At 50.3% G+C, this 53,447-nt stretch overlaps 3 protein-coding genes across 6 annotated transcripts; 1 reads left to right on the top strand and 2 right to left on the bottom strand.

Moving 5' to 3' along the window:
* The first annotated feature begins 559 nt into the window (after positions 1 to 559).
* DDHD2 (DDHD domain containing 2) lies at positions 560 to 11,247 on the top strand. The gene is made up of 17 exons (XM_064637878.1): positions 560 to 1,385; positions 2,581 to 2,771; positions 3,340 to 3,429; positions 3,750 to 3,870; positions 4,683 to 4,772; positions 5,720 to 5,855; positions 6,429 to 6,637; positions 7,035 to 7,105; positions 7,246 to 7,365; positions 7,560 to 7,655; positions 7,734 to 7,862; positions 7,949 to 8,104; positions 8,185 to 8,287; positions 8,370 to 8,534; positions 8,904 to 9,066; positions 9,346 to 9,457; positions 9,729 to 11,247. The coding sequence occupies exons 1-16, from the start codon at positions 575 to 577 to the stop codon at positions 9,434 to 9,436; spliced, it is 2,742 nt and encodes a 913-aa protein (XP_064493948.1). The 5' UTR covers positions 560 to 574; the 3' UTR covers positions 9,437 to 9,457; positions 9,729 to 11,247.
* A 534-nt stretch (positions 11,248 to 11,781) lies between these two features.
* Positions 11,782 to 15,788, bottom strand: PLPP5 (phospholipid phosphatase 5). 2 transcript variants are annotated; one of them, XM_064637880.1, is made up of 7 exons: positions 15,654 to 15,788; positions 15,475 to 15,583; positions 13,855 to 13,945; positions 13,673 to 13,736; positions 13,228 to 13,352; positions 12,706 to 12,876; positions 11,782 to 12,405 (listed from the first exon to the last, which is right to left on the bottom strand). In XM_064637880.1, the coding sequence occupies exons 1-7, from the start codon at positions 15,713 to 15,715 to the stop codon at positions 12,233 to 12,235; spliced, it is 795 nt and encodes a 264-aa protein (XP_064493950.1). In that variant the 5' UTR covers positions 15,716 to 15,788; the 3' UTR covers positions 11,782 to 12,232. The 2 variants fall into 2 exon arrangements, with proteins under 2 accessions (XP_064493950.1, XP_064493949.1); XM_064637879.1 differs by having other exon boundaries at positions 15,475 to 15,555; positions 15,654 to 15,740.
* Positions 15,789 to 15,870: 82 nt separating this feature from the next.
* NSD3 (nuclear receptor binding SET domain protein 3) lies at positions 15,871 to 52,917 on the bottom strand. 3 transcript variants are annotated; one of them, XM_064637874.1, is made up of 24 exons: positions 52,608 to 52,916; positions 46,345 to 47,072; positions 43,999 to 44,067; positions 43,381 to 43,540; positions 42,821 to 42,975; positions 41,531 to 42,037; positions 40,623 to 40,749; positions 37,344 to 37,444; positions 34,945 to 34,990; positions 34,274 to 34,404; positions 33,609 to 33,737; positions 32,874 to 33,000; positions 32,278 to 32,475; positions 31,511 to 31,681; positions 28,266 to 28,415; positions 26,066 to 26,222; positions 25,327 to 25,529; positions 24,750 to 24,862; positions 24,023 to 24,292; positions 23,263 to 23,379; positions 23,022 to 23,163; positions 22,653 to 22,759; positions 22,105 to 22,309; positions 15,871 to 21,395 (listed from the first exon to the last, which is right to left on the bottom strand). In XM_064637874.1, the coding sequence occupies exons 2-24, from the start codon at positions 47,026 to 47,028 to the stop codon at positions 21,154 to 21,156; spliced, it is 4,311 nt and encodes a 1,436-aa protein (XP_064493944.1). In that variant the 5' UTR covers positions 47,029 to 47,072; positions 52,608 to 52,916; the 3' UTR covers positions 15,871 to 21,153. The 3 variants fall into 3 exon arrangements, with proteins under 3 accessions (XP_064493944.1, XP_064493945.1, XP_064493946.1); XM_064637875.1 differs by lacking the exon at positions 28,266 to 28,415 and having other exon boundaries at positions 20,917 to 21,395; XM_064637876.1 differs by lacking the exons at positions 15,871 to 21,395; positions 22,105 to 22,309; positions 22,653 to 22,759; ... (1 more) ...; positions 23,263 to 23,379; positions 24,023 to 24,292 and having other exon boundaries at positions 25,500 to 25,529; positions 52,608 to 52,917.
* Between the last annotated feature and the right edge of the window lie 530 nt (positions 52,918 to 53,447).

Genomic DNA, 53,447 nt, shown 5'->3' with positions numbered 1-53,447 from the left:
CTGAGCAAAGGGATCAGGGCACACCTCCTGCACTCAGCCTGCACGAAACTCCAGCTGCTGTAACCACATCCGTCCCTGCTGCCTCCACCTCCTTCACACGGGACCAAAGTGGGTCATGGCTTGGGCAGATGATCCCAACAGAGTCAGTCTCTGCCCAGCAGCCCGGGCAGGAGCTGTGTCAGCACTGACTGGTGTGGGCCCTGCACGGACAAGGTTTGCAGCCGTTTGCTCTCCATCTGCAGAGATGGGAAATTTAGCACTCCTGGCCCTTCAGTTTTCCTCGCCAGTCTCTGCCGTGGTGGAAGTGAGCCCTGGGATGGGAGTTCCTGGCAACTGGTTTATCTTGCAGCACCCACCCACATCTCAAAACCCAAATTAGAAAGTCTGTCTCTGTTTATCATAGGGCCCATCTCTACAGAAACCAAACTTACTCTGGGGTTGCCCCCGTTGCTTCTCCAGCAGCGCCTGCCCTCGGCAGAGGGTTTCTCAATCGCCACCGAGGCCAAAGGGTCACAGAGGGACTGAAAAACAAACATTAAATCAGCGCCTCGTGGTTTCTGCTGCAGATCACCCCATGCTCGAGTGTTTGTCCCGGCCGCACGTGGGAGGCAGCTGGAACGAAGGCAGGGGCTTCCCGGTGATGCTGCGCCAGCACCGCGCACCCCCGGCCCCGCAGCCGGCTCGGGGCTGGAGTGACCCGCCCGGGAGAAGGGCTCCGGACAGTCCCGGCCAGCGCTGGCACTGCCCGCGACGGCGCTTGGGCGCGGACCCGCCGGGGTCACTGCCAGCGGTGGTGTCTGCAGGCAGGGAACAGGGGCAGGGAACAGAGGCAGGGAACACCGGCAGGGAACAGGGGCAGGGAACACCGGCAGGGAACAGGGGCAAGGATCACGGGCAGGGACCACGGGCAAGAGCCGCAGGCAGGGATTGCAGGCAGCGATTGCGGGCAGGGATTGCGGGCAGTCCCCGCTCCGCCCCGGCGGTGACGGCAGCGGGGGGGGCCGCGGGCAGCACCGCCCCGGGCTGGGCGGTCGCCGGGGCCGGAGCCGAGGCTGCGCTGCCGCCCGGGCCGGGCCGCGCCGCCGCAGCAGCCGCCGGGGCAGCGGGGCCGGAGCCGGTCGGGGCCGGGCGGCGGGGCCGGGTCCCCCCGCAGGGCGCGATCCGCGGAGCCCCCGGGGGGCGGCGGGACCCCCGCGCAGCAGCTCCGATGTCGGCGCAGGAGCCGCCCCGGCCGCCCCCGGCCGAGCCCCCGGAGCCCGAGCCCGGCGGGCGGTACGAGGCGGTGGTTCCGCACTGGTTCTACTGCAAGGTCACGGACTCGCGGGAGCGGTGGGTCCCCTTCAGCGCGCAGGACTCGGAGCGGCTGGAGGAGGCGCACGGCGCAGGTAAGGGGGGTGGGCCGGGCTGGGCTGGGGCCGGGGGCGCGGGCAGAGCCCACCCGCCGCGGGTGGGGGTCCCACGGCGTCCCCAGTGTCCAGCTCCCACCATCCATCCACCCCCCAAGGGTGGGGGTCCCACGGCACCCCCAGCCTCCAGCTCCCACCACCACTATCTGTCAGTCGCCCTTTGGTTTTACATCTCAGGTCCCTGCTCTTAAATCGGTGTAAAGAACAGGCCTGGTGAGGTCAGTGGGGGAGCATCAGGTGTGTGCTCCGGGTAAACACTGTCTGGGTACCAGGGAAAAATTCCCTGGACACATCCATGGCTTCCACCTGGGATGCCAGTTTTTCCTTCGGGGAAATTTAAATTGGAACTTTTTTTTGGCCACGTGCCTGGCTCCCAATAACCGAGCTGTTTGGATGCATCAAATGGTCTGACTGTGTTCAATTGATACTGCTCTAAATTATACATAATCACAGTGCAAAGCATCCTCTGGTGAGGCTGGGAGAGTGCTAGGAGGATGGCAGGAATTCTGCTGGGGGATTCCCCTCGTGGGGAAGCACAGCTCCGGGAGGAGCAGGGGTCGGGGGTCGGCTCTGAGCCCTGCACTGAGGCCCCTGTGTGCCAGATGTCACCATCTGTGCCACCCGCTGCTGCCGCGGGCAAAGCTCCGATTGCCCAAGGTTTGGCTCCCGTCCTCCCTCGCCCAGGAAGTTTTGGATTAGAGGTCTCGTGCTGCCCGCCCCCAGTGCCACAGCCCAGCCTGGCACGGGGCACTGTGCCACCAGCCCAGCCCAGGGGCAGAGCCAAAAGGCAGGGAAGTTCACAGGATTTGAGGTCCCTATTGGGGTCAGTGTGGAGTTCTCCGGGAGGGGAATGATTTAGAGACCCAGGTGCACCCCCACCATTACACAATGCACTTTCCAGGCCACAAATTCACTTGTACTCTTAAGCAAGGCAGGAAGAGGCCATGTAAGCCTGGGCCCAAACCAGAGACAAGGACAGTTAATGCCTTCATCTTACCTTCTGCCTCCAGGGGACGTTTGGCTTGGGGCATCTCTCCCAGGATGCCCCGATGCGGCTCTCGGGGCTTGGCTCTGGGCAGTGCTGGTGCCTGCTGCCGTGGCTCAGACCTGCTGTGCTCCTGGGAGCGCCCTGCTCCGGGCCTCTCGCGGTTAATTCCAGGCCTTGGTTCCACAGGGAAGGACCAGGAGGATGTGGTTGTCCCGACGTCGGGGGGCAGGTACGACGTGCACCTGAAGCAGCGGCAGCGCGTGGCCGTGTACTGGCAGGAGGAGGTGTCCGAAGTGCGTCGCTGCACCTGGTTTTACAAGGGAGACAAGGACAATAAGTATATTCCCTACTCGGAGTCCTTCAGCGAGGAACTGGAGGTAAACACACCTTTCCTGCTGGTTTCCATCTTGGCCTCTCCTTGTCACACACCGGCCCTGATGTCCCAAACCCCATATGGGGCCACTGGTGCCATAGTCAGGCCTGAGGACACGAACTCCAAAGAGGCTTTGGCACGGCCTTCCTGCAGCTGATTAATGGAACTGTGAGCACTGCTGTGGCCTCCCCGTCCCCTGCCCTCGTCCGGCTGCGGCTCATCCTCCTGCAACACCCTCAGCATCAGGCTCTGCTTTGGGAAGATGCATGTGTAGGGATAGAGATGTATGCGTAAAAACACACAGCATTGCAATAATCTCTGTTCTGACGTGCCAAAAATACAGTTTCAAGTTGATGGGGAAGTCTGACCCTGCTGCTGTCAAAGGGGGGAGGTTCTTGGACACCCTCAGCAGGTGATCCTGGGATGACCCTGCTGCTCCTCCAGCTGATTTCTCTGCCACTTTCGCAAAATGTTGATAAGATATCCCGAAAACTGGGTGGGGAATGTCTCAAGAGGTTGAACATTCATGGGAGTATTGCCAGCTGACTCACAGAGGGTGTTCTCTTCTGTAGGAAGCTTACATGATTGCCGTGACCCTGGATGAGTGGAAGAAGAAGCTGGAGTCCCCCAGCAGAGAAGTTATTATCCTGCACAACCCAAAGGTGAGCAGGGCCTGACCAGCGAGAACACCCCCTTGGGTCTCTGCAGGTCTTGCTTTGTGCTCTGGCTTTGTGCTTTTCCCTTCAACCATGTCTGCTGAGGAATGGGTTTGTCCCAGAGGCATTCCCCTCACCTGCCTGTGCACAGGAGAGGGCAGTGCCAGAAAAGTCTGGCATTTCCTTCGCGTTTCTTCTCAACACCTCTTTGTGCAGTGGGCTCGGCCCAGCGCAGTCTGGTACCAGCCCGTGTCACCCGGCAGCTGCTGCAGCCAAAGCTCTCTCTGCTCCACCAGGGTCACTGACAGGCTCTTCTTGTTTCCCAGCTGATGGTGCACTACCATCCTGTCGCCAGCTCCGACGACTGGGTCTCCACTCCCACAGAACAAGGTCGACCCCGGACTGTGAAGAGAGGAGTGGAGAACATTGCTGTGGAGATCCCCAACGGTGAGCTCGCTCCTCCCTTCCACCCACCCAGAGCTATGGAGTGTTTTCCAACCAGTGCACTCAAAAAGACTGACAGAAGCTCCCATGATCCTTTCAATGAAGTGCACGTCTAAACACTTGGTGCCCCGAATGGTTCCAACAACCTCCCCAGCACCAGTGAGCTGTGCCATCAGTGAACACACAGAGGCAGTGAGAGGGGGGAAGGCAGTGAGCTTGCAGCTCCTGCATGGAGACAGAGCTGTCGGAAGCTCTGCAGTGCCTGAAATTACCCCTGAGGTCTTGGCATCTGTGTTTGTACAGGAGGAGAGTTTGTTTCCCTGGTAGGGACACAGGGGTTTATCACTTACCTGCGTTCTGGTGACTTTCTGGGGCACGTGTTCTCCCCATCTCTGAAGCTGAGTGTCGGCTCTGCCCCCTCCCAGCTGCCCTGGGCTCCCAGTCAGGCCTCAGGACTTGTCCCCGTGGGGAGGATGGGCAGTTACTCCTGTCTAACCCCTGCATTATCCATGCATGCCTGTCCTCAGGAAGGCACGTATGCAAACTAACGTGAGTGGGAAGTAGAGAACAAGTCCTAACTCCACCTGGGGCCTACCTGGGAGGTGCAGCTCCATGGGGCCCAGTAGCTCATCGGAGTGGGCTGGGCACGGGGCAGCTGGACAGAGACCTCCTGGTCCTGCCCTTCCTTGTGCTGGATGTGCCCCACGGGTGGGGCTGAACTGCCGGGAGCATCCACTCCCCCCGGAATGAGGGTGGTGACAGGAGGGGGACGAGCCCCTCTGCCTCTGTGCCCTGAGCTGCCCTTCCCTCCTCAGGAGAGCCCCTGCAGATCGACCACCTGGTGTTCGTGGTGCACGGGATCGGCCCGGCCTGCGACATCCGCTTCCGCAGCATCGTGCAGTGCGGTAGGTGTGGGCTGGGAGCCCGGCTCGGCCGAGCCAGGAAAAACCTCATCCTGGACGCTGGGAAACGCTGTCAGGGTGCATCACACCATCCCGGCACGTTGGCAGGCTGCACGGTCACCCCTGCTGACTGTGGGGAGTGCGAATGGAACGTTCACTAACCCACCAAATCCCGCCTTCTGGAAAGGTTTGGGCAGCCACTGCTCGTCAGTGTTCTGCTGCTGCTCCAAATAGTGAGTTTCCCAAATCAGATACGGATTTTCCGAGTACCTGTCTAAACCTGCTAAACTAATTAGTAGCCTGCTCAATCCATTGCTGCGGGTTAATCTCGCTGGGTGAGGTCCCACAGGCAGCAGCATCACATTCTCTGGAGTGATTTGGGACAGCAAATCTCCGTTCACTGTGAATTGCTCAGTGCTGTAGGAAGGTGATCCCTGAACCTGCCTGGAAGCCCAACGAGATTTAACTTGTAGAAGTCAAGGGAGCTGAGATGTTTCACAGCGTTTCCTATGAATGCTGGCTGTTCTTCTGTGTGGCCTGCTGATGAAACTATTTCAAGGCTGCTGAACATTTGAAATGAGGGAAATCAGCCTTTCTGCCTCAGAACTGAGTCCATACAAGTTCATCTCCTCCCTTATGATTCCTGCACAGGCATCTCCACAACAGAGTTATTTTTTATAAATTTCTAAAAGTACTTTATCCTGACTGCTGGGCTCTGCCCATGTGAAGGAGGTACAGATGGGACAGCAAAATCCAGTAAACACACGTGACAGGACATGAAGCCTCCCCTGATCTCTAGTTAAAGATTCAGGGACTTAGGGGAGCAGCAGCAGATTAAAGACCCTGGTGGGATTTCCCCGTAATGATCTTTTATCGTATTAAGTGGTGTTGGTGCCACGGGCTGGCCCTGGGGCGTGATGGATCTCCGTAAGAGTTCATCTCTTTTCCAGTGAATGACTTCAGGAACGTGTCCCTGAGCATGCTGCAGGCACACTTCAGGAAGGCCCAGGAGCAGCAGCAGGTCGGCCGGGTGGAGTTCCTGCCCGTGAACTGGCACAGCTCCCTCCACTCCACTGGTGTGGACGTGTAAGTGTCCCACAGGCACCTCCTCCGGGGCCCGTGTCCGTGGGGATGGAAATGTGCACAGGCAGCCTCCTCTTCCCTGGAAACACCACTTTTTCTGTTGTTGGAAAAGTGGAGGGAAAGCTGTGAGTGTTTAGGGGTGAGCAGGACAGATGGGGACCCCCAGGCCCCCTCCCTACAGCCATTCTGCAGCACACAGCAGGCACCTGCTCCCATCAGCACCGAAGAGCAGAGGCTTCTGCCTCTCCCTGGAGGGACTGTGGACATCCACACCTTCTAAAGGCCTCTGGGAACCAAGTACCCAGTGTCTGCACTCGAGCACTGCTCTGCAGTGTCCCAGGAAGGGCAGAGAGCAGGCCAGGCTCCTGGGGAAGAAAGGACAGGCTCTTTATTCTTGGAATGTAAGAGCACGGGCTGTGCTCTCCTTTTGGTCTCAGCATGTGCTGAGGGCCTGAATTACAACACACGTCCTTGGAGGCGGTGTCAGTCCTGCTCTCAACTTACATTTTGCTTTAGAAGCCTGGTGGGGTTCCCTGGCATCCTCAGCTGCAACTCCCTCTTCCCTTTCCCCTGCAGTGACCTGGAGCGGATCACACTGCCCAGCATCAACCGCCTGCGTCACTTCATCAACGACACCATCCTGGACGTGTTCTTCTACAACAGCTCCACCTACTGCCAGACCATCGTGGACACAGTGGCCTCGGAGATGAACCGCCTGCACCAGCTCTTCATGCAGAGGAACCCGCTCTTCAAGGGGGGGGTCTCCATCGCGGGGCACAGCCTGGGTAAGGGGCTCACCCACAGGTCCCATGAGCATCCCCGTGCCAGGGGAGCAGGGAGGGTAGAATCATACAATGCTCTGGGGGGGAAATGACCTTAAGGATCTTCTCATTCCAACCTCCCTACCATGGGCAGGGACACCAGGTTGCTCCAAGCCCCGTCCAACCTGGCCTTGGACACTTCCAGGGATGAGGCAGCTGCAGCTTCTCTGGGCAACCAGGGCCTCCCCACTGAGTAAAGAATTTCTTCCTGACATCTAACTCAGCCTGTCCTGTGTCAGTTTAAAGCCATTGCCCCTTGTCCTGAATGAAAAGTCCAGGGTGCTGCTCTTCCCTCCCAGCAAGGAGCTGGCTTGGGCTCTCCCCCACCGTGACGCTGACGCTCTGCCCGCGCCTGTTCCAGGGTCGCTCATTCTGTTTGATCTCCTGACGAACCAGAAGGCTGACCCCGAGGAGGAGGAGCACAGTGCACAGGTACAGCCTGGGCTCTCTGGTGGTCCTTGGATCCAGGGGGTCACCGACCCCCCACTTCTGGGTTGCAGAGGGAAGGGGGAGACCCCCCAGCGTGCAGATTAGTGAGCAAAAAGCGTGATCCCGAATGGATCTGTTCACAGGGGTCCACGACAACCTCAAGCAATGGGGGTATTAAGGAAGTAAAAGAAATTCTGAAGAACCTGGAGCTCTCTGAGTATTGTGATGTTTTTGAGAAGGAGAAAATGGACAGGCAAGCACTGGTAAGGAGCTCCCCTGTTTTACGGGCTCTTGTGGCTCTTCCTTGCTTTTCTTCCCCATCATTCCACCACTGCACATCTTCTGGTACTGAGTCACTCACACATGAAATGTATCTGAGGATGAACAAAATCCCAGAGAACAGACACCTCACCACACCTCTGCTCCTGGACTAACACCTGCCTTGCATATTTTCCAGTTCTTGTGCACAGAGAACAACCTTAAAGAAATGGGAATTCCCTTAGGACCAAGAATGAAGATACTCCATTACATCAGCTCCAAGGCAAACACACAGGTTTGTTTTCTGCACAGCTTATGCTCATCCCATCCCATCCCATCCCTCTCACACAAGGACCCCTTTGTGTTGCTGCAGGATCAGAGCTCAGCAGCTCCCAGGCACGGCGAGGAGCGCAGAGCTGAGCCGGGGTCCCCGTCACAGCACGACCCAGAGAGCACAGAGGGTGTTGGGAACTGCCAGTACAGGGACGTTGGCCTAGGACAGGTGACAGCTGAGCTCTGACTGCGCCCACGAGGCCCTCGTAACACCAGCTCATTTCAGGAACAAATCTGAACCTCCCTCTTTCCCAGGTCTCAGCAAACTACCCCCAGCTGAACTACAAGCCCACCATCTTCTTTGCCTTCGGGTCTCCCATCGGGATGTTCCTCACAGTGCGAGGAGTGAAGCGCATCGACCCGAACTACAGCCTGCCCACCTGCAAGGGCTTTTTCAACATCTTCCACCCCGTAGGTACAAGAACCAGAGCCGCCCTTGCCTGAGACACGTGGAGCACGAGCCCTGCTCACTGTCCCTCTCCTCTGTGCAGTTTGACCCCGTTGCCTATCGGATCGAGCCCATGATCGTCCCAGACCTGGAGTTCGAGCCCATGCTGCTGCCCCACCACAAGGGCAGGAAGAGGATGCACCTCGGTAGGGCACAGGCAGCCCCTGTCCCCCGGCCCAGGGCTGCTGCAGCCCCCAGCCCCACACCCACCCCCCTCCTGCCTTGCAGAGCTGAAGGAAGGGCTGACACGCATGAGCGTGGACCTGAAGAACAACTTGCTGGGGTCGCTGAGGGTGGCCTGGCAGTCCTTCACCCGCGCCCCAGTGCCAGCCCTGGAGGCCAGGAGCACCGACGCCGAAGCAGAGGCAGAGGCTGGCATGGAGAAGCAGCCAGGTCAGTGCCAGGGGGTGCACTGGGCAGAGGGGAGGTGGGGATGCAGCCTTGGGAGCTGCCCGTGGAACAGCATGTGCTCGGGCTCCCCACAGCCACACTGCCCCTTATCTGTGCCCAGCAAAGGGACTGCCTTTGGGCTGTGGGTGCACCTGGCTGTCCCCAAATGCTGTGGCCTTCCCCTGTTAGTGCCTGATGAAGGGGTTTTCTGGGGGGTCTCAGCACACCACTCTACTTTTTAAGCCTGCCAAGCCTGTCCCCCTGCTCTGGCTGTCTCTTGCACTACTGTTTCCAGGCACTGAATTCAGCTGCCTGTATTGTCATGGTTGCTGGTGCCCCGTGGCTGAACCAGGCTGCTCCTCATTCCTGCAGACACAAAGCCAGAGGAGCCCCCTGCAGCAGTGAAGGAAGAGGCCCCGCTCATTAACGTGGGGAGGCTGAACGGGGGGAACCGCATCGACTACGTGCTGCAGGAGAAGCCAATAGAGAGCTTCAACGAGTATCTCTTTGCACTCCAAGGCCATCTCTGCTACTGGTAAGGGTTTGTGATCATCAGAGCTTCAAACTCACGTGTGATGAAGCAGAATGGCATCACTCTCAAAGCCTGTGTAGTAAGAAAAGCCTTAACTTGAGGGAACAAGACCTTCTCCTGCCTGAGACACACAGAGGGTGGGCAGGGACAGAGGAAGGAGAGCAGGGTGGTTCTCCTTGCCTCGTGGGGCATCTGCAGACCACATCTACCCAAAACATCACACATGTCCTGACAGGGGGCAGGGAAGCATCCCCTTCTAAGCCCCATGTCCTTCTTCTCCAGGGAGTCAGAGGACACAGTTCTGCTGGTTCTGAAGGAGATCTACCAGACACAAGGCATCACACTGGATCAGCCTTTGCAAGGAAGCCAGTGACCAACCTGTGCTGTTCTGGCTGTAAGTCACCTTTGCCTAAACCCCTTCCTGATTTCCTAGGACATCTCAGAGATCTGGTTTGTCTGAGGGAACAATATCCCTTATCTAAGGCAGGGAACTTGTGTCAGATTTTTTTTTTGGCCTGTCAGCACCTTTGGCTTCTTTCCTGTTCCCTGCATATGACCACCACCAGCCAAGAGGAGAGAACCAAGGAGGGTCCAGGAGACTGTGCTGGGTGGATTCTGGCTGCCTCACTCGCAGCTATTCCTGTGTCCTCCTTTTGCTTTCTTAGATCCAATTCCACTGAATACTCACCAGGAAAGTCCAGATCTCTTCTCTGCCTTCCTCTCTCCTCTGCTGCCGTGTCCTGCATGCTGCTTCCCAAGTACTTGCTGCTACCTGGAGATAAGGATGGATTTTCCTCCATTTTGGGTAGGGGTGGTGGGGGGTAAAACTATCAAGGGAAAACACTTCTGCTCGAACACACACAGAACCCGCATGGTGACTCCCTGTGGCAACGTGTACTCTTAACCCTCCACCCTGTGAGCCCCCACACCAGCTCCTCCAGCACTGCAGCACACGAGCTGTCCAGGCTCAGAACTCACCGAGGGGCTGACCCTGCTCCTGGCCCAGTGAGGACACTCACAGCCTGGGACCTTGAGGAGCAAAAAGCCTTAACCACGCAGCCTGGAGGGAGCTGCAGCAGCCTTGGAGCGGGGGAGATTGCTGACTGCTCACACAGAGCACCCGGCGCCAGGACTGCCAGGGCCCAGGCTGCTGCTGAGCCAGCAGGATCTGTTCACCAGCCCCCCTCATCTGCACTGCTGCTGCATGTTTGTGCACCCCTGGGCCGTGCCGGGCGGGTGCCCCATAAACCACGTCGTGAGAGCGGCATGTTCGTGCTCCTGCTGTGCTGTGTTGGTAGTGACGTCCCACCACCCTCACCCAGCCCACGCTGGCAAACCAGGGGCCTCCCCCCCGGTGCTGACCACGCCAGTGCCCAGCTGTACCTGAGGAAAGCTCCACCTCCACGTCAGACTGCAGCCAGGCTGGGGACAGCAGCTGCTCCTGGGCAGTCTGGAGGCCTGGGCCAGCCCTCAGTGCCCTGCAGGGACAGAGCAGCGCTGCTGGCCCGGGGGCTCTCAGGTGGCCACAGGGATCTTGCCAGTCGTTGTTTTTAGCTTTAAATGTACAAAATACAGCCAGCAAAGTCAGAGCCCAGATCCACAGGGTCTGGGCACAGCAGCAGTGACACCAGCTCTGCAGGCAGTTCAGTCTGCAGCTGCCTTGGAGCCCTGCTCTGAGGGGGACAGGGCCAGAGAGCCCCTGTGCTCCCTCCCTGGCCACCAAACCCCCCTGGGCTGGCTCAGTGCCTGGGCTGGGGCTCCAGTGCTGTGTGAGGTGTTGCTGTGCAGCCTTTAGAAGAGCCAAACCACTTTCCCTCCCGCTGACTTTTGCCCTGCACGGGGTAAGGAGCCTTCTTCCCCCACAGCCTGTTGGTTTGTACTGCCCGTTATTTGCACTACTGGAAGGGTTTTGTTTGCAGCCTCCATCCCTCCTCCCCTCCCAAGGAACAGAAGCTGTTCTTTACCTGACTGCAGGAACAGCCAAGCTGCTCAGCTGGCACCTGAACTACTGCTGGCTAAAGCCTCCTACGGGAGTAGGAAAAGGAACAGTCTTAACATGGGACACTAATGATCAGCTTTTTAAGTTATGCACTTTGTTAAAAAAAAAAAAGTTAAATACATTTTAAATGTTATTTAATGTCTTTTCCAGTAAAAGCCAAAATAAATAAGTAGATGACTGTGGTACGTGCATGTCTGGGGGGAGAAGGAGGGGCTGGAGAATTTACCTGTGCAGTTTTAGGGGAAAGTAAAGCTATTTCTGTATTTCTGTTGAAGCTGCAGGGTCAGAGGGCCCAAACTGCAGCTGATGGGGCAGTGTTTCATTACTGACTCATCTGCCTCACTCTGCTACAGCCTCACCTGTGCTGTTTGCACACACAGACACTTGATCAAACCACACCTTGTCTATGGAGGGAACCTTCCTTGTCTGTGATGTGACAAACAACTGCTCACTCAGTCCTGCCAGGCAGCTGGCTCTGGATCTTGGTAGCACAGCCCTGCCTTGTCTGAGACAAACCACAGGCAGGGAAACAAGCACCTGGGCAGGGATGCTCTCAGACACCACTTCATTTTCTGCTGTCACCTCCTTACAACTGTACTAAAGCTGCAAGGAAAGAGGTACAAAATGAGCACCCACCAGCAACCCCTGCAGACACCAGAGGAAACGGCTTACACAGAGACAACCCAGGCCTTGAAGTAAAGTTTTAGTACCACAGCTCATTAAAAAAATTAAACTCCTTTATTTGGCAAATTAGAAAAAACTCAAGGCTGGCAGGTCCTGCACTTCATTTCCCAGGAGAAGGGCTGGGACAGCTCAGCTGGATTGTAGGGAGGTGACCAATGGTGCTTCCTGGACTGGACACTAGGACTCCCACCAGACTGGGCACACTGGATTGTCAGATTTTCCCAGTTCTTGCTTCAGGACCTTCATACCTGGACTGTCATCCTGCAAGGTGGCCCCTCAAGTGCTCCCCTCGCTTCACAGGAGGCCCGAAGTGGAGGACACCTATAAAATTCCATTAAAGGAAGCAACACAAGCCCCTGGGCAGGAGACTCACCGGCACTGCAGGGAACCCCTGCCTGGGGCTCATCCTCATCAGAACCACTGCTGAGCAGCCTCCCCAAAGCCTTGCCCTGCCCTGGCACCCAGGGATCAGCAGGACAGAGCCCATCACTGTATGTCCAGGTGGAAGCTGGGAGCTGGAGGCTTCTCCTCATGCACCGGCGGCGGTTTGGGCTTGGACAGAGACGGTTTGTGGCACATGGAGTCTGTCAGGGGAGGGTAGTACTGCCTGTAGCACAGGTATGCAAGCACCAAGCCCATCATGGAGCCAACCAACACATCTGTGGGCAAGACCAGAGGAGAGTTAATGACCCTTCACCCTCCCAAGCCTCCCTGCTGATGGAATTCTCCAGCAGCAGCTTTTCAGCTGGACCTGCAGCCTGACCCTCGGCTGTAAAACCAAGCTTGTATATATTTCAAAAACCCAGAGAAAGGCATCAGCGCCCCGCAGGAGGCACCAGAATTACCACCAGAGGAGCAAGCAAAGCCCCAGGTTGCTGTTGTGGGCCCTGAACAGCCCTGTGGCACCACGGCCCCACCCGCTGAGCCCCGTCCGGGTGCGCGGGCGGGCACGGACCCACCTTGCCAGTGGTGTTTGTAGTCGCAGGTGCGGGACACGGCGATGAGGGTGGCGAGGAAGAGGGGGAGGAGGAAGGCGCAGAGGCGCAGGGCCCGGCCCCCCCGGCCTGGAGTGAAGCTGTGCAGCTTCCCCGCCAGGTAGAAGGCGGAGAAGGCGAGACCAGCGAAGGCGACTGGAAGAGAACAGAACAGCATCGGCTCAGAAGAGCTCCGGGCTCTGCAGAGGGCCCTCAGTCAGACCCTCACCCTGTGGTGGAAGGGCTGCAAGGGGAGTCTCTCCTGCCCCTGTGAGCCAAGGGAAGCACCGGCTTGGGAGTGGTGATGGATCACAGAAGCTGGTACCCAGGGTTACAGACAGCTTCTGACCACATTTCTCACCCCACTGCTTTGCAGAGGGAAACCTGAGGCCCCTGACGAGGCCAATGAACGCAGCCAAAGCAAACCCAGGCTGCCCTCCCCACGGCTCCTGCTCTCCACAGCTCACTGCCCAGGGCTGCAGCAGGAAGGGGACGTGGAGCACTCACAGGACGCGTGTCCGCTGGGGAAGCTCTTGCGTCCCTCGGTCACTCGGCGGGAGTCCCCTGTGCACACCAGCTCCGCGTTGGCCCGGCCGTCCGGGAAGCAGCGGTAGAAGAAGTCGGGCCGTGGCCTGGGGCAGAGATGTGAAGCACAAAGCACACACAGCCATTGGTGTGGGCCCCCACGGAGCACCCACATCCCCATGCCAATGCAATCCTGCCCGGCACAGGTCTGAACGAGCCCCTCTGAGCGATGGCCGGAGACAGCAGGTCCCCACCAGTGTTTGTTCTAATACTGAATTGTCTTTACAGCCAGAAAAACCCACATCCTTTCCAGCGTGTCACACTGAGCTCCTAGCCCTGCTCTGGCTTTTGCAGCTCTGCCCCCAGAGCAGACCTGCCTCCCCTCCCCTCCCTGCACGGCACTGCTGGGAACCAGCCGGTCTCTCACCTCCCCATGACGAGCTTCAGGGCATTGGTAAAAAGCCCATTCAGGGCGAGAGCAAGGCTGGCAGCTGGGAGAGAGCAGAGGGGTCACATGAGCATCATCCCCACCCGAAAGTGCAGCTTCGAGGCACGTTCAGGCACGGGCAGGGCTCAACCTGCCGCCCCCTGGGACGAGGAGGAGCTCACCAAGGCAGGCTTCCCGCGTGTCCTCGCGGTCGGCGCTCATGAACAGCCTCGCCAGCACGATGAGCAGCAGGGGAGACAGAAACGCAATGAACTGCACAAAACAAGAAGATTTTTAGGTGCCAGTGAAACAGCTTTAAGCTCTCACAGAAAACCACAGCAGCTGCTCAAGAAGACTTCCCCTCCCCAAAGCCGAGCAGCAACCGTGCTCTCCAAAGGGCACTTCCATCAGAAGCACAAACCCATCCCAGCTGGATTTGCAGCAGGCCCCGATCAGCCCAGCATGTCCTCGGGTGCTCAGACAGCTCCTCTGGCTGGTTATTGGGGGTGTCCCCAGCCACAGCACCTCAGCTCTCCCCTCCCTGCCAGCCCCAGCATTAGTGCCCTGTCAGCAGCACCCTCGCTCTGTCAGCAAAACCACTGAGCTGCTGACTCAGTTATCACCATTCCCATCTCAGCCCGACTGTGCCGGGGGATTTCACCCCGGGGCACCCACGGCGTGGCTGCCAGGCTGCCAAGGAGCTGCTCCCACCTGAGTTCTGGCATATGTTGTGCTTTACACCACCAGTTCCAAAGCTACCCCTGAGGTTTTGTCCTTAATGTTCAGTGCCTACGTCTTGCAGAAAATCCCAGGTGCCATTTGCCAGGAAAAGCGGGAGCTTGCCCAACCCAGGAGCCACAGCCCCTCAGAGCCAACCCCTCTGACACACTGCTGGTCTCCTCAAGTCCTATATGGGGTTATGTCAAACCCTTTTCACAGAGCCTGGAGCCCTCGGGAAAACATTTCACAATAAAATGATAATAAACTCTGCTAAAAATAGCTGCTTTCAAGGAAAACGTTCCCTGATAGCGAGAGCTATGCTATCTTTGTGCTCCTGGGAATTTGGACGTGGAACGAGATTATGAACAACAGTGCAAAGTCCACACTAGTTTATAAACTTCAAATCCCAAAGACAAGCCTGGATGGTAAAGCCTGAAAATATGATAAAAGTTACTGTAAGTCTTATCTAGTTTGTATTAATCTCACAGGATGGGCTGGAAGGTACCACTGGGGGACATCCTGTCCAACCCCTCTGCTCAGGGTCCTCAGAGAATGTCACTCAGGATTGTGTCCAGATGGATTTTGAGTGTCTCCAGGGAATGAGACTCCCCCTTCTCTAAGAAGCCTGCACCAGTGCTCAGTCACCCACACAGGAAAGTTCTTTCTTGTGTTCAGGTGGAAATTCCTGTGTTTCAGTTTGTGCCTCATCCTCCACAGAGCAGAGCCCGGCTCCATCCTCCCAACCCCTCCTTTCAGCTATTTATCCACACGGATACAATATCCTGCCCTTTCAGCAACCTGCACTAGGAGCTCCAGGTATTGCAGTACAAGCCTTCAGCCAGCAGCTTTGCTTTAACAGGAGAGCTTATAATTAGAGAAAAAACAAAGTAAATGCAGGAAACACTGGCACGGGCTGCCCAGAGAAGCTGTGGATGCCCCATCCCTGGAACTGTTCACAGCCAGGTTGGGTGGGGCTTGGAGAAACCTCGGCTGGTGGAAGGGGGGCATCCCCCATGGTGGGAGGGGACACGACAAGATGATCTTTACGGTCCCTTCCAACCCCAAACACCCCATAAACTTACAAACATGAGGGCGGTGGGAACGTGGTCCACCTCAACGTAGGGGTTTTTATAGAGCCACATCTCCTCGGGCTGCACCACGCGCTGGAAGGGCGGCAGGAACTCCATGATCCTGGAACGAGACAAGGCAAATGAGCGCTGGGGCGGGCACGGGGGGGTCGGGGCGGGGGTCCCGCACTCACCCGAAGGTGGCGAGGAGCAGGGCCCGCAGCGCGGTCTCGGCCGCCAGCTCCGCTCGCCGCATGGCCACTGCCCGCCCGACGAGCCACCGCCTCCGGGGCGGAGCGAGCGCAGCCTCCGCTCCCTTCCCGGAGGAGGAACCGCGGAGCCGGGAGTCCCGTTATCCATCCCCCCACCCCGTACCCCCCCGCCGCGAGACGGAACTGAGTCATCTCATCATTGGAACATTCAGAACGATTTATTGAAGTCAACCTCAAGCAAAAATTTTCAGATCAGTGGAATGTCATTAAAAACCTTTCCAAAGGAATCCTCACGGAAAAGCAAAAAAAAAAAACAAAACAAAACAAAACAAAAACCGAAAACAAAACCAAACAAAAGAAACAAACAAAAAAAAAACAAACCAAAAAAACCACATCTGAATTCCAGAGTATTTGTCAAATAAAATAAAAAAAAAAAAGGCAACATCTCAGTAAATAGAATGTACAAAAATTATATGTTCTACCATCACACACAGTCAGTAAGAAGCTAAAATATTACAGGCAAGTCTCGATACGCTCTACCTAGAGGACAGGAGCTATCTATGTACAGGGAACCAGCTTTACAGGCTTCACACTATGCAAGAGGACAGAGGCCAACACAAACCCCCCAAAATATCGGATATCTCAAAGTCTATGCGGCAACATCAAGTCATGATACAGTAATGCCCCGTGGGATCGGACACTCCTCCTCAGTGTCAGGGCTGCGCCAGCGTCCAAAACTCCTCCAGACCGACTTCGGTGAATATCGATGCTTTGCTAGTAAAGACTCGAGTGATTTCGTTAAAATAACATTTCACAGAATCTACAAAGTTTGTTACAGATAAACAAAGTCTACAGAAATAACAACTCTACAAAGGTCCATCTTACAGAGCACGTGGGGATGGAGGCGGATCCGCAGGGATCTGTGTTTGTGCAACATCACTCGCGTGGAGACAAACGGGTTGGGGTCCTCACAGCACCCCAAATGCAAATCCCCCCCACCCCCTGGCTCAGACGGGACGTGATCACCCCGGGGGCTGTGGCAACACCATTGGCTCGTTGGAAAAGTGACACAGACAGAGATACAGCTCCACCTGGGAACAGGGAACGTGGGGGGTCATCCAGTCTGTTTATGACCCAACGCCAGTGAGAACTGTTTGGTGGGGGCCTCTGAGGGACCCCCACTCCGTTGGGATCTCCGGAGGGGACCCCACTCCATTGGGATCTCCGGAGGGGACCCCAGGCAGCCGCCTGGCCCCCAGAGCTGGTGGTGGCATGGGGAGGGCACAGCCCCAGGGAACAGGGAGTGGTGAATGGCTTTGGCAAATTAGTACATTTTCCCTTTTTGATTCACATTAATCACAGAAATCCCCTACACAAAGCCCAGTCCCAGCTCCCCACCTCCCGCTCCGGAACAACGAGACCCCTCCCAGGGGAACAGGGACCTGAGCTGCTCACTCAGGAATACAGTATCACAGGGAACAGCTTTGCTTTTCTTCGTTTTTCCTCAGAACAACACTGGGAACACATCCAGCGTGTAGGAGTGTATTGTAAGTGCAAAATGTTTTTGCTACACAAAGAGAAACGGCGGGGAAAGCTGATGGGAATGGGAAGCAAAGGGACAGCATCGCTCCAAGGTCGCCGTCTCCCACGCAACACCTGGGGAACACACACCTCCGAGACAGCTTCCAAACCCTCCCTTGCCGTGGATCCACTGCACAGCGGGAGCAGGAAGGAACTTGGGGGGAAGTCAAGGACATTTTCAATGCAGTTATACAAAAAATTATGTATAAATAAAAAAAAAAAAGCTGTAAAAGGAACCGCAGAGCTTCAAGTACATTAAACCCTGAATTCATGAGGCAGAGGTTTCCATGTTAAAGTGACTTCTCCGTACCAGCGTCGGACACCCCCATCCCACCCTCCCCCCTCCCCGCCCACATAATTCTGTAAAGTTTCAATATATACAGATTTTATGCTCATTGATAATTATGTTTAGTAATTGTGTCTTTCCCACTCTTTCCTGAAATTAAGATACAAGAAGTTGGGGTTTTTTTATAAGAAAGGCCAAAAATCCACGTTCCAGCCCTATTACTCCATTTGAACAGATTCTCCAAGACCATGTGGTGACCAGAGAAGGTGATTTGCCCACAAAATTGCCTTCCTGAGCTGCAAATGCCTTCAACAGTCTACAGACAGGACAAGTCTACACAATAATCCGACAGCTACAACAGCAAATGCTTGCACTGTGTGTTCAGGAGTGATGGAACCAGCCTCTGCACCACTGGAATCACAAAATCATGGAATTCTACCTTCTAGACTCATCTGGCCAAGGGCTGCAGGACATCTGGTGCTGTGCTCAGGAGCAGCTGCAGAGGAAAAGCTCCAGTAAAGCACAGACTCCATCACCTGGGCAGAGCAGCTCAGGCACTGCCCAGGTGCCACAGCTGGAGGCAGGGGGGTCACCACAAGTGTGGGGCCCACCCCAAAAATTCAACACAAAACTATGGGAAAACTGTGCCAGTGCGTTCCCATGAAGGAACAACCGACAGGCTGGAACAGCACGCTGCAGCTCTCCACCAAAATCACCAGTTCTGTGGATCTCCTCCAGGCCTCAGCATGAAGCGACCAAACTATCCAAGATTCCTTACTTTGGAGCCCACACAAATTAATTCAGCAGCTGCCTTCCCCTCTGCTGAAGCCACTTCATCAGAACAGCTGTGCAATCTTCTCCTTACAAAGGAACTGCACTAAGGAATAGCATTCTGGTTACTCAGTCTGCAAAGCCGTGGTTAAAATATGCATTTTAACATCTGAGTCTGGCACTCAGAACAGCCCCTCCAGTCACCAAGATACTCTGAATTGGCATCTTCTCATCTCACAACGTTAAAGCCTTTTGAAAGATTCACCTTCTCTTCAGTTCAGTGTTTTGTTCACAAACTGCACAACCTCACAAACCATCTCCTGTTTCCCCTTCTGAGTTCAAGGCCAGCTGTTGGTTGTTATTAATCATTTTTTTTTTTGGTGGAAAAAAGAAGCACCTGTAAGAAGTTTGAACACAAAGCAAACCAAGACATCGAGTGGGGTGGCACAGGAGGAGCAGCAGCCTCAGTCACAGCATTTGACAAGTTTTAAGCCTTCTGTGGCCCTCTCCTGTCCTGTGACTCTCAGTGCTCCAGCACAGCCCCACAGCACGGCCAAGCTGGGCACTGATGGTCCTGTTCAACACTCCCGAGGTGTCCTGGTGCTGCCACACCACTTCCTTCTGCTCAGCAAGTCCCCATGGACACAGAATGAAGGGAGCAGGTTGGTGCCCTCACATGGCAGGGTGATATTAACAATATATCATATATATATTATATATATTTTAGATATAATATATATATAATGTATCAGCTGATACCTGCAACATCAGAATGCTCTGACTTCCCAGGAGAAAACCAGTGAACTTTATCAAGCCTAATAAATCATATAAAGTGGACACCTCGGGCCCCACGAATGCTGTAGCAAGAGCCGTGTTTGGAATTTCTGGGAAGGTTAAACATCCTCAGCAAGGAGCTTAAAAAGAGACATTTCTCACACAAAATGCTCAGAAAAATAAAATCCTTTTTTGTAAAAAATACCAAAATCCAGCACTGCTTTCCAGCAGGGTTAGTGTCAGACCCTCACCAGAGCACAGCCCAAGGCATGAAGTGCTTTAGAGGTCCCAGCAGCTGCTGCCCCAGGGCTGCCCCAGACACCCACAGGTTCTGCCTCCCAAGGGTGTCAGAGCTGAGCCCATGGCAGAGCAGCTGCTCAGGGACTGTAGTGTATCCTGTCATTCTACAATTGCACACACACACAAAATAAAAAACAACTTTCCCCCGTACATAAATTCGAGGATGAGGAGGACACTGGGCAGAGGCAAGGCGTGTTCTAAATCCCACATGGACTTTTTCAGCCCATTTCCTCGATCTGAGAATTCCCCATGTTCCCAGAGGTTTGTGTAAGCAGTTTTCCAGAGGCAAGGTTCTTAGTTCCAAGGCTGAATTCAGCCAGATGCCAGCAACACTTGATTATTTTCAATACCCACAAGCAAAGGCTGGCAGGGAACAGCTTTTATCAGCACACAAGTCAGAAGCACTCGCTGCACCGGGGCAGGGGTGACACACAGTGCATGGTGAGATCATGGGCTGGGGGAAGAGGGTCACCGAAACTAACTCCAGCCTGGGGACACCAGTGTCCCATGGCTCCTTGCACAAAGAAATGGAGGAAAATAGGTTTTCTAAAGAAAATCTGGAGCAGGAACCGACCTAAGCCACTTCCAAAGCCTCGCTGAAGGAGTCTGTCTCTCTGATTAACAGAGGAAACCCAAGACAGAACCATCTCCTGAGGCTCCAGCTGGCTGCTGGGATACGGCCCATTACCCAGACACAAAATACCCTGTTCATCAAGGAAGTGCTGAGATGTTCCTCAGCTCCACTAACAACGAAGATTAAAGTTAGAAGATTCCTCTCAGCAAAAAAAAATAAAACCTAAACGTTCAATCCAAACCAACACGCACACGGGTCGGGTCCCTCATGTGCCCAAGTCTTCCCTGAAGCCACGGGGAGCCTGAGAAGGCAGCACTGAAGAATCACACTCAGTACCAGTGGCAGATGACAAACTCACCAGCGGGACTAACCAGCTCTGAGACTGGGAGCCTCTCCTGCCTGGGAATGGTTCCCAAACTGGGCGGGATAAAGAAAGAAACGACCACTGTGCAACTGAACTCTGAATTTTCACCTATCTGCAAACACCCATTACAGCTCTGGAGCAAGGAACCACCACTTCTTCCCTCCTTAAACACTGCCAGACCTTGTGTTACAAGCACTTCCAAGAAGTCACACACCTGATTTCTCACAGGAAAAGCTTCACAATAATATTCATAAGTTAATACGAGAGACAACCTACCTTCTCCAATGCCTTTAACAATAAGTACTGGAACAGAGGCATTTCAGAGTCACCTGGTCTGACACCCACACCTGTCTGTTTGGCATCTCAGCGTTACAGAGGGGGGAAACTTTGCTCTTTCCATAAACTAGACACAAAAGTTACATTGGCTTCTCTGTTTTGTTTTCAAAGACACGTTGACTGATCAAAGCCAGATCTTCAACACCCTTTCAAAATTAAATAAATAAATATGTTGCTATGCTTTGCTTTCTACACTCAAAGAACATTATTTTAAACAGAATATTCTTTTCACTGTCAAAAGGTCTACGGTTTTCTTCGAAGGCCAAGACGTTCCTGGTTTCCAACAGTAAGAGCTGCTGTAGCACATTCAAGGGCAAAAGAAAGACCAAACAATAAAACCCAAACACCACTGCCTGGTTCTGCTCGCTCAGGTCAATGGTCCCGTCCCAGCTCACACGCGACGGCTCCGAGGACAGACTGAGCGTGGCATCGCAGTCTCTCCAGTTCGTCGCCTGCTGCCCCTCTTCTCCCCTCCCGCGTTTGTCTTTAACCAAATTCACTCCTTTGCCTCTTCCACAGCATTCTGTGCTTCCAATTTGCACTTGATCTTGCTCCAGTACTCGGGTGCCACGGGAGATTTGGGGTCGTGTGCGGAGCAGCAGAGGCGGCCGTCCAGCGCCGACGGCACCAGGGCTCCCTTCTCGTGATCCTTACAGAAGGAATGGGGGCAAAACTCACAGAAGGAAACAGCAGGATTGCTACAGACGTCGCACTGATGCCATGGACATTCCCACTTTCCTGGGGATGGGAGGAGAGAGAGACACGAAGCTGGAATTAGTGCATTTTGGGGACAACACCGGCCTTTAACCCTCACTCCATACTGGAATTGCTCAGATGAATGCAAAGGAAAATCAGCTCTTAAGGTGGCTGCTACTTCTTCTCACTGACAAGAATCTGACTAGACACAGTTTGTTTTGCATTTTTTAGGCCTCTCTTGGCACAAAACATTGCTGCATGCATAACCAGAGCTTAAAACAGTAAGAACTACCCCCTCTGACACCAAGGCACCAAATATCCCTGCAAGATGGAGTTTGTTTTATACATTTTCCTGATTTGTGAGCATCTCTCATTGCTCTGGACACTGCCCTGCTCAGAGGGTACCTCCAAAGGAAGCTTTAGTTATATTGGCTTTGTGAGTGTTTGAACTGTCATTTGATTTGTGCTTGGTCACCCTGGGACACCAAGATGATGCTTGTGTTCCAGTCAAAGTAAGAGAAGGAAACTGGATCCAAGAAAGAGATGCAACAAGAACAACATCAGAAAGGATGACAAAGCCTCTGCCCAGCAGTTCTATTTAGGAACAGTCACCTGCTGTACTGCTACAAGTGAGTGGTATTGCAAAAGCAAATATGCTGGCCTTCATGCAAATAAACACTGAATTTCAGCTCAAACATTTGTCTTGCAGCAGGAAAGAAAAGAAGAATAAGAGCCACACAACTGCTCTTACCAAAAGGTGGTTGAGTCAGGTTAAGGCATAGGAGGTGGTACGCTTTGGGACAGTCCTTCTTATCACACATGACCAGCTCTCCCCCATCTCCACACTGGAAACAGTTGTCTTCGTGCATCTGCTTCTGTTCTGTTTTTATTTTCCGTTTCTTCTGCTTTAACTTTGCGTTCTTCACCTTCTCTTCATTTGCCGTTGCAAACGCTGTCTAACAAGGACAAAATCACAGTACACGGTCACTTAGAAACCCCTGGCATTAAAATCTACTTTGGGTTATTATTTGCATGAATTCTGCTTAAATTAGATCCACTCAAAAAAGTTGTTAAGCTGTAAAGCCAGAAGTGCTCATCCAGATGTTTCTGAATTAACAGTCTGGTAAATTAACAACTTCCCCCCAGACACAACAGCAATGCAGGGCACATTGTAAAATCTTTAGGGACTTCCAAGGGTGGAAAGTACTACACAGGTTAAAGAGTTAAATAAATCAAACCCCTCTCTTTGCCCTAGGAAGTTTCCAGACTTGGGAGAAGCTTCACTGTTCATCCAGGTACCTTGGGCCGCACTCCCAGGAAGCCGCTGCAGTTCTCTGCTCCGCAGTGACACTCGGTCCTGCCATTGCCCAGGCAATCCAGGTTGTAATTGAACGTTAACTCCATTCCTGCAAGTCAGAGAAAACCAATTCACCCACACGGACACTGAGGAACAACAGGCCTGTGACAGTGACAGTTTATCAGTGTTTGTAACCCTCAGACCCCTGCTAAAACTGGAACCTAAATATTGTCTCCACTCCGACGAATGACAAAGTTCCTAAACACGCCACTGGAATTAAGTAATTTTAAAGAAAAAGAAGATGATTCCAAGTGAGGAACTTGGCCATCACAAGACAAAAGCAAACATGACAAACAGTGCCATCCTTTTACCTGCAGGAATGTCACAAAGAGCAAACAGTCCAACTCTAATGTCACCATTCACTGTCCACTTCTGTGTTTCACAGTTTGGGTTACAACTATGGTTCATAAAACGGGAGTAGTTCCCCTTTGGGCCAGCATCTATTATTCGGTCCTTCAAGGAAAAAGACAAAGATGTGTTCAGTATTTACAAAGGAAACAAGGTTTCCTGCTGACCAGTGACAGTTTATAAGGAACAATAAATAATATTCACCTTGGTCACAGTTAACATATAAAAATTGGTGACGCTGTTCTCGTGGGCACGTTTGATCCGCAGCCGGCACTCCTCCTCGTCAATGAGCTCCCCAACATACTCATTCACAAATTCACCCTGCACAGGGAAGGAGAACAAACATAAGAAACCCATGCACCCTACTCATGAGAAAAGTATTTCCTATAAAAACCACTCTAATCATCACAAAAAGTGTTACACTTTAATGGTCTCATAGGCACAATTGGAATATATGCACCAGGTACTTGCTGTCCAAGCAATAAACCCCCTCAGAATAAAGAGCAGCAGAGCCCAAGCCTGTTCCTGCACTCACTGACAAGACAGTCATCAGTTCTCTAAAATCCTTACAACTTTCCTGTTTTCCTTTAAAAAGGACAATGTGACAATATTAATGGACTCCTCAGGAACAGAAACTGTTACAATAATTATTTTACTACATACTTCACTTTCATTTTCATGAAATACAGATTTCAAAAGCCGTAAGTTTCATAAAATGAATGGTTAAAATTCACATTTAAAAGTAGCCCTACAAGCCAACAGGTGTTCTGAGGGAACTCAGAAGAGCTGGGACGTGACTGACACCGTGACACAAGGAGTCACTGTCGAGCCCTGGGCATCACCGTGCAGCCAGGCTAAAAGGTTAAAACACTCACAGTGCACTCGCTGGAGGTGCAGAATGCCATGTTTTCACCCAGCCCCACCCTGGGATGGCTGTGACAGCCTTTGTGCTGGGTCACTGTACCTTTTTAATGCTCCTTTTGGTCCTGAGGCCCCAGCCGCGGCGCTCGGTTTTGATGATCTCGGCGTCGGGGTAGAGCCTCTTGGTGAAGCACTGGTTCTGGCAGCGCTCCCCGGCCGGGCACACCTGGGGGTGGCACTCGTACTGCAGCATCCTGTTCAGGCACTCCGACTCCAGCCCACACGGGTTCTCGTCCGAGGGCTTGCAGTTACACCGGGGGATCTCCGACAGGTCGGCCACCTGGATCTGAACCTTCCCTATCACCTTGTTGGACTGGGGAACAAAGGAGGAGAAGAACAGAGAGTGAAGACAATGCACAAGGAACAAAGAGTCAATAACTGACATGAGAAGGCAAGAAAATAATGATTCCATCCTGTGTTTAATGGCCCTGTAAGACAGAACAAAGTATTGGTGAAAAGAACAGCAAAACGATCTGTGTGAATTTCTTTAAGCTTCAATTGTTGCAAGCACTGGTTTAAGTACATAACTTGGAATCATGGAATCATAGAATGGCTTGGGTTGGAAGGGACCTTAAAGTTCATCCCATTCCAACCTCCTGCCATGGGCAGGGACACCTTCCACTAGAACAGGCTGCTCCAAGTCCTGCCCAACCTGGCCTTAGACACTGCCAGGGATGGGGCAGCCAAAACTTCTCTGGGCATACTTACTCATGCATAGGTCAACTTACTCATACATAGGTTAAAAATAGAAAAGAAAGAAGCCAACTCACTTTAATGTGTTTATAGGGTGGAGGTTTCCTTGAATTCCTTTCAATTTCCAATGCCTCTTTGCTTTCTCTTTGTGCTTTCAGCTCCTGGAAGCGCTTTGCTGCTTCTTCAAGTGCTGTGCAGGGAGTTCAGAACAGAGAGCAATTAGCCCCAGCTGCTGCTAATCAAACATGTACATGTATCTATTTAGATTTTTTTTTTTTTTTAATGCTAGGAATAGAACTGTATTAACAAAAAGACAAGCTAAAAATGAGTTATTGCTCTTTATCATGAATCTATTGCCAGGTACTTTCAGCAGGTACCGAGATACTGAACAATGATCCCATGCAGCAGAGCCCAAGCTCCATCTTAACATTTCCCAGTTTGTGGAAGAACTGAACTGGCCCACAACAACACACAATGAGTAGGCACTTAAAGAAACACATTTTTATCTGCAGTCAAGGGATCGACACAATGCTTGGATTTCACGTGAACACAGAACACTAGTCACATAATAATCCCATGCAGGTTAAGTGGTGATGGAGACACAAACACGTGGAATTTTTGTCATAAACCACTATAAACTTTGTTTGATTTTACCTTTCTTGAAGGTCTTGTTAATACTAGTTTGCCCCTCAGCAAAGCTTTTATCTCCTTCAACATAAGGGAAAACTCTGCCCTGGTGTACCCAATAGTAGTCATGTGAACCAAAGAAAAATACTGGGAAGTCCCCGATATCATGTTTGAGGCCCTGTATGTTGAGAGGCACAGACCTGGGATTGCAGATCTCTGCTGGCCACCACCTGCAGAGGAGGAGAAAAAAGAACAATATAAGTTCCCCGAACCAGAGCTTCCCACTTTTCCCTAATGGGACTGAGAAGTAAAAGCCAGTTTTCCTTTCATAAGGAAATGAACTCCTTCCTCAGCCACAGCTCCCTCTGGCAACACCTGGGAAGCTCCATGCAAAAACACAAGCAAAGTTCTTGCTCCAAATTTTGGAAAAGCATCCGTGGCCTGAGAGTGGGTTCCTAGGATGCCCTGTAAACACCTGTATTGCTGCAGGTGAGCAAAGCAAACACCAGCAAGGACTCCAAGCCAGCCCCTGGTGTCCTGTGTCGTGATCACACTCTGCAGAGCAAAGGGAAGTGCAGTCCCGTGTCCATCCCTGCCTGGGAACAGCAGGAGAATCGCATTTCAAGGGTGACATCCATGTCTGACACACAGCAGATGAATTATTGTATTTCCAGTACCTTTTCACAACAACTGAGCTGCTTCATTTCCTGCAATTCCAGAGTACATTAAAACCCCCCCAGCATTAAAACCCCCTCGGTGAACTTGCCTGTAATTCCCAAGCTTGACCCAAACGATCTGCTTGTACCGCAGCTTCTTCCCAGCTTTACAGTCATTGCAATTCCAGCATCCCTCAGGCATTTCTATGCTGAGACACTCGGGGTGGAAGGAAGCTGGGCAGGACTCACAGCACAACAGTTTGCCACCTTGAAACAAAGAAGCCCTGCTTGGTTTGTAGAAGTCAGGATTTGCTCCCCCGGTGCACAGCAATCGACACTCACTTTAAACCATCCGCTCTACATTCCCACTGCCCCACAGAAAAATGGCAAAGGAGAGGGATCGAGTCAAGCTTAACAATGTTGGTTAAAAAAAGGACTGCAGTGCTTCATCTAAAGGCAAGTCGTGACTCTTAAGTGCATCAGACACACAAAACAGCAGCTGAGGATTTCAACACGAGGTGAGCTGGCAGGAGGGGCACCATCCCCGAGGGAAGCACTGCAGCTGAGAGCAGTGCTGCCAGCTTTGATTCCCTTGCTGGTGGCCAAAACAACGAGAACCCCCCACGGTTTTAAGGAATCCTTTTTCAATCAACATTGTTCTGACCGAATCCCCAGCAATCATTAGTGAGTACCAACCCCACAGCCTATAGGTTGATCAATGCTTTTCTGCAGCAAGGACAGGGAAAAGAATTGTAATAAAAGTGTGTTTATTCCACAAGAAGAGGTTTACCAGGATGAGCCCAGTACATAAAGCACAATGAGACACACATGAGTTGTCCCCATCCCAAAATTCCTGGTGCACAGAGGGAACCTCAGTGTGGGGATTCATGTGAATTTCTGAGGTTTACACTTATTTGGGCAAAAGTTGTTTTGCCTGTCTCACATTTTGGCAGCTGTATTAGGTGTGGAGAGCCACAGCACATCTCTAAGCCACCCTCAGCAAAGTAACTCATACAATATGACTCGATACATTACACATATTATAATATTTTATATATGTAGCTATATAAATATATCTATATACATTTTTATAGATATATGAATATTTAAAAATTAACAAGTTTTTGTGTCTACATGGAAAATCTGGGAGAGACTTGAGAGTATTCAAAGCAATTTTCAATCACAATATCAAAAGAGGTGTGAATAGTCACTTTCAAACCTTTATCAGAAAATCTTGTCCACCTATAGACTTCCCAAAATATTGTTGCATTAATTGATCGTTGCATGTCACAATGAGCATTCCTTAAACAATCCAGTTGCATGACCAACACTGTATTTCCTCTGCTAAAACCAGTAAAATCCAGCCATAAGGAGTCTCCAGAGCTCCCCAAACCCACAATGAAATTTTTGCAGTATTTTTTTGCAAATGTAATTTCAGAGGAAGTACAGACAAATTACTGAAACATTATCCGAGATGGGAAAATGTCAACAGATGCAAAAAATCAAACAAAATCAAACACAAAACTGTCAGTGCTGAGCAAGAAAAAACCCAACATTGCTCTCGGGATGCATTAGGCAGATATGGCTCAAGCTAAGCACAGGGCTCAAAATAATTCTTGTTCTCAGGAATTACAGGACTACTGAAGCCATCGCTCTAGAAATGCTCAGAACAACCTGCCTTGGGCTGGGGAATGGGGCACTGGCTGTCAACACTCTCAGGGAATCAAATTTCTGTGGGGAATTTGGGTGGTGGAGGTGGGACACAAGGCCCAGGGAGTAGAGGGGACACACACAGGTCAAACCTCGCTGCCTTCTCCCTCTGGATGGACACAGCACCCTCCCTTGCCCAGCCCCAAATGTCCTCTCTTCTCTCAGGCTCTGCACAAGACCCGAACCAGCACAGCCCCCCTCTTCTTCCACACGTCAAATCAATTTAAGAAGTGGTTTTACATCATCCAGGGAAACACTGAACTGCAACAGTATCGAGATCCATTTGCCTCCTCTTCACATTGCTGTGCAAAAGCAAACACCAGCTCCCTGAAGCTGGAACAGGCCAGGCCACATACAGAGTGACTGAACCTCTTCCAGCGAGAATTTAGTGACAGCAATTATTTTAAGCCCTTTTGTAATTAAAAAAAAAATGAATTAAAAAAAAAAAATTGCCAACATGAACACAGGCTCACAATAACCATGAGTGAAGGTCACTGAAAGCAGTCAGTGTGGGGACAAGCAGACATTTCTCCATTGATTTAGAGAGAAAAAATAGAAAAAGCAAAAGTAAATTAAAGAGAAAGAAACTATTTTGGTTACCTTTCTCACATTTCTTTTTGGAAGCTGACGAAGGAGGAGGAATCATAGGTAATTTCATCAACTCAGCACGATTTGACTCATTCAGTAGGTAGTGGGACTTATAGGCATAGGAACTGAACAGGGGGTCTGAATGGTCCTGCACTACCAGCCCTATACGAAACAAACAGAAAGAGATGAGTTGCAATGAAACTACCCATGATTCCATGGAGGAAAAATCAAATAAACCCAATGACCACCTCTAATGCGTATGTGAGAACGAAAAAAAGGATAAAATGAAGAAAACGGAAAGTCTGACAGAAAGTTTCTTTGCTAACAAAGAGGTTGTGTTGGAGAGACTCAACTGGAAAGTCTTGTGCTGAACAAGGTGCTTCTAAGTTGAATTTCAGTTGTGCTTTAACCCCTCAATTGTGCATATATAGAAAAGCACAAGAAAGGCACCAGCTCGATCTGTGGGCTCCCCTCTCCCTCCCACAAGGCAAAAGGAAGCTCCTCTGCAGAGCTGGGGGTGACGCTCAGTGCAGCAGGATGGAGCTCGGAGCTGGGGCTGCAAACAGAACTCAGACTTCGGGGAAGAGAATTCACCATCCCTCGCCAAACCTACCCCTGAGATCTCGGCTGCAGAGGTGTTTTGCCTCTGTAGTTGTGCTGGAAAACAACGAGGGGGGTCAGTGTTCTGCAAGGCACCGAGGGGGAAGCACAGAGGGAGGTTCTGTCCTAGCCCGTGGTAGTGAAGCTTCCTGACCCTGCCCACCCAGGGCTGCTCCAGAGCAGTCCAGCACGGTGTTCCCTGCGTGCCCCATTCCAAGCCAGGCCTGTGCATTTCTGTCCTTCTCCACCAAGAAGAGATTCTCCTGTTGCTCCAAAGAGCCCAGGTGAGAGCCCAGAGCTACAGAGCAGAAGCGTTTGGCCAGAAACTCACGGGAAGAGCAGAGCAACTGAGCCCCAAAGAAGCAGGAAAGATGAGCTACCAAGAGAGCCCCCGGTTCTTTCCCTGGGGGGGACACAGCTGAGGGCTGTAAAGAAGCTCTTGGAACAGGGTGGCTAAAATAGTGCTGTAAGGAGAACAGTGTCAGCCCACCTGGACACACATCCTCAAGAGGATTCCTAAAACAAGAACGACCCACACATGCAATCATGAACTGCGACGTGCTTAACGGAGGGCACCACGGGAGGGTGGGTAAGAAGTCTTAAAGTATCTCATATTTCAAGTACTTCACCATAAGCAAGTTTCCATATTTTATAGATTGTCTCACATCTACATTCCTCACTTCAGTAACTGCACCTAAATCCGAAGTCCCTGGTTCTGACAGCAACTAACACTGATTAAATCCCCGCTCTCACACAAGAGATGCCCAAGGATTTCTAAAGCATTTGGTTCCCCGTTCCTTTCTGAGTAGGTGCTCAGTGCTCCTGCCCCAGGTGCTGTTCTCAGCACTCTGGCTCCTGATTCCAGTTTGGCCTAGTGGAAACAAACCACACAAGAATGTTCTGGAAGAACAAGTAGAGAGCTGCTGTAAGACACAGAGGATTCAGGCAGCAGCAGTGGTTTGTAGCTGTTCAAGTTCTCATAAGGCTCAGGGAATACACAGGACAGGGAATTCCATCTGCCAGGGCTCAGGAGGGGGACCTCTAAGGAGGGTCTTCCAGGATATTTGGATCTTGGGTCAGCTTCAGGCACCTGGATTGGCAGCCCACAGGTTAACAAAGGACTCAAAGGAGTGGATTTAGCTCCCTGGTATCATGAGATGTGTTTGATACCACAGCTGAACGATGGTTTGAAAGCGGCAGAGAACAAAACACTGAGGATGAGACATCCCTAATCTGACATTCAAACTAGGAAGGTCCATAGAAAACTTATCTGATCCTGGAACCAGCCTGACTCCAGACAACCAAGAGAAAAACATAAAACCAAAGGGCTGAAAATATTATGGAACTGCTCTACCTCCCACAGAAACTGTTTTTACTGTTTCTCCTCTGGCTCTAGGAAAAAAAGCAACTTCTTTCCACGTAGTTTGGTTGGGGTTTTGGACATAACTATTGGTTAAACTAACAAAGTTGAAGGATGGGCATTCATTTTACTCAGAATTCCATCTGATGTGGAATGCCCCATAGCATCTCTGATGTGATTCACATTACACATATCCTGCCTAGGGGTAGCCCCAAAATGTTTAAGTAAGCCCACAAAAGGGGAAACACTGAAGCATGTTGTGAACATCCTTTTACACATTCCAAACCTCACTGTTTCACTTTGAACTTCTAGATTTTCAAAATATTTTATTTTAAATGCGATCCTTCATGATGGCTCCCAAACTGGAAATAAGAAAAGGAAAAGAAAGGAGGTAGAAAGGAAATTATTCTGGCACCAGCTATCCTTTACCATTCAGAGATCTGTAACTACTATTCTGCCCTTGCAAAGTCAAGGCAAACTAAACCTCCACCTGAATGAACACAAGTGAAAACAAGTGACTTCAGGATCACTTCACCTCCTTATTAGTGACACTCAAAGCTGCTGAAGAGAACATCCAATATAAACTGCTGTGATTCTGTAGAAGGTACATATTAGCATTATTTCAACACCTAAGGATATCAGTAATTTTGAATTTTGAGACCAAAGCAACTGATGCACCAACAATTTTTTAAGCTGTGCTCTGGTAGAACCCTGGTGACTGAAGAGCAAGTGGGGAAAAAAAGGAAAAAAGTAAAAGGAAAAAAAAAAAAGAGAACTTTGGCATACAGGAAAGCCCAGCATGAAACCTGCTCATACAGTACTGCTAAAGGTTTTCTTTCAAAGTTCTCAAATGTGATGGCAGTTATAAATTAAAATGAATTTTTCTAGTTCATGAGTAAATCCTACCTTTTAGCCTTAAAATTTTAAACAGTTTTAAGTTTGTGAGTGGTGAAAGAATCCCCTTCTGCTTAATACAGTGATTAATAACCCAGCAGCCATTCTCAGTGTGCAACGGCTGGAATTGAGGAATTGGGATTCACTTTTCCCTACAGGCAAAACAAGTCAGCCCAAGTGCCTGTCACTGCTTCTGACTTTCAAATGTTATGGACAGCAAGTGGAATCTCATGAGAACTGTTGACCAAAATAAAATGAAATTAAACAAAATAAAAAATCCCAGGCAGCATTTAGCCCCAGTGAGCCCTAAGGGAGGAGTTCCTCGTGAAACACTTAAATTTTTATCACTGAACTGCACAAGTGACAACAGAACCATAAAGCAGGGAAAAACCGAGCGTCTCACCTCTTGCACAAACGAAACAAAAGCCTACATTTACAGCTGATGAGGAGTGAGTCCTTTTGGAATGGTTACTACAGATGAGGATGTGGGATGACACAAACAAGCTCCCGGCGGCGATGCAGCCGTCTCCCGAGTGATAGGCCACGGGGCACCGCAAACACCTCGCCATGCGACCTGGGACAGAACACAGACAGTCACCCGGGGCACGGAGCCACTGCAGCCCGGGAGCACCGCCAGGACCAGAGTCCCACCCAGGACAGGGCAGAATTCCCCACAGGCAGAGGCAAGGCTGGGTCTATTCCAGTACTGGGGTAAAAAGAAACAGTTACATGTTTGGTTGTTTATTTTTTTAATAAGTTTCACTATTAACTCTTAACTTTCACTTTAAAATTGTTAAGAAAAACTTTTGTCATTCTAGAGTCCATTTGTTTTGTTTAAATATTTTCGCTCGTTCCTAAAAGGATTTTTTCCTCGAAAAATAATTGTTCTGAAGGCCACTACAAACTGTCTCTAAAAACCAACATTCCTTGGCCTCGCACTACAAACCCTTGGCTTCCTTTAAACCCAGCAGCACCAGCTGACAAGAGTGTGGATCCAGGGACACTCCACAGCAGTCTTGGGCTGCCAGCTGCTTCCCACCCAGAGAGATCTCAGTGAACTCATTGAGGAGGAAACCTTTGTTCCTTGCTGTGTTAGAGCGCGGAATTGGATCGACTGTTATTATGGTGACACAGCTGAGCCTCCTCCCTGCCCGGAGCAGCTGCCCTCACCTTTGCTGGCTTTGTGCATGTCCTTGTCCATGGAGCAGGCAGTGCAGCAGTGCTGTGGGCACCGGAAGCCCCGGGACTCGAACAGGGCCGTGGCAAACTTGCGGACACAGGACTCGTGGTAGAACTTCCCGCAGGTGCTGACGGAGCAGCGCTTCACATCCTTGCCAGGGAGCTTGCAGGAAAAGCACGTGTGTTCTCCTTGGAAAAGATGGAATAAGGGAGTACAACTATAATGGCCAACTCTTTGAGGTATTGTATTGTAAAAAAAAATTCTGAAGCCAATAGTTACACTGGTGTGAGCAACACAGGGTCCTTCCCTCCCAACGGGCACACTGTGATCCACAGTAACTATGGAGTTGCTGCTCACACTGAAGTCTCCTATTCCAAGTAAAACCCTAAGCGGTTTATTACTTTTTTCTTACGAGGTACTTGCTAAGCAGAAAATGAGAACCTGGCCTCAGAGGTTAAAAAAGTACTGGAACAACCCAAACTTACTCCCAAACCCTTGGAACACGCCACCCTGCTCTGACCAGAACGCAGCTCCCGAGCAAAGATGGAAATCCCTCCCAGTTTTCCAGGCACTGGAACACACTCACCGTTCTTACACTCGGCGCAGATGAACTTCTCCTCGGGCACAGCCTTCAGGCCGAGGCACTCCAGGTGGAACACGCTGCAGCACTCGCCCTCGCAGGCCAGCAGCGACTCGCCGTAGCTCTCGCAGATCTGGAACAGGCACAGAGCTCAGCAGGGAACGGGGTACCTGACACCCTGAAGTGCCAATGGCTGCCAGGTGTTAACAACAGGAACGGGCTGGAAAGCGCTCCAGAGCTACGAGAAGTCTCTGGGCTGAGGACAATCCCAGCACTCCCTGCACCTTGCCCTGGGAACAGGCACTACCGCATCCACCCACACTCCTTCCTTTTTTCAGGGAACAAGCTGCCCTTGCTCTTCTTCCTTTACTATTGACAAGGAAACTGGCCAGAAGATTCCAGGATTTTCTCTTGGAAAATCCTTGCTCTGCCCTATCCTGAATGACCACGTAAAATCTTCAAATGGAGCACAAAATGGCATCTATTTTTTCTACAGATGCTGGCAGGTCTGGATTAGACACCACTTTCCAGCTCCTGAGCTTCCTGGCATGCAGGAGGGCTTAGGAATAATTTCATGATCATTTCATATGAATAATTTCCAGAGCATAAATCCTAAAATCCTGGATATTTTATCTGAGAGACATGGTTAGAAGACGCAGTTAAAACAAAGCAGCGTAATATGAAAACAGAAAAGGGGGAATACATATTTAGTATCCATCACTTCCCAGTACCACCAGTTACCTGACAAACAGTGTCTTTTTTACTTGTGCCAGTCCCTCTCCTGGATAAGCTGGAGTCCACTGACTGTACATCCGAGGCATCGGCGTCGGCAGTGGCTGACGGGCTGTCCGAGCGCTTCCCAAAACTGCCCTACAAAGAGGGAGAGCCCACGGCACTCAAACCAGACACTTCCAAAGGACAACCACACTGGGAAAAATATTTCTGTGGCTAAGAGGACCATCTGATATGTCAAGAGACACAGAGGTCCTGGAAAAGTGCTGAACTTCTCTGGGGTGATACAAGTGCTGCCTTCTTGATACATCTCACCTGTACAAGCAAAACACCCCAAAGAGCTCCCTTACTTTTCCAGACCCCCCTAGGATTTATACCAGACACAGCAGAGTCTCACAATTCCCAAAGAATCTCAAATCTTCCACAGAGCAAGCCGTGAACTAAACCAATGCTTTGCCAGGCAAAGGAGTAGGAGAACTTGCAAATAAAGACTGTATTTTTGTATCAACCCAACAGAGGGGATTAGAAGGAAACAGACCTGGCTTTATGCTTTCAGACAATAAAAGACACAAAGTCTGTAAAGATGTATTCACATATTCAGGGTTAATTAACTGAAGAGCCTGTTATACACTGACAGCTTAATCAGGACCCTGTGAGAACAAACACATTTTTACCTGTAAATCATTGAGTCCCCTGGAATCAGAGTCAGACGTGTCCCTGTAGGCAGAGCTGGTCAGCTCCATGTCTGTGGAGGCACGACTCCTCTTCTTCAAGGGCTTACAGGAGTCTGAAATCTCGCTGGCACCTTAACACAACACACTGAAATTAGTTTTAATATATGTTCTCAACTTTTTGCTTAAAAATAACAAAGGACTAAGAAAGATGAGAGCCTGGAATGCATTATTTGCCTTAATTTTCAGTTTGCAATTTTGTTACTAATTTAATTCTCCCTGAAAAGTTCATTAACTGAGAACCACCTTAGGCAGAGCTTTTGACAAACTTCTGAACATGCTGACACAGTGGAGGAAGCTGCTAAATTGTCTCTAAAAGAGGATAAATCCTCAGGTGATTTCCTCTTCATCATCCATCTTCAACTTTGGCTAAGCAAAGACTTCTAAGAAATGTCCAGAAGGATTTGGGTGCTTACAGCACATGAACAGACACCATCCCTCCCCCAGCAATGCACAAGCACCAGCAACAGAACCCCAAACACCCCCTCACCAGAGAAGCCGAGCTCAGCACCCCAATGCTCAGCCCTACAGGGCACCAACAGTGCAGCTGACACAGAACAAAGCCTCTGCCCAAGGGTGATGAGCCACCAAGTTCATTTTTGCCGGCAACTCACCTTTCTGCAGTCCCGTCTTCACTGCTGCCAGTGGGACCGTTTCAACCTGTTTGAATAGGAAAACCCACAGTTAAAACCGGAGGAATGTTTCTCCCTAGGAGCAAAAAGCAAACAGGTCAGTTCAAGGGGTTAGAATTCGGGGGGGTGGGAGCTGCCATCCCCTCCTCAGCCCGAGCCTCCGCGTCCCGCTGGATTCCCTCCTGCCTAGGCCGGTGCCCGGAGCCCCGGCAGCCACAGGTCACTGGCCAGGTCCTTTCGCTCTCTCCCTTTGGGCACGAGGGTGACAGGAACGCTGTATCCGTGTCCAGCAGGCAGGAGCGGGGCCTTGGGGCAGCCGAGCCTGGTGCTCTGTTCCCCCCAGCTGGGTGAGCACACGTCCCCCTGCACGGCCGGCACCGGGACAGTGCAGGGCCGCTCCCACCAGCACTCCCTGGAGCTCCTGGAGCCCGTCCTCCCTGTCTAGAGCGCTGCACAGGCCGGGTGCAGGGCTCTACACAGCTGGAACTCGAGGGCACAAACACTTCGACACACAACTGGACAAGTTTACAATCTCGCAAAAGCACTTCCAGCCCTCGACCCTACGGAGAAGGTTAGGAACTGTTCTGCCAACATACATGGAAGACGTGGGAATTTGGTGACTGGATAATAATTATAGAAGAAAGCTGTTGCCTAAGTCCTGTTTTTAAGGTTAAGAATTACAAGTTATTTCTTTGCAATGCGGTTACATATGCATGGAGAAACACATTTAGTAAATATTTAAGGATTATTCTATAATTTTTTTAAAAAATATTTTATTTTGTTGTACAATAGGTAAAAACATACAATAGAAGGATTTGTATAGGATACATTTTGTAATACAAATATAAAATCTAAACAATCACTTTTATTTCTCCACTAGTCACTGTAACAGTAGCATCAACATTTTGTTTTTCCCATTAATTGTACTCGTTCCAGTTATAATTTTATACCAAGTTGTTGCAGACTAATTGGGGAATCAGTTGCAAGAAAACTTGAGTTTGGGTAACAAATATTGTTGCATAATTGTAAGAAGTTAGTAAAATTATTTTCTTTTAAATATAACTTAATACATTCAAAGTTTTGCGCATTACAGTGCCCCTGGGTTTCACTTTAGTCAGATACTTCTCCTGAGAAAAGCACTTTAATTAATGTCCACAGACTGAGTTAGCCAGGTCAGAGAAGCACACGAAGCTACCTGGGATCCATGAAGTTCATCTTGTTGGTTCTTATACCTTTGTTAAATTAAGAAACATTTACAAACATAAAATAACTCCTTTGAAAGGGGGAGGCTGCAACCCCTCGTGCCAAGAAGCTCCAGGGACCACGTCAGGTGTCTCACACCCAACGTTTAAGTTGCTTTAAAGTTTCAGCAAGAAACTGTCTCGAGCTGGAGCACTCACTCCTTTGCTGCACACCAGTGCAGGAATGCTGAGGCATCAAAGGGAAAACAGCGGGGGGAAAAAAAAGCAGTTGGGTTCACTTTCAGTCTCTGAAGTGAAGGAAGTGCAAAACAAAGCGCAAGGGGCCAAGAATAAATTAAAGAGATAAAAACATTTTTCCCCTTCCCATATAAATCTTCATCCTGACTGTCCCTCTTTAAAAATTCTCACTGGGAGAAGCTAAACTATGAAACATTCATATAAAATTCTCAGCTTTCAGACAGAGAGCCCCTTGAAGAGGGAAAAATCGACCATGTAAGGAGAAGAACCAACAACTTTGACAAACTTGTTAAAAAGTGTATTCAGGTTTTAATATTTCTGTCCATCCACTGCACTCTCCTACTCACTTCCATGCAGAATTTTTTATCATTTTCTTTTTTAAAGCAACAACATTTGTCTGTCTGATATCCAGATTAAAGGAATGCCCTGTACATGTTAGAGCTATTTCAGGAAGAAAAGGTATATCCAGATCTGTTTTGCTGATGTCTGCCAACATGAAAGTCTGACTATTCATCTATAAAATCATTCTTAAAGTCCATTTTCAGAAGTGGTCAGATTAGTCACTCTAACTTCATTTGAAAAACAAAACCTCAACACAAACCAGCAGCTAAATCAAGAGCCAAAGGAAGGAACCTGGTGGAAATTCCATCCAAGAGAAATCACTGAAACAAACCCATTTTGCTCAGAACAGAAATCTCAAAGGAAACATGGCAGGTTCGTTAGGAGTCATCCATCATTGCGTTCCCACTTCCATAGCCTGACTGATACTGAGAAGATGCCAGTAGCAGAGTCACAGCAATGGCATTGACAGGGGGATTTCATGGAGGATAGTCCAAACCGAAACCCGATGGGGAAAAATGGAGAAAAATAAAAAGGCACCAATATAAGCCACAACATTTATGAATACAATATATTTTAACTCTCTACATGGAGGAAGCCAACCTGCTCCTTTTTGATCTTCTTCTTTGGCACAACTTCGGTGGATTTCTCAGACTCTGAGCGGGTTCGAATCGATCTTCTCTGTTGCTTCTTTTCTACAGAACCTGAAGAAGGCAAAAAAGGTTTCCATTACATGATTCCTTGTATTTCTGAGGTACAGCAAGTGTGCAACACCAAATCAACAGGTAAAGGAATGAAACCAAGACTTTGTCCTCTTTTGAATGTTTTATTTTTAAATTCAGTTCCAAGCTGTTGGCCAGCTGGTGCTGTGGCTGCAGACACACGTTCTGATTCCAGAGACAGATCAGCTTCAGAAAACAGACACCAGTAACAGAGCGGGACAAAAAGCTGGAATCCAGCTTAGGGCAAACAGATTTCCACAACACACCTCTCAGGCCCAGTCTTCACTTGGTTAATTTTGAACCAAGCAGTCCATCTTTGGTGTTTTGGGAAGGTAGCCACAACCAACTCCTTCAATGAAAACAAACTAGAAATTTCAGAAGCAAAGCACAGCTTCAAGTTTTTCCCCAAAATGCCAGTCCTGTGGGGCAACAGCCTCTGTCACACAAAAACTACAGCCAGCCCCCCACTGCAACACCTGCAGCCACGCCAGACCTCAACGTTCACCTGAAGGCTTCGAGGCAAAGAAAAGCTCAGTACAAACAGAAGCAGTGACCACGATACATTATTGTCGTTAACGAACGTGAAAAATGAGCTTTTTAACACGTTACCAGAGAGAACAAACTCAGGTTAATGAAGATTACTGTGGTATGGAAGCAGGAGCTGCTGGGTTTTTGGCAGCTAACTCTTTGTGCTCCAGCACCTTCAGAAAGGACACATCAAGAACCACACACACAACACTCAACACCACGGGCAGCTGTTGGAACAAGCACACACCTGGAGCTGAGAGAAAACTGGCACCTGAGGATTTCCAGGGAGCTGTTGGGAAGCATTATTCTTGGGTTTATGTTTGGGGGGGAGGTTCTCCTAAAGAAGACACAGCTGTGAAATACTCCGTATTCTTCCAAGCAAAACTGGAAACTCTTGGGAGCAGGAGTCAGCTGCGCCAGAGCTGTAAGGAGCTGTAAACCTGCCTGGTCTTGTCAGGAGATAAAGTATCTAGAGAGCTAGGCAGGCTTGAACCAGACTAAAAGAAAGCCTTGCAAAAGGACTCCAGAGAAAAGAATGAAAATTGCTCTTGATGCATGGGTTGAGCATTTTTTCTCACAGCTGCATGGCTCCAGAATAGGGCAGTAACTAAACTATCCAGCTGGAAAAGTTATTGTGTTACAATAATTGTATTTCTGAGGGGATAAATTGTTTTTCTTCAAGGGAAAAAACTTTTAAAGCATACTAACTAATTAATAATAGCAATTAGCTATTAATAATTTAGAAATTAATGACTCAGGTCAACACCCTTCCTGTTTGCCCACATGTAACTTCTGGTTCCAATGAGCCCTATCCCTTCAGGGACTCCCACAGCTGCAGTGGGTCTCCACACCAGAGCTGGGAAACATCTTCTGGCACCTCAGTGTGTGGTCAAAATCCCCTGAAGCAGCTTCAGGTAAACTTGAGCGGGTGCAACCAAACAGTTCATGTGATCAAGAAGGGATTTTCTGCCTTTGCCACCTCAGTGCAGCAAAGGAATTAAGATCAAGCCCTGGACCTGAGAACTCCAGAACCAGCACATTTGATGTTGGCTGACAGCAACACTGATCAGTGCAATGGGCACTTTCTCCTCTTCCCGCTCTCCAAGGATCCAGCATCAGTTCCACAACGCTCCTGTTCTGATCCAGAGTTTCAGGACAGATGTTGGACCAGCCCTCTGCCTTGCTACAGATAAATCCAGTTCGGTGTCTGTGCAGGCCAGAGGCACTGGGGGTGCTCAGGGCTGCTCTCCCAGCAGCAGATTTCAAGCAACAGAACTATTTTCCCAGCACTGTGGAATTCTGTGCATCTAACTGAAGGTTATCAATAAGGACTCCCAGAGTCAGTCTGGGAAATACTTTACCACAAAGGGATTCTGAAGTTCCAGTGACCTCACATTTGAAAAAAGGACTTGGCAGTCATGTTCCACAAGAGGGGACCAATAACTGGACTTTGGAAATGGCTTTGAGAGTGACTGTTTGGAGTGTGTACTGCAGGAAAGCTCAGGCACTTACAGGGTGTTAGCAGGTGGAGTGTCACGTATCCAAAAATCCTAAGAAAATGAAAAAGGAGAGGCTCAGAATTCTCACCCCGTGTCTGAGGAGCCTTTGGGAAGGTGAAGCCTTTAGATGCCAAGAGGGAGAAGCAGAATAGTGATGGCCTCTCCTGCTGCAAGGCAATTCAAGTAGCCACAGCAACTATAGCTGGAAAGAACCACCACTGTCAACAACAGCAGGGGAAACTTCAGTCACCCAGGAAATCTGGAGTACTCAGCCCCAAACAGTCCACAAACCAGTGCCTGTCAAAGAGCCCTGCCTAAAAACTACACACAGACAGGACCTGCAGGGTGTTTGCAGAGGACTCATGGACACAAACCACTGAGGTTTCTGACTCCAGATCTCATTTATTTCATGTTTGGAAAGGGAGGAATAACCAAACAGACGGATAGTTAAAGCAGAAGTGACACCTGGCAACATTATGAGATTCAAATAGCTCATTCCAGGCTTTCCTTTTTCAGGCCCAAGTTCCATTACTTGCTTCAGTGGTTCTTCTCCCTCGGAGCTGATACTTCAAAACTCAGTGCTTTACGATGGGGCCCCTGAGATGCCTTCAGAGGACAAGCACTGCCTCATTTGGCTGATGGAGTTAGTTGAAGCAGTTTTAAAAAAATCCCTGTCCTTGAACAGGTCACGCAGGAACTCAACAACAAAGCCTAGGGAGCCCCATCCTGAATCAGCCCTTCCCTACTGAACTGTGCCACTTCCCCAGTCTCTTCCTTTGATCCCAGCTCTTGTACTTTACATTTGGTGCCACGAGCCATGGCAATACCCTGCTAACACACATCCACTGTGTTGTCTTCTAAACCAGCTTGCCATCAGCTCTGCACAGGACATCCATCCTCGAGTGTGTTGACTCAGACTGTAAGTTGCAGACACAAAGTTCAGAGGCCAAACCACCAATCCCACCCCACAGCCGTGCTGTGTGTGCTGGGCTCACCGCCTGTGCCATTAGCCATGCCCGTTACAACTACTGTGTAAACAGAAAGACATTAATAATAATTTTTAAGTGAGGAGAAAATGCTGAATTTCAAGGCTGAGGGCTCAGGTTCAGACCAGCACTCCGCAGTTTCCCTACCTGCTGACCCAGAAGTTGTCTCAGGAGAGGATGCATTTTGCACTGCTGCTTTTTCACTCCTCTGAGCTGATGAAGAATTAAGTTTCTCTTGTCCTTTGACGCTTATTTCTGTTTTGTTACCAACTCCCTTGAAAAGAAAAAAAGGAAAAGGTTGTCTTCCCCTGTGTGCTGCTACCAGGTAATAGATCTGCCCTTGAATCTCAGAACAGAAACAATCAATGCTCTCCAACCCAACACATACACAGGATAAATCTACTACGGAGTCACCTCCCTGCAGAACTTTCCACCCCTCTCGATCTCCCCTTACACACAAGGAAAAAAAAATTCCAGTGACTTTTCTAAACATTACCTTCTCTATAGGGCTTAGGATGAAATAAACACTCTCCAGGTAGAGAGGCAGAAGAAGGAGGCAGAGAAATAGTCCTAAGCCTTTTCCTTACACTGACTGTGGGAAGCTGCTGTGCACCTGAAGGAAGCTCAGAGGCAGAACTCAATTTAAAAGTCTGTTACACAGAATGTAGTTATCACTTTTTAGTACATTATTAACAGTTTTGTCATCTTATCTGTTTCCCACAAAACCATTGATTTTAAGACTTCCAGAGAATTTCTGGATTATTTCAACTAGGAAGCTGGAGTGAAACAGTTTTAATAATTTCTGGGTGTTGCAAACAAAATTGTGACCATCTGTAAGGAGCTGCTCTGCCACCAGCAAAGCAGTTACTGCCAGAGGTGCACTGAAAGTGGGGTTCAGTGCACTGAAAGGTTCAGCTGTCACAGCTGTTAGATTTAATCTCTCCATTGAAAGGAACACGGATGGTGAAAGCTTGGTGGACACAGTTCCAGCTCCCCAGTAAGGCAGGCTCGGGATAATTCAGGAACGAAAGAGGGTCACCACACCAACCACGTACCTTGGTGGAATAAACAAACTGATCGATGAGCTTTCCATCCCCAGCAGCATTCTGAAGGGCAAAAACCTGTTCAATTTTAACAACCGGAGACATGTTACATTTTTGCAGGTCCAGGTTGTGCATGGTTATTGAAGCTGGGAGGGATTTCCTAGCGGCAGCTGTTTTCCAAGCGATTTTCACGGGAGGTGCCTCCTCCTCCTCCACACTGGACTGCCTCCTCTGGCCCTGTCTCCGTGCCTCGGCGCTGGAAGGGGACGATCCTGCCGCCACGTTGGCGTGTTCCGGCTGCGTGTTCAGCGCCGGCTTCGGCCGCCGGTTCTTCTTGGCCTCCGCTTTGGAGGCAGCAGTCTTTTTGGCCTTGGCCAAAGCCTCCTCTGGCTCTTGGTCTATGTAAATGAAGGTGTACTGTTCTATCCTCTCCTCCCGGGTCATCTTCAGTGCCTTCTCAGCATGGGCAATGCCAATGTCCCACTGAGCTCGCTCCCTCTGCGGCCTGGGCTTGCGGATCTTAAGGGACAAGGACAAACAGTTGATTACACTGAAGACTTTTGCCACTACAGCACTTCAAACGCAATCCTGAGGGTCTTTACAACTGCCAGGCAGCAGATTGAAGTTTGCTCTCCATTTGCAGGGTATTTTTTGACAGATGGACACTGAATTCCCTGCTCAGAGCACAAGCAGACACTCAAGCTGGATCTTAAGACCATCACAATTAAGTGTCTGCCCTGAGTTACGACTTCACTAAAGCCAGGTATGGGCAGTATTCAATCTATAATTCCATTGTGAGACAGAATTCATCCTAACTTAGCCACTTTTTCAATCCTCCTTATTTTTCCATAAACACTCTTTTCTTTCCACATCAGTATTTTGATCAGCATAAATACTGACTGAAGCAGTTCATCTACACAGTAAGTAATTCCTATAGCTAACACTTCCTTTCCAATACAACAATGAGAAAGGAACATATCTGCTAGTATTAGGGGTTGGAATAATGTCCTTAAAATGTATTTTCCAAAGAACAGGCTAATAATGAACACATAAGGCCCTGTTTCTATTTAAAATGCTAATATGGATGTAAGATTATCTCCAATGCTCCACAAGAAGCCAACAAAGCGGGTTGAGCTCTCAGCCTTTTCACATGAAAGTCATAAGAGTATGGAAACATTTCCATGATCTTTGTGAGAAACACTCCTGGCAGTGACAGGCAGCCAGCCCTTCCCAGGGTAGAGCACTGCAGAGTTCCAGAGCTGCAGACGACACAGGACTCCCCACAGCCAGTGCCCCCCATACCTTCTGCTTCTCGGAGTGGTTGCTGGCTTGCTTGGCAGCCTCAGCCAGTAACTGCTCGTACTGTTTGTGCCCCTGGTACTCCCGGACGCGCTTCTCGTGCACCCAGGCCCGCTCCGGCTGGTTGCTGAAGAACTGGACGTGGTATTCCCGGGCACCTGAAAGGGAAAACACCCGTCAGCACTTGTGTCAACACTGCTCTGCTTGTTCAGCTTGAGTTTTTCTCCCCCCCACAGCTCCACTCCTGCTGGCAGAAGTACCTGGCTGAAGTGCAGAAATCCAACGGGGCTGGATCCAGAACAGTTTAAGGTGGAAGATCAGCAAACCCTGCCCTCACTGAACATTCTCTCACTGACTTGAGAAAAGCAGAAGCACCCGTGCACAAGCCCAGTGTGCAGAGGCTCCTCTGCAGAGGTGATTTACCAGATGCTAGTTCTGGGCACGTCAGGACTGACCTGTTCAGCACACACAGAACTAACCCACAAGGGCAGTGCAAAGATACTTTTAACACAGGAACAGCTACAGACACAGGACACACTACAGCAGAGGCCTTCCTCCCTTACCTCTTGTATTAATTTTGGTATGCACGTCAAGCTGGGGATCACATGACACCATGCAAGGCCACCACGGGTACGTCCCCACCTTGGACCAAACCAGATCGCCAACCTGGAACTTGACGTCATGGGGGGCTTGTGTTGGAAGGGACGGCAAGAGCTGCTGGACCTGCAAGGGAAACACCAGATTAATCCACAGGAGGGGACTCAGAGCACTCAGAGATGCACACAGCACCTACTGGGACCTGGTGTTGTTCTCTCAGGCATCTCTGGGGTTCGATAATCCAACACAAGAGAAACATTTCTTAGACTCATGACAGAAAGGAGCTGCACACAGCTGGGATTTACACAACACAGGCACTGACAAACCAAGACACAAAAGAGCAGCCCCCACCACTACCCCAAAACCATCTCTGCTTCCTAAATTGGTTAAGAATGTTGCTTTTGAGATAAAATGAAGCAATAAATCCAGTACAACGAGAGATGCATTAATGCAGCAACGATTAGTAAAAGTTTCAAAGAAATGGCAACTGATTTATCACACAATTTAAGGGATCAGTGGAATAAATAGTCAAAAATAGTAACATTCTGTAAGTTCCAAAAGTGTTAATTGGTGTATGTACTAACCGGGGCTTCCTCCAGCACGGCTTCTTCTCTTGGTCTCTCTGAGGGCGTGCTAAGCCTCTCATTTGGTCTCTAGGAAATGGGCAACAACAAAGAGAAAAAAGGAAAACAAACACAAACAAGGTAAGGGGACAGTAAAACAACACAAGATAATAGTGAAACCAGGCAGAAAAAAATTAATCACTGAGAGAAAGGCAACCATGAACCCAGAAAACATGAACATGGCGATTCCTTGTGCCCAATTCAAAACACAATAACATCACAATCAAAAAATACCTGTTTTCCCCTACACTATTTACATTACAATCACACCTGCATACAACAATGCTCTCCTGTAACAGGTGACAGAAGAACATACACTCAGGGACAGCAAATCCAAATAACTCTCCACCTAAAATAATACACAGCTTCAAAAAAACCCTGAGAACTACATGTGAGGATATCCACAGTAATGTGGCGAGTCCCACATAAAACACCAGTTACCCTAAAGATGACAAAAGTGACACGAAGATGAAGTCATGCAGTGGAAAGCAAACTGGTGGGAGGACAGACCTGAGACTGCCCCAGCCAACTCATACCAAAAACCACCAGCAGAAAACCCTGTTCCTGTCACAGCACTCTGTGTCTGGGACAGGGGTGGGTACCACCAAACATTTATTGCAACACCACCTTTGGAAAGGGAAATGGAAGCCACGAGGAGGACAAAAGCAAGACCAAATGACACAAATGACTAGGAACTTGGAATCTGAGAGAAAAGGTTTTAGTTCAATCTGAGAAAGACAGCAGGCTGGAAAAGACAGAAGATTCTGTTCTTGTGATAAGCAGGTAACAGCAGCCAAACAGAGGGACAGGCACAGCTGAAGCTTCAGGAGAGAACAGGATTTCCTGGTAATAGGGGGGACAGTCTGATGTGGGGTGACAGAGTCTGGAGGAGAGGCCAGAAAGCAAGTACAGCCCAAGCATGAGGGAGATGCCACTTGGGAAGTGCCTCCTGGCAGCAGCTGCCAGTGGGACACAGCAGCTCTTCCAGTCACCTCACAGGGGCTCCAACAGCACCTCCAAGAGCAAAAAAATCCTGTCCCAGTGCAGCCACGGATGGCTCAGATTTTAAGTGGACAGTCCATTCCAAGTTTGAAGGATAATGTTTATTAAGACCTTACTGAGCTTCGTTAGTCAGCTATGATACTCAAACGTGGTAGATGCTCAGAATCTCAACACATCATCAACCTGGTGTCTGGGAGAGTCCAATTCCCAAGGTGGAACAGTTATAAACTTGTAAATACTCCTGGTGAGGGTGTGGATGTGAAACCAGCCCATCTTCCATTGAAAACATTGCCACCACTATCACTCCATCAAGCATAGGACCCGCTCTACCAGATCAGAGCCCTGATCCCTGCAGGACAGGATCTCCTCCCAAACCTCCCGAAAGCAACAAGCACCAAAGGCTTTTTACAAGAAACTCAGCTATGTTCTGTGAGAGCACAGCCCAGCCTGTGCTGGGCAATTTCTGTCCTGGCTGGATACAACAACTTCCCCATTCCAGGCACTCGCCAGCCTCTCTGCCACCCATTCCTTCAAACTGGGAGAGGCGGAAACCAGCCCCACAGAGCGGGCAGGAACAAGCAAGAGAAAAGGAAACAGAAGTACTGAAGTAGCTTATGAAACAGAAAGAAAAAGAAGGAGAGATCAGGGAGGTAACTCGTGTCTTTGCTTCCTGGAATCTCAGTTAACACCACCTGATGTACATCCCCTGGATGTGGACAACATGGTATAAAACCTGACAGAAACAGGAACAGACAGCAATACTGAATCTTCCCAAAGTGTGCTGAGTCAGCTGGTACTTCTCATTCCCCTGCTGTTTTAGAATACTCATTTTTACTAGGTCTGCCTATGCTACACAGCTCTTGGTTTTGTACACCACAATATTTAGAATATCTTTCAAAGATTAATTAAATGTCACAGTGCTGAATATCCCCCAGTAACCTGACTTTCCACTGAATAATCCAGCACTATTTTGAAAGGCAATTTTAGGAACATGTGTGCTTTTGTCCCAAAGCTCCATCTTCAACACTGGCTGGCCAGAGCACAGCAAGCTCTAACCATGTTAAATCATTGAATAATATTTAGAAAATAATATATAGCCTTTTCTAACATTTATTTTTCATATGCAGTCTTTTAACCAACACTGCTGTCCTACAAACACAGCTCCTGGCAGCCTCATCCCGAGGATCTGAGGAGTAAGGAAAGGCTCAGGACTCAGGGTGTGCCCAGCCAGAACCAGGACAAACCCTGCCAGGCTCCAGCAGCACTACCAGGGGTACAGATGGCTGAAATTAGCATTCCACTTACATTTTGCTCCTCTGGTTCTAATTTTGGAATTTTGTGCGACTTGCGCTCTTCCGACCGGGAAGAGTCGTGCTTGCTACTTTTTTTCCTTTTCTCTTTCCTCCCCTCGTGTTTCGCCTTCGCGTACTCCCTCGCCTGCACCTCGTTCAACAGGTCCCCACACAGGGAGGACTCAAACAATTCCCTGCCGTTCTGGATAGTTTTGGTTATTTTGAGTTTGATCTCTGGTGAGCCAGTCTTCTTTGGAATCCCCACTTGTGGAGCCGAGGGGGGGGGCGGCGGCGGCGGCTGGGGAGGGGAAGGTTTCTCCAGAGCTTCGTGCGGCCTCGCGTTAGAGTTCTCCATTGGGTAATACTCCGGGGGGCTGAAGGTCCTGACTGCCCCAAAGCCGTTGGCCGAGCCGTTGGGATACTGAGCGTACGTCTGGTATTTGGCCTGGGGCTCGTACATGCCCATGGCCGGGGGGTACCCGTTGGTGATGGGGGGCAGCTCCTCCGCCGTGGGCGTGGGGTACTGGAAGCTTTGCTGCAGCGCCGGCTCGTACGGCGTCCGGCCCCCATCCTCAGCAATGTCACTGCTGCCATCAAAGGCCTCCTCTTGGCGGATGTTGGCGGAGTCAATGAGTTGAGGTGGTTGCTGAATTGTGTTTCCCATGATCCCTTGCATGAAAGAGAAAGAGAAATCCATTGTTCTGCTCCAGCATCCTTAGCTTTCCCTTTTTCTCATAGGGCCTAGAGGCAGGGGAAGGGAAATAAGAAGTCAGTGTAAATTAAAAAACAATAATTAAGCAAATTAAACTGTTGAAGAAAAAAGGGATCTTGAGACCAATGTCCCGCTCTCCATTCAGCAACCACCCTCACGTGGATTTAGAAGACTGGTCTTACTGAGCTTCTAAAAAGGGTTACTGACACATCTTTCACGTGACCACTTTCTCCTTTTCCAAGACATTTAATGAAATACCAGAAGATGAAATATGAGTGCTCAAAAACTGAGCCCAAGTGTCACAAAGTCAGAATGGTGTCAAAATCCCACCACTCTCTACAGCCCTCCCAGTTCTGCACTAGGAAGGGTTATTTCAACATGAAGCAGCTGGACAGCACTTTCACCTTCCAGCACACAGGAGACACAGAGCTCTCCTGACACCACAGTCACTGCAAACTGCACGAGCCAGAAACACCACCTCAAACAACAGAGGAACCTCTTTGCCTCCTCCCTCTCTGATTCCTTGCTAAAATTCGAGGCATAAGCAGCCCTTAGGCCAGGAGGACCTGAGCCACGGGCTGCTCTGACAGTGGCACAACGTAAGCAAGTGGGTCACTCCACCTCAGCTGCTGGAAAACCCCCTCATGTCCTGCAGCAGCCTCAGATGAAGCTGCCCAACCTCTTCCCTCCTCAGAAAACCAGAGCAGAGTTTGCACTCACTGGCTCTCAGCAGCTACATGAGGAGGGTTATTCACGTCTCCCTCCCACTTTGTTTTAATATAAAGCACTATGTGGTTCTGAGCCTCAGCATCAACAGATCTCCAAACCCTGAGGTTACTCACGGAATGAGATTCCAGCTGAGCACTGGCACACACACCTTCAGAGTCCCAGTGCATACTGAAACACCAAAATCCGACTAAATCAAAGTTAGAACTTCCAAAACTCAACTGCTGGCTCGGAGAAGGCGTTGGCATTCATCTAAAGCAGCTCAATGTTCAACAAGAAGCAACACACAGTGACCTGACCTGCAGGTAAGAAACACCTGTTTGCTTCCCACAAGGTCAGTTCAGCCCTTCCAAAGCAAACACAGCCCCATGGTATTTGTTCTGCCTGTGTGGGCACACAGGAGGGTTACTGTGCCCTGTAGGTCTGGGTTTGAAACAGCATTAATGCGCCCCACAGACACTTCTTCTAACAGGAACCTCCACAAATCCCTGCCCACGTGGAATTCTCACCCTCCCAAAGCTATGCATCTCAACACCTTAGCTAAGAGCTTTCCATACACAGGGAACTTCCCTCCTCAGAGACTGAAAAAAGCAACTGAAATTATAACAGGAACAAAAACTTGATCAGATTTGTGATGCATATTCTGCACACTCAGATTAAATTGATGTTTACATTCATCTTCACTGCCCTGTGATACCAACTCGGGGCTCATTTGTCACTTCATTTGTAATTAAGAAGCTCACACCAAAGCACAATAACCAATAACAGCACAAGGCTCTGCAGCAGAATTCACTCATTGCAGGAACTTTTAAACCTCAGGGCTGTGAAAGCATCCCTTCCTCCACAGCTCTGTAGAGCAGCCACCAAACCGACACAACTGTCACTGTCAGGGGATGTGGATCTTTGGGGCAGCACGTGGGATTGCACAGCAAGGTCAAAAACCCCAAACCACGCCCGTTCTGGGAAGAGGAAGTAGAACTGTTTGTACTATTTACCACCAAATTGTTACTTTGCATTTGCCAAACCAAAGAGCAAACAGCAGATTTCCCACCGGGCTTTATTTTTAACTAAACCCAGGTTCAATCTTTTTTCATTTCTGAATAGTTATTAAAAAATCTTGTCTTGAGAAGCTGTGACAGTGCTCCAGGCACATCCACGGCTGGCAGGGCAGAGTCCCAGCAGCCAGTGCAGCTCCCACAGGCACTGGCTGCAGAGGTGGCTGTCAATGCACTTTGTTTTGATATGTGACAAAAGTGTGAATTGAACTTCAAAACACTACTTACACAGGATTTAGGCGCTACCAGTCAAAGAATATAGCTCTGATTTTCTCCTTTTTCACTCCTTCTGGAGCTCACCTGTGTCACTCAGCCTTGGGGCCAGACTGTGCTGCACAGCTGGGACACCCAGGCCCGAATTCGTGCCTCAGTAACTCGCTGCAGGCTGAGAACCAGGCCCACAGCTCCACTCAAGTGCTCTCAGCAGCCCCAAAGCACCCGAGGCCACTCTCCTCCCACAGCTCTGACATCACCGAGAGCTCCTTCCTGCCCAGTCTCTCCCTGTCATCACTGTTAACACACCCAGACTTTCCCACCCTCCTGCCTGCCCCAAACTCTGCTGCAGTGGATCAGTTCCCAGACGCTGCCCAGGGAAGTGGCATCTGGGCAGCGTCAGTGAGAGGACAGGCCCTGGAGCCACACAAATAACAGCACACAGGGAGGAATCCTGAGCTACAGCACTCTCAACATCCAAACCTAAGGAAGGATTGCTTTGCATAATCCCTCCAAGCATTAATGCAGAGAACACCCCACTGTCACTGAAGAGAGCTGTCCCTGCAGCAGAGCAATGGCACCCAAACCACAGGGGAATGGGATTTCCAGCTGATCTTGCACAAAGGTGTTCCAGAATAAATTCTTCTCACTACACCAGCAATTACTCTATTAACACACAGCATCAGCCTCCTGTGAGCTGTACAATTTGGCTTCCAAACATGACCCACAACAGATATTGGACTGATACAACACTGGAGCTCGACAGATAAACAGTTTCATCACTTCCAGGTTTACAGGAAATGGACACTTCACAGCAGCTGGAAACAACATGGAATCAACAACAAAACAACTTGAAATCAACACCTTCAAAGCTGCAACTGAATTTCTTAATGAGAGAGAGTTTCCTCTTTGAAACTGCATGTCCTTTCCCAGGGCTGACAGGGACACAGGACTGTTTACAAACAATGAGACTACACAGGGACATTGCTTCAGTAAATATTTTCCTGTTGCCCACCTGAGAGTCACAACTCAAAGTATCAAAGGAAAAGGTAAATGACATAAAACATATAAGCAGTGCAGGATAGGGCAGGTCAGCCCAGTAGAGCTCTTCCTTAAGTGAACACTGCTGGTTTCACTTCCCATTCTGAGCTTCTGAGCTCGACTGAGCAGAGCTTGAACAGTCAGTTCCACCTCCGACAGCGAGTGCTCAGTCACGGGAGAGTTTCACAGAGATTATGGATCCTCCGGGTCCACATTTTCACCAACAACTGCACTCCTCTAAAGCAAGTTTTAGCATGAGAATTTTGCAACTTTGCTCTCAGAAAACAAACCTATAGTTCTCAAACCTTGCTCTCGTGCTGCAGGAGACTAAATAACAGATTATCAAACAATTCCAGCCCCACATGATTGCAGCTTTTCTTCCTCCCAGAGAGGGAGTTCCATGGGTTTGGCTGAGGCTGGCTGTGGCCACAACAGGGAGAGACACAGCAGCTACTGATAAAAGTCCAGTACAGACATATTTTAAACCCTTTTTCACCCTTTTCTGTTGACAATCCCAACGTGGGGTTACCCAGTCACAGGGAGGTGTTTTACAGATGGCAAGTGTGTGCTGTGAGGCAGGACCTGGCCTGTCAGCTCCCTGAGGAGCTGGGAGCTCTGCTGTGAGTCAGCCCTGTGTGCTCAGAGCACTGTCACTGCCTCATCACCCTGAGCTGGGCTTTCTATCAACAGGCTCAAAAGCAGAAGTTCCAGGATATCTTTATGTACAAACAGCAACTTAGCTCCTCTCCACACAGACCTAAATCAGAGAGAGTCAAACCTCTGCTCGCATCCTACCATCCCTCCTCACCCTCCAGATGTTCACTGCCATTTTCTGTGCTGTTTCACTCCCAACACATCCAACACAACAACTGCTCTCAGTGGCTGCTCACTGCTGCAGGTGTTTGACAGACACAAACAGAGCTGCCTGGCTGGACAAGCCAGGCTGGGCAGGTGTTTGAAGTGATGCAATCACTCCTGCCCTCTGAAAACCTTAAGCCTGCAGTTCACACACAGCCCTGCACCTCCCTTCTCCCCAGAGCTGAGCATTCCCAGTGCTTCCAGTCACATCAAACACCACCCAGAGGGACACTGTTATCACCTGGAACAGCATCCTGGGGTGTTGGAATTGTGTGAACTGCAGACAGAAATAAACAACTGTTCCTACTGATCCCTGGGCCCAGCCTGTGCCACCTGCTTTGTCCCACTCTGCTCTGCGTGTCCTTAGTAAATCCCACAGGCAAAGCTCTATTTACACACACTAACACAACACCAAGTTTTCACTTGCACAGGATTCCTTAACAGGAAATCTGCAGCCTGTGGATTTCTCCTGACTCCAGCTGGACTGAGCTGTCCCTCCTGGCAGACAGTGGAGGTGAATCAGAGGCCTCTTGACAAACCTTAAAGCATGAGGTGAGGCTGCTTCCCTGTGCACCTTTGTGAAGGTGGTTTGTATTTGGTTTTTGAATGCCAGAAGAAACAGTCACGTCTGTAACTGGGTTTGATAAGGCCACTTTGAACAAGTTTCCCACAGTGCCATGGAAAGAAATGACTTGTCCAGCAGAGAAAAGGGGTTTGTCTGGAAAAGGAGCTTAGAGACTCGTCTGGTTCGAGAACCGCGGGATTCAAAAGGGAAACGTGGAGCAAAATCTTTGGTTCTTCAGGGAAAGTCACAGGCTGAGACCAACATGAAACCACAAGGCAGATCTCTGGCAACACCAAGCACTGTAATGTCGTGGCAGGCTGTCACATACCACAGCCAGGGCAAGAACCACAACATGTCTCATGAGAATCACCTCAAACTCAGGCAAAGCTGCCCAATTGAAAATTGCAAAACAAATATGTTTGTATTAAAACAAAACATACAGCCTTTGACCATCATCCTCCACTCTTACCCTGTACCTTCATAAGGCAGACAAGCAGGTTTTGGTGCAAAATCTTTCCAAGCAGCTCATTAAAGCATTTAATAAAAAAATCTACCCACCAAAGCATTCACTGTTGCATCTCTACAAAAGGCCACTAAACAGTCATTAAAACAGACTTCAATTTTTCCTTCAACTATGATTACTGGCCACTTCAAGTTGTCCTTTGGGTTGGCTGGTGTATACACAACTACGTTATCATTTTTTTTTTAACAACAAATTGCACCGAAACGAACGAGTGTATTGACACCTAAACAGAAAGCGGAGCGAGACCACAACAAAGTGCAGCACAACGCAACAGCACCGAGAAAAAAACCCCAACACCCCCCCCAAAATTCGAGCAACAACAACAAACCCGCGAACGGCAAACCCCTTTCTTCTGGGGGGTGGAGGGGGTCACCGCTTGGGTGGAACGCCGAGTTTCTGCCCCGCAGCCGGCCGGGGCTCGGCCGCGGGGCCGGAGCGGGGAGAGCGGGGCCGGCCCGGGGGGGACGCGCGGGGGTCCCCGGCCCTGCCCGGGGCCGTGCCCGGCCCGGCGCCGCCGCCGCTCCCGCAGTAACATGGCGGCCGCGGCCCCTCCGCCCCGGGGCCGCCGCGGGCCCGCGCTCACCTTCAGTCACTTCCATTCTCACGGCCCCGCCGCGTCCGCCCGGCCCCGCGCAGACAAAAGGCGGCGGCGGGGGCGGCGCGGGGCCTCCGCCTCCTCCTCCTCCTCCTCCCGCCGCACCAGCGAAGGCCGCGGCGGAGCCCCGGCCTCGATTTCCGCGCCCCCGCCGCTGGCGCCGGGCTCCGCCCCGGGGGGGGAGGGAGAGAGGGAGGGAGGGAGGGAAGGAAGGCCGCCCGCCCCCAGCGCCCGGCGCGGCCGAGGGAGGCGCTGGCGGGGCCCGGCGGGTCGCGGCCGAGGGCGGGCGCTGGCGGCGGGGGGGGACGTGCAGAGCGGCCGCTGCCGGTGCGGCCCCGCCGAGCGCCTCCGCCTCCGCCCGCCCCCCGCCGCCGCCGCCGCACCGCGCCGCCGCGCCGCGCACGCGCCGCACGCGCCCCCCCATTGGCCGCCCCGGGCGGCTCCCGCCGCGGGGCACCACGGGAGATGTAGTTCGAGGGGGGTCCGGGCTCCTCGGAACAAGAAACACAACTGGGGAGGGTCCCACAGGGGCCACGGAGATCATGAAGAGTCTGGAGCGTCTCGCTGATGGGGAGAGAGTGCGGGAGCTGTGCCTGGTTAGTCTGGAGAGGAGAAGGCTGAGAGGGGTTCCATGAATGCATACACGTATCCCATGAATGCATACACGTATCCCATGAATGCATACACATCTCATCAATCTATACGCATATGTCATCAATCCATACACATATCCCATCAATCCATACACATATCTTGAAGGAGATGGTTCCAGACTCTTTTTGGTGGTGCCCAGCCACAGGACGAGGAGCACTGGCCATGAACTGTAGC

The sequence above is a fragment of the Pseudopipra pipra genome, chromosome 28 (assembly GCF_036250125.1).
Source record: "Pseudopipra pipra isolate bDixPip1 chromosome 28, bDixPip1.hap1, whole genome shotgun sequence".
Taxonomy (NCBI): domain Eukaryota; kingdom Metazoa; phylum Chordata; class Aves; order Passeriformes; family Pipridae; genus Pseudopipra; species Pseudopipra pipra.
This window is presented reverse-complemented; position numbering and strand designations above follow the sequence as displayed.

What these genes read in the sequence shown, in the direction of transcription:
- DDHD2 (XM_064637878.1), top strand. Translation starts at nt 575, where the DNA reads ATGCTCGAGTGTTTGTCCCGGCCGCACGTGGGAGGCAGCTGGAACGAA. An exon ending in CCTTCAGCGAGGAACTGGAG is followed by an intron (nt 2,772 to 3,339) that starts GTAAACACACCT and finishes TCTCTTCTGTAG; the next exon opens with GAAGCTTACATGATTGCCGT. An exon ending in AGGAGGAGCACAGTGCACAG is followed by an intron (nt 7,106 to 7,245) that starts GTACAGCCTGGG and finishes ATCTGTTCACAG; the next exon opens with GGGTCCACGACAACCTCAAG.
- PLPP5 (XM_064637880.1), bottom strand. Translation starts at nt 15,715, where the DNA reads ATGCGGCGAGCGGAGCTGGCGGCCGAGACCGCGCTGCGGGCCCTGCTC. An exon ending in CTGCTCCTCGCCACCTTCGG is followed by an intron (nt 15,584 to 15,653) that starts GTGAGTGCGGGA and finishes GTCTCGTTCCAG; the next exon opens with GATCATGGAGTTCCTGCCGC. An exon ending in CTGAAGCTCGTCATGGGGAG is followed by an intron (nt 13,353 to 13,672) that starts GTGAGAGACCGG and finishes TCTCTGCCCCAG; the next exon opens with GCCACGGCCCGACTTCTTCT.
- NSD3 (XM_064637874.1), bottom strand. Translation starts at nt 47,028, where the DNA reads ATGGATTTCTCTTTCTCTTTCATGCAAGGGATCATGGGAAACACAATT. An exon ending in CAAAAAGAAATGTGAGAAAG is followed by an intron (nt 26,223 to 28,265) that starts GTAACCAAAATA and finishes CTTTGTTTCAAG; the next exon opens with GTGGCAAACTGTTGTGCTGT. An exon ending in ATATGTTAACTGTGACCAAG is followed by an intron (nt 23,164 to 23,262) that starts GTGAATATTATT and finishes TTTTCCTTGAAG; the next exon opens with GACCGAATAATAGATGCTGG.